Source organism: Dipteris shenzhenensis, chromosome 26 (genome assembly GCF_047967505.1).
Source record: "Dipteris shenzhenensis isolate YYH24624 ecotype China chromosome 26, Dip_SZ_1.0, whole genome shotgun sequence".
Lineage (NCBI taxonomy): Eukaryota > Viridiplantae > Streptophyta > Polypodiopsida > Gleicheniales > Dipteridaceae > Dipteris > Dipteris shenzhenensis.
In genome coordinates, this window is record NC_141621.1 from 36019143 (window position 1) to 36091231 (window position 72089).

Here is a 72089-nt window from a genome sequence, read left to right on the forward strand (position 1 = left end):
TATGCTCACACAAATCTAAAGACCCACATACTTGAGCATCCATCTATACAAAGTCTTCGTACTGAGTTTCTATCGACACTCCGAAGGTGAAGGGCAGACTCAGCCATGACGAAGGCTAGAACTAAAGGAAAAGGCTAATCAAAAAGTAGTCCAAAATCTCTTCATTCAAGCTAGACCTGCTTGCTAAGTCTAAACGATTCAATTTAGCCTCTCCCGAATGAGCATCTAAATCTAGCTGATAGGGCAACGCACCATTTAAGATAGAAAGAATTATCGCAATACCAGCAAGCTGCAACTTGGACAAAAACTTCACAAGGTGAAATTTGCATATTCGCTAATATGGAAGAAGCATATACCTAGATGAATCCAAGAACATTCCCAAACCCATCCTCTAAAAACACAACATATGCAGTTTCAATCTCACGATAGTCACTCGCAAAGGATTCCAAATACTTTTGGAATGCTTTGTTTCAATCCACATAGTTTATACTTGAATGTGAATGGTGGGGATGTCCAAACCATGGACCTCCATCTTTCCCCCCCCACACACACACACACAAACACCCGCGGGGGGGATCTTTGACAATCTTGAAGAGAGCCACAGGTATTGAAAACAGGGTACTTTGATTTTCTTGTATAGAGAGCGCACCACAAAGCTGCTTTCCGAATCTGCCAACACTGCCAATAAATAAGACAAGACTCCTTTCAAAAAAGGTTATTGTCCATTATCGACTCCCAACTGCCACACATCAATCAGCAAGCTCACAGAACTCCCGAAGTTCAAACTTTTGTACAATGCACACGTTCCTAAAGCTACAGCAATATACATGCTGAAAACCTTAACAAAATAGTGAAGGCAGAAACTCAGCAAGATTAGATTGAATCACCATTCCCAAGCCCCACACCTGGCATTCTGAACTTCTATGCAGACCTAACATCCAAAACCAATCATCATGTTCTTACATTCAGATAACCGCTTTTCCTGAGCAATACAAACTGTAGTGTGTAGTTCATATAAGTTCATTGCAAAAAAAATCATGGAAAAAAATAGTGGCCAAATTCTTGCCAATGTGACTACTACTGTTCTGCATGGATGACTTGTTTTACCTCAACGCCTAAGTTTTGAAGAGAATGATAACCGTATTTACTAAGTTCTTTCATTTTCCTGTTCTATAAAGGTTCTTGCCCACCATCAAAAAATGACCTCAAAGAAGAGGCGACAGTCAAATAAACACAATCCTAACTTGGCCCTGTTCTTACATGACATACATGCTGAAATCCTCGTGGCGAAATTTGAGGAGTACCTGCTTTTTCTGAGCAATATACTTAGCAAGTGGCTAGTCACAAGTGACGAACTCTCAGTTAATTAATTGCTATATGCCCAATAAGACGGCAGAAAAGCTACCAAAAGACTTCACAAGTCATCCTTCCACAAAAATAATTGGTCAAATCTGCAAGAATTTGCCCAATGCTTTTATAAAAGCATCTAATCTGCAAGGATTCATCTATCTTACTCTTCATATTTTACACAAGAACTAGTACGTTCGCTTTCATATGACCTTTTGAGGCATAAAAGGTTTACTCTGTGGAACTAAATCTAATCCTAGTAACAACAAAAGAACTCCCATTTTGAAGAACACAGACATCATACAAAAGTAAGATAGCTGGGCCCTCGCTCGAGGTTGTTAACCAAGCACATCTGTGAGCCTGGAAACCAACCAGTTATCCACACGAGCATCACTTACTGCGCCATTCCATTATAAACCACATTTTCAAAAAAATATTGGATTAGCCGTAGCCTCATGGGAAATGAAACACCAAATGTCATAGATTCCCCCATTGATCGCAATGGCAACATACACAATGAAGCACAAAGATCTGCTTTGTTATTGTTGTTGTTATTTTCTTTTTCTTTTCTTTTCTTTTCTTTTGGGGTGCGGACCGGGGGAGGGGGGGGGGGGGGGGGGGCGCACGCAGAAGTAGTTCTTAGAATACCAAGTAACTATATTAGGTCCTCTCTGGTATTATTAAGCGACTCCAAATCTCTCTGCTGAGCCTATCCAAATGACACGTTCTCAGTGAGTGGCTTTGCAAACAGAGTAACATGACCTCTTTCTATTCAGGCGAACAAAGCAGAGAAGATGATAAAGCCATATAATATAATTGGTCCTATTTCAGAAGCCATGTTACCCTCAACATTCTTAAGCACGACACGCACAAGCCAAGACAACACAAGCAATCACATGAAAATAGCTCTCATTAAAGAACCAAAACATTTCAAGAAAGCGAAGATTACTATAATTCCAAACTGGGTCACCTGCCAACTCACACAAGATATACAAGTTCCCTTCACTTACCAAAAAGAAGGAAATTGCTGCCAGAATCTGAAATTAAGATTCCGCCAGCTCTCTCATTAGCTTTAATGCTCAAGGCCACATGCACAAAAGTGACTTGTGATGCAGAGACTGGCTCTTTTTCATTAACTGCATCATCAGCCTTAACTGAAGAGCACTAGAGCAAGACGAAAATAGCTAATACAGGCTTCCAACCATAGGACAGACAAAATACACCATTTCAATAAGAAACAAATATGTGATACAGAAGCCACTTGATCAAGAATTCCATTCCTTAGCTTGGAACAACACCTGAGGCTCCAAATTGAAAATCTCAGGCAATATAATACAGCCCGCATTTGAAAAATGTATGTTACAGTGGCAAGAGTGCTTGAAGCACATTCGAAACCATATCGATACCCTCAAGTCACATCTATAAAAGTCTGCCTCCGAGCTTGCCCTGAGAGAGAAGATATATATAATTAGTTCCTTTGAACCTAGACCAAAATATGAGGACAATATCAGCTCAACCGTTGACTCTTTGAATGGAATCACCAAAGAGAAATCAGCATAGTTCCAATTTTCTGTATTAAGACCTGATACTACTTTGGCAGGAAATAAGAAAATCATACATTGCATTTGCATCTACAACAAGTTTTACCAGAAGACATGCAAGCAGGGGAGATGTATTGAACATTCTAGAGCCAAAATGAAGTTTCTGTTTCTCCCACTAAGCCTGGTAACAAGCTCACGACTTCTGCGCCGCAATGGAAGAGGAAAAGGGGAGGGACACAGTGGGTCAGTGGTTGGTTGGTTGTATGTGAGTGTATTTTGGGTTTGCGTGGGTGGAGGGGGGGGAAAATCTCTTTTATCCTTTTTCAGTGGGTAGAGCAGCACAAACGTTGCATACAGAAAGTACAGTAAATGTCAGCCATGTGGCGGGATCCATGAACATAGAAAAGCTCATCAGGTAAAGCATAGAGAAAATCAAGGTCATAAATCTCATCACGTGCGCAAGATTTTAGCAACCATGAACTACATCATGATTGGCTATTGCATCACCAAGTCTGTAATGCACAACAGTAGGTGTATTTCATCATGTACCGATGCTCTCATGCACTACAGAAGCGGGGGATAAGGAAACACCACATCAACCAATTCTTGGATCTGGTATATTTTGCCCTGCAATCATATTCAAACCTGTCACCCCCTCTACAGCATCCAAGATAAGTTTCTCTTGGGTCGTGACGATGAAAGGAACAAAGAAAATTTACTGAAGTATACGAAAGACCAAAGGGTCTATGAGACTGAAAAAAAACAGATATAATGAAAGCTAAGGGGGGGATGTCAAAGTGGAACAGCATATACTAACAGATAGAGAAGAGATCTGCAAATAGAGAGAGGGAGCAAACTGCGACTAGAGAGAGAACAGACTGCATAAGAGCATACGGGAGAACCTATAGGCTATGCATATAACTGCTGAGAAGACCTCCAATGAATGACCACCCCCCCAGGGCTCAGCTGTGGACTGGTAACAGAGGCTGAACTGCACCTCAATAACACCATAAATAGGCTATTGGCTGCACCAAACATGTGATACAAGACCAGGGCAAAATGGCCCTACATATAGGAGGGGGACTGGCAGTTAACTGACCAACCAGGTCTGATGACCTGGCAGACTAACCCGGGTCAGGGTCCCAAACTGACTTGGTTAGTGGTACTAACTCTGACATTTACCAGGCCCTGAACCAGCCTCAACCAGGCCCAATAATTAAGCCTCTGACACTGGCATTGTGCCGTGGCTAGACCCCCACCTAACCTGCAGGAATACAGTGAGAAAGACAAAAATACTCCCCCTCCCTCTAGCACCCCCACATAGAAGCCCTCACTCCCTAACTTAACACCCCTCTCAGCTCCAGGTTGTCAATGCATTCCCAATGAGCTGGAGTAATTACAGAGCAAATGAAGAAGCTTCTTGTCCTCTGTGGAGCCTGCCTCCTCGCAAGGAAGCTGTTGTAGACACACCATCTCCTCCATAACTCCACAAGCAGCCTAGTTCTTAGCCTTCGTGGATGACAAGGCTGGCTGCTTGATGCTGCTCCATGAGATTGCTTTGAGACTGAGGGTACACCAATATCAATCTCCTCCCGAATCAGAGTTGATCCAACATTGAGGCTCCACTCCTGCTCTATCAGCGCGGGCATCGAGAATGCCACCGGACACCTAGTTTGCAAAGCCCATGTCAACTGCTCGCTCCCATGCTACCCGCCTGGCGCTTTTGTACATGATGGCCACTGACTCTTCTTCAAACCCCCTGCACATGCCAGTCTTGCACACCTTGTGCACTGACAACAGGTAGTAACCAAGAGTCGCAACATACAGAGCCTGGGAGGTATGCTTCCCCCCTCTGCCATCCAAAATTATCTTCAACCTGCCCTCACCTTCAATTGGTACAAATAGACTTACCACTGATGCAAATCTCACCTGACCGAGATCCTGGATGAGCTCTCGAGAATAACATGTGCCTGAAAGCACCACTGTCCATGATCCACGCTCGAGACTCACCAATGGTATGACATGGCCCCTCTCTAAAAGAAGATGGAATTCTTGTGTCCATAATCTCCACGTGTACGACTATTGGGGTTGTCTACGATTGCTGCTGACAAGCCAGTATCCCTCTTATGGCTTCGCAGAGGGCACTTTCTCCAATAGTGAACCTTCTCGCCACAGTGGTTACATGAACATTTGCTTTGAAAGCATCGCAATCCTCATCGAACTTCTTGTCGGAAGACTTTCCTTTTTCCCATGTTGTTTCTCCACCCTTTTGCCTGCGGTGCAGCCAAGGCTTCAATCCTCCACCATGTCGAGGGTTTCGAGCCGCTTTTCCTAGTCCAACACCATACGCACAAGCTCCTCCCACATGAGAGTATTCAGCCTCCCGATGAATAGAACGCTGAGTACTCTTTGAAGAAGGGGGCAGCATAGTAATGGCCATGTCCTCCGAAGAGATCTCCTGTCACTCCCGCTTCATTGGGGAGAACCTATTGTAGAGCAGAGCCAAATGCTCCCACATACTCCTGGCCAGCGTCATGTGCTTCACATGGCTTATCACCTAGGGGTACAATTCAAGAAGATAAAGGAGCCACTCGAGCATTGACCGAGCCCAAAAACTGCGCCAAGGTCTCTCGCTCCTTCCAATCCGTGATTCCAAGATCATCCTCCTCCGGATGCAACCTTACAACTTCAACAAGCATAAATCAGCCAGGTCGTATGATCGCAACTATGATTCCATCATCACTCTCCACACTCCGTAATTATTACTGTCCAATTGATAGTCTATCGGGAATATGGGTTATCAGGGATCTTCACTGGGTTCTCAGCCATCTCACGTAATCTCCAAGCGTGCTCTTGCGAAAGAGAGGGTGGGTGAAAGAAGAGAAGGTAGGGTGGGTGGGAGACAAGGAGGGAGACTGGATGGGAACAAAAGAGAAGAGGCTGCTTCAGTAGCGCCTTCTTCACGAGGATCTCCTTCTCCCAAGCTCTCCACGCCTATAGCACACCTTCTACAGCAAGTCAGCTTATTCCCAAACTGTCCACGCCTTCACCTAACCCTTGTCAGTGATTCACTTTCTTCCCATGTTGTCCACGCCTTCAAAAATCAGCAGCAACTTCCGTCTACTCCGCTCTATCCTGGAACAGACTTTACACGAACTCCAGCTCTGATACCATGTACTATGCAAGAGAATACAGGATAACCTCTGCATACAACCACAGAGAAAGGATCACACCCCAGGCTGAACTGCGCCTCTGGTGGACTGGTAACTGAGGCTGAACTGCAACTCAAATGACACCACAAATAGGCTGTAGACTAGTCTAACATGTGTACAACATCGCAGTCACATTGCAGGATATTTTGTCACATTTGCTTTATTTCAGCAAAATTCAGGGCTTTTGGTCATTTGCCCAAAATTTGACCGTTTTGCCCTTTCAGAAATTGGGGGTTTTGTCAATTTTGTTGAATTTTGTATTCATTTTTGGGCATTTGGTAGACATTGCATGCAAGAATATTGACATTGGCTTGAAATTGCAGCACATTGAGTCGCATTTGCAACTAGCAGCACAATTTGGGGCTTTTCTAAATTTGTCCCCATTTTGGCATATTTGCCCTCTCACAATTTGGGCCTTTTGCCAAATTCGTTGTCCATTGCAGTGACATTTGTTTTATTCAGCTAAATTTGGGTTTATTATGCATTTGCCCCTTAATTTGGGCTTGTTGTCCTGTCAAATTTGAGGCACGCATCCTCCATCTGGGACATTCACAGCTCAATTGATCATTGGATACATTTGCAAAGATTTGCCCCTTGTTTTGGGCTGATATTTTTGTAGGACAGCTATCTTTGGCAGGAGGGTCCTTTGACCGAACAGATATTGTTTTGCAGGTCATATTTTTCGGGACAGCACGTGCACCTAACTCATTGTTTGAGCAGTCAATTTTTGGTTGGTCACTGCCTGACATTTGCTGTCATTTTTGGACAGCCAGCTCATTTTGCAGTGAAATCCTAGAGGCTACTCTTGAGCACACATTTTTCCTTCAGAGATTTATTTTTGCAATGGGAAGCAACGATTGGATAGGTATGTTCTCAGCTGAGAACAAGCTCAATGGCCCCAACTATCCCATGTGGTCATACATGGTGAAACACTTGCTGGTGGCCAAAAATTTTTGGGGTATTGTCTCAGGATCGGACCTTCGACCTTCCCCTATGGCATCCACTTCTGCTGCTGCTACAGCCACCTCTGGATCTACTACTACTCCAGCCACACCTCCCACACCCGAACAGGACAGATGGGATGGTAGAGATGCCCAAGCACATTCTATCATTGCTTTTCCAGTCAAGAGACATATCATTCATCACATTCGGTCCATCTTGGCTAACCTTTACCAGGATTCCAATGAGGCACGTGTTGCTTCCTTACGCAGACAATTAGAGAATGTCAAAATGGAAGAGGGGGACAGAATGGATGCATACATCACAAAAATCAAGGATTTTCAAGAGCAGCTCATTAATGTGGATTCCAGATGCTCAGGTAGTGTCCAAAAGACTCAATGGACTTCCTGTGTCCTACCAAGGGTTTGCTACTACATTGAGGTTGGTTGCTATGGGCAATCCCAAGGCTTATACTTTCAACCAGCTTGTTTCCCTTCTTCTGCAAGGAGCAGAGACGCACAAATCATGCTGCCTCTCAAATTGCAAATTAGGCCTTTGTCACTAAACACACCAATAAGGGAAAGAATAAGCACATTTACAGCAAACCCAAGCCTTCTAGAGGCTCATATACTGCTGGACACTCGCATAACTCTACCCCGTCTGATGCAAAGAAGAAAAACAGCAAACGCTGTAATTATTGCAAGAAGCCAAGGACATGATATTTCTGAAAGTTGCAAGCACATCGCTTCTGAAAAGAAAAAGCAAAAAAAGGGATTTGTTGTCACTACTACTATTGCTGCCCCAGACCATGGTCATGAGGTAGCAAACATTACTCACCATGAGTGGGCTTTCACGGTGACATGCCAATACCTTCCAGAGAAGCATGCTACAACCTTGTCTATCTTAGATTCTAAGTCAGATTGGTGCTTCGACAGTGGTACTTCCAAGCACATCACTTCTTGCAGATCACTCTTTCAGACATTGGGGGCTGCTCCACATGGTGGCACAGTGACATGTGCCAACAATGCATCATATCCCGTGAAAGGTTTGGCCAAGCCGAGGTCACTTCAATTGCAGGTGATACAATCACGCTCCCGGACGTTTTAGTTTGTCCCAAGTATCAAGAAGAACCTCATCTCTGTTGCAACCATATCCTTGAATAGCCTTCGGATTCTCTTTGATGGTTATCGATATCCGTGTATGACAACCAGTACGATGACGGCGTAGTACTTACTAGTTACTGGGTCACTTTCTTCTGGGCTATATCATCTTGATAAATATGACAAACCGCCATCTATAGTGGCAAATTTGGTTGTTGAATCTGTAATTTCAGATTCCCACTTATGGCATGCGCAGTTGGGTCATCTCAACTACACAAGCTTGGTTAAAATGCATTCACAGGACATGGTGGTTGCTCTCCCACCCATGCATGCACAAGCTAAACATGTTTGTGAGGCATGCTTGTTGGGTAAATTGCACCATTTATCATTTCCAAAAGATGGGACAGTTGGTGCATCCAAGAAGCTTCACCTTGTGCATAGTGATGTGTGCAGTCCGATGTGGACAGCATCTCTTGGGGGCTAACTTTACTTTTTTACCTTTGTGGATGACCACCAGATTTTCTTGGATATATGGCATGAAGGCCAAATCTGATGTGTTCCCATGCTTCAGACATTGGCTTGCCATGGCTGAAAATGAATCAGGGCACAAGCTCCTTACTCTACGCACTGACAGGGGGGGGGGGAGAGTACATGTCCCATGAATTCTCTGATTTTTTGGCAGCTTGGGGTATTATTCATCAATGCGCAATGCCTTATACTCCGCGCAGAACGGGCTAGCAGAGAGGAAAAATCGGTCAAAGATGGAAATGGGTAAGTGCATGCTCAAAGGGAAGTCTTTGCCAAATAAGTTTTGGTATAATGCTGTCATGTGCTCCAACTGAGTGCTCAATCGGGCACATACAAAGGCATTGAAGACTATCACACCTTACGAGGCATGGAACGGTCACAAACCTGAAATTTCTCATATGCGGGTGTTCGGGTCATTGGCTTATGCTCATGTGCCATCTAGGCTGAAGCACAAGCTTGAAGACAAAGCTGTAAAATGCATATTTCATTGGTTATAGCGCAGAGAGCAAGGTATACAGGTTGTATCAGCCCAGCACGAGTAAGGTCATTGTCAGTAGGGATGTTGTATTCACTGCCTTTACCTTGACTGGAATGCAAAAAACAGCCTACTATTGATTCCTCATATGTCTTTGATAAATTGTTGTCTCTCCTTCAGTCGCCCACAGATCCAGAGCAACCAATGCAAAGGGTTGTGCCATACACTTCTACTAGTGCACATCCTCCATTAATAGCTCCTACTCAGCCTGATATGCCTTTAGTTGATGATCATGCTATTGAGCATGCAGTTGGACAGGAGATTGCTGTCAGTAAACCGCAAAAATCAGTCCCGAGATAGCTTTTGGACACACTCAGGGACAGCAAACAAGCTGAGCCTTTGCCAGCCCGCACTAGAGGTGCGCATAAACACACACGTGGCAGCTATTTGGCTGTAGCTTTGGTTGCTACTGCTTGCAATGAGGAACCTTTATGTCACAAGGATGCCTTTGACAGCAAGGAATGGATGGATGCCATGAAGGCTGAGCTTGAAACAACACTTGTTGGGAGTTGTGTGACTTGCTAAGCACGCAAGCATGCCATAGGCACAAAGTGGGTCTACAAGGTGAAAAGGAAAGCTGATGGCAGTGTTGACGCCTAAAAGCCCGCTTGGTTGCAAAGGGATATGCACAGCAACAAGGCATTGACTTTGAGGAGACCTTTGCTCCCACCTCCCGCATTACTACTATCAGGTGTGTTATTGCTATGGAATCTCATCGGCATTGGGAGGTTCATCAGCTGGACATCAAGACTGCCTTCCTTAATGGTGATCTTCAGGAAGAGGTCCATATCACTCAGCCACCTTATTTTGAACAATTAGGTTCTGAAAATATGGTTTGCCGGCTCAAAAGAGGCCTCTATGGATTGAAGCAGGCACCCCGGCACGGTATGCGAAGATACATGCATTTTTGATAGCCCGTGGCTTTCAGAGCAGCCCAACCGAGGCCACTCTTTATGTCCGAAAGAGTTCATCAGAATTTTTAATTCTGATTTTATATGTGGATGGCATGCTTATCACTGGGCAAGATATGGAACAAATTGCAGATTTCAAGGCTGATTTACAGCAGTCTTTTGCCATGACAGACATGGGCCGGTTGCACTATTATTTCGGCATACAGTTTACATATGTTGAGGGGGGTATAATGATGAGTCAGTCCAAGTATATTGGACAGCTCCTTGATCGCTTCCAGTTCAAGGATTGTAAGTCAGTTCTACTCCATTGGAGCCTAGCTGTTTGATGCATCCCTTTCTCAACAGGCTGTTGGTTGCCTCATACACCTTTGTCATACCCGGCCTAATCTTCAGAATGCCATTTCCAAGCTCAACAGGTACATGCATAAGCCCAGTACACAGCATTGGCAAGCACTGAAGAGGGTCTTTCGATACTTGAAGGCCATGCAGCATTTGGGCTTTACCCTATGGTTCAGAGGCCCCACTTGTTTTGTATGCATTCACGGGCAGTGACTGGGCAAGATGTTACGACACTAGGGTGTCACACAGCGGCAACCGCTTTATGCTTGGAGCTTTATGCATCCCTTGGTTCAGCAAGAAGCAGCCTACTGTTGCCACATCCAGTTGTGAGGCTCAGTACAAAGCAGCTCTCACAGTTACAATAGAGTGCCTTTGGCTTCACAAGTTACTTGCAGATCTTGATATCATTCAGCCCGACTCTACTACAATCTACACCAACAGCCAGAGTGCTTTGGCGCTTGCTAGAAACCCAGTGTTTCATGCACGCACAAAGCATATTGAGGTCCACTATCACTATGTTCGAGAGCGACTATCTAGTGGAGACATCCAATTGTCCCGAGGACAACTTGGCAGATCTATTCACAAAAACTTTACCACAGCCCAAGTTTGAGGCATTTCGACATGCTTTACACTTGGCTCCTTTTGTTACGAGAGGGATCACTCTGTACATATCATAGGTTGCTATATCCCTCTGGGACGAATATATGCAACCATGATGTAGTTTCCAAGTATTCCTGAGATATTTCCAAGATACTTCAACCATACCATGGAGGGGGGTTTGTTAGCACTTAGCCTTGGTATGAGCCTTGTAGGTCAGGTCAACTCTACGAGTTGACTTCTTTGGTCAACCATATAGTTGACTTGGGGACACACAGGCCACCCTTTGTATTTTCCTCTTATCCTTTTGAGCAATACTTCGTTCTTGCTTCTATCTGTTGTTTGCTCCCTTTGCACTTCATTCTCATTCCATTGCTTCCTACACCCAACAATGAGGCCAACTCCTATCAACCCCTTTATGGGCAGAGCTGGGACGACCTGTGAGCCGGCCCACTACGCCTGCTGCTTGGGTAAGATAGGATGGTCAACCCCTGGAGGCTGGGCAGCAACCCTCTTGTAGGGCATGTGGCTAGTGCAAGCAAGTCAACTAGGGCTAGAGGACCTGTAGGGCCCCGTGGCAGCCCCTATTTATAGGGCTGAGGTGGTCGGCCCATAAGGCTACTAGTCCTAGGGCAGGAGGCAAGCCCCTTTATAGGGCTGTGTGTGGAAGCCTCTATGAGGGTTGGCCCACGTACTATAAGGGTCGACCCACCTACTACAGGAGTCGGCCCACCTATAGCAAGGGTCGGCCATATGACAACCAACTAGAGGGAGGTGGCTGTCTATATAAGCCCCCTCCCTCACTTGTTTCTCATCTCTTGTAGTACAGTTGGTGCCTTGTATAGCAGAGGTTTTCCTCACTGGTTTGGGGTTTTGTCTTGAGATCCCTTGCATTTCTCTTGGTCTCTCTCTCCCCAAGTTGTGTGTGTGCGCGCGCGCATGTGCGCGTGCGCACACGCGCAGAGGCGTGGACCATATGGGTGTCATCTAAGGCGTAGATTCTTTGAAGGGCATTTTCAGATCTGAAAGGAGGATTCTCGAGTGTCGAGGCTCCAAGCATCATCTCCTTCATCCCTCTCCTCTCCTTTCTTTCGGCACTCCCCTTCTCTACATTCTTTCCCATCCACTCTCTTTGTCCAGTTCGATCTCCTCTTCACTCCGACATGTCTACCCTAGCTGAGATAGCATAACAAGCAAGGCAAAATTCCGGTTTTGCCCACCTTCCCCATTGACCATTAATATGGCCTCAATTACGGTGTAAAACGCTGGTTCTTTTTGCTACTACATCACTCGCATATTATTTTTTATTTCTACGAACCACACGTGTGTCTGAGTTCCATTTGCAGGACTTCACATTCCGGCCTAACATGCATTCTCTTCTACCATGTGCACATGTTCATCTGCATTACAGAGTACTCTTCCATTCCATGGCTGATCACCATGAGGCTATCTTCAGTATAGCTATGGCACCTTCAGTGTGTCCATTATACATTGACACCTTCAACATGTTCATGTCACCTTCAATGTGACTATTACTTATTGGCACCTTGACTGTGTCCTTGTCACCTACAAAGTGACCTTGTATCACCTTCAGTGTGATCAGTCATCCTCAATATGACTCATTTACTCTACCATCTTCAGCATGGTGTTGGATCTTTAGTGTCCATAATAGTCACATCCAGTGACAGGGTGTCGGAGCTAGTGCATGATTTCTTACCGGATCACCACAATATTTCACATCATGCCATACAAGAATGATGATGCCTCACACATCCACAAGGGTTTTCCATACCCGGTGTTTCTAGCACCTTCAGTGGCCTGAAATGATGATGCTTAGTTAATAAGGACAGATTAAGATCACATACGCCCTAGCGAGGTGGACTTGATATTCAAAACCACAAACCCAAGTGCTAGGTAATAGCTTTAGCCAAGGTCTATTCATTGGTTTCAGTTTGAACGAAATCCGAGTAGTCTAAGACCAGATATGATCAAATGTGCATGGGCAATTAATTAACTAATAAAAGTGTAGGGGCAGAGTGGTCTTGAATTAAAAATCTTTAAAGAAAAGCTTTAATTAGGATTCAAAATTCGAATTTCAGCTTTTTGCCCTAATTTTTAGGAATCTATTGACCTTGCTTTTCAGCTTTATTTGCTTTCAACCTATTGGAAGGTTCTAGAAGCTTTTCCTATTTCTGGCTCTAGCTTTTTGTGCTTTTCGTCTAACCAACACCTATAAATTCAAGGGGCTGGCCACTCTCTCTCACACACATAGAAGCTGAGCGCTCATCCTCTTCTTGCTGGTCTGCTGCTCCTCCACCCTCATGCGCCTATTCCTCTCCTCCTGCGGGCTGCTGCTCCTCCATCTTGGTATGCCCCAATCTTCTGTGCTTCTAGCTTGCCCGTCCTTCATATCTCCATTGCTTCCTGCTTGCTTTCCATATTACGGCCTCATGTGTGAATCTGCTCAGCCCACTTCCCCCCCTCAGTGCGCCTCTTCATCACAATTTTCCAGCCATCTACTTACTCCTCTTGGGCCCCTATACGCTGGTCTTACCTACCAATAGCTGCAGATTTGATTCGCTCAAATTCAGCCTCTCTTTATCGCGCAAAATCACCTTCTAATTGGGTATCTTGATTCTGTCCATAGCTGATCTGTTTTCAGTTCCGTTTTTCTACATAAACAGCTTTAAAAGTGATCTAACTAAAGTCATAGGATCTTTATTTCGATCTCTAATCGGCCTGATCATTGTCTATGGGTAATTGAATGTTTTTCTAACAGGAGATGTGTCTTTGCTTCAAGGTACGGGCAAGAAGTTTTGATCATGGCCAATGTCTTCCAAGATCTTGCCAGGGCTGCTTTTCTTAGGTTGATCAAAAAATAATTCTTGTAATTGAGTCTAGTTCCGTGTGCACATGGACCTATGTATGGTTGATGTTAAAATTGAAATTGGGGAATTTGTATAAATCTATTCATCCTTTATGACCAGTGGCAGGATGAATACGTTGACCTGGAGAAACCGGTCCACGAAGGAGCTCGACCAAAAGGAGAGATTTGTAGACCATACCTATGATAGTCGGCCTGAGGCTTATGTCATGACCTAGCAAAACTAGAAGGGATTTCATTGTGTTCTACTGCAGCTATTGCCTGATGAGCTGTTGGAGATCCAGATGGGTCAAATGATTGCCAGTGCAGGAATCCAGACACAGCAGATTGATCCTTGTGAGCTGCTGGATGCCCATCGTTTCTAGAGCTCCTAGGCTAATCGATCTGGGAGCAATGCACCTGTTTGGACCTCAAAGGAGGCTTCTAAGGGGGCTGTATAGCTCTGAGATACAGATGCCCATGCAAGGAAGCAGACACTGCACCGCAGCTAGTCTCAGTTGGATTATTAGTCGTCCAGCATTGGGACCTGATAGGCATTCCCTCCATCGTAAATTTCAAGTGATATTTGAAGACAGATGCCCTCCTCTCTTTCCTACGGATGTATATCCAAGGAAGAGACAAATACAACATAAGACAATGGAGACTGATCAATCTGTTGGACACAGTTCAAGATTTTAGCCAAGGTCTTTGGCATACCCCTACATCCCCTCCTCCCCCACATAATTCACGACATGGAGGTTGGCTTGTCCAAGAGCAAATCATTCTAGACTTTCGCTTTCAAGGATGTCGCTGATTGGGCTCAAGCTCAACAAGTGTCTCAATCCCCGTCTCATTCAGATATGAGCTCAACACAATGGATCAGTAAAATTTTGATGCTTCATGCAAGTTGTCTCCTGCTACAAGTCCTTGGGCATCTGGCTATCATCTAATTCCGCATATTGTATAAACAATTTGGTCGTGAAATTCTGCGACCCAATGAGAAAGGAGAACTCAACCGCTCAAAAAAGCACACAGAGAGGGGGGGGAGAGAGAGAGAGAGAGAGAGAGAGAGAGAGAGAGAGAGAGAGGTGAAGAGAAGAACTCAAGACTTAGATTTCTCCACAAGCTTGGAAAAACAGCTCAGAGAAGAGCTAAATACATCTAGCAAAACCAAGGATGATTGTAATGCTCAGATCTATGGGAAGCTGTATGCTCAAACACTCCTCAGTCCGTGTTGCCTTTGCAGAGCTTCATTGTGGTTGATAAAGTGTACAAAAACCTCTCTATTTATAGGGGAAAAGGGGCGAAAACACTGCTGCCGACCCCAACTGCTCCTGCTACTGCCTCTAACCTGCTGTTGGAGCTGCTCTACTGCCAGGCTGAGCCCCTGACAGTGCTGTACCGCCCTTCTTCCGCAATGCCACGTACTGCTGCAGATGTATCTCCACACGGGCAAACAATGGTTGCTAATGTTGTACCAACCGTTCTGCTGTTCAAGACAATGGTTGCTGAGGGTATGCCAGCCCATTCTGCTGTTCCAATTAAGCCTAAATCTACCCTGGTCTACTAATCCGTTGACCTCTCATATGGGGGCTCACAGTGTCATGTGCAGGGATTGGTATCCGACGTGTACTGGGTACACAAGACTAGCTCAAGTAGCCTAGGGAGGCTTAGAGCTAAGCAGGCTTGATTCTCGGGTTGAGTGACAAGGGTACGAACCAGTTAGAGGTCTTCACTATTTTTGGCGCTTGGGGCCCGAGTCTATATAAGGGGCCCAGGGGTTCAGTTCTCAGAGAGCCAATGGGAGCAAGTCTCGTTCCCAGGTGCTAGGTCTAATCCTAGATTGAGTCGCGGACACGCACTTGCATCATACCGTAGCCCAAGGCCCAACAGCAAAACCCAACCTTCACAGCGCCACCTTGTGGTATGGGACACCAGGCTAGTTAGGATTTGGTTGGGAGTTCGTGCCAATAGCTCAACTCGTGGCTCGGAGGGGACATCTCCTGATTCGGGATCGCATCCCATAGATATCATGGTTGGGTGGTGAGCAGCCTGCTCAGTTTCCTCATGTTTGGTGTGTTCTTGTGTTTGCTTGCAGATCAGAGATTTCACGAGTGCTGGGGTCGTGTCAGTTGGTATCAGAGCCAACTCCTGAGGTAGGAACTTCTGTTGCGAGAATTTTGGACGAATTTTTCTCCAGGTATGCCCTAAGTTCGAAATTCATGTTCATGCCTTGCAAGTGTATGTTGGTTCATCGGTTAAGGGAAGTGGTATTAAATTGGGATAGAAGGAAGGAGAGAGAGAGAGAGAGAGAGAGAGAGAGTGCAGGTGATTTCGTTGCAAGATGTGACAGGCTGAGAGAGAGGGACAGAGGTGTAGTTAGGAGGAGGTAGTGAGGTCCAGGTAGAGGCGTCAGAAGGGAGTCAGGAGAGAGCCTAGAGCTGGGGCGAACCAAAGGGGATCGCGTGTGTTAGTTGGCTGCTCAGGGGTTGTCATGGCAGGTAGAAGGGAAGCGCACGAAGGTGCGCAACAGGATAGGGCTAGATCGCAATCTAGGCCAATTACTTTTCGGGGGGGCCTGGAGGCTTAAAAAAGCGCTACCCCTCGGTTTTTGGAGGTGAGCTTTTGGAAAAGCAGGGCTTTACTAAAAGCCCACTGTTAGCTCGGCCAATTTGCCTTCTCCCATAGCCTGTAGATTGCACAGCATTCCAGCCCCTCTACACCTTCAGGCCCGGGAGCCAGAACACCTGTACGGCTTGCTACAGCACTTCGTACGGATAGCTAGGAGCGGAGTCCCAGGTTCAAGAATCTAAGCTGAATTGTCAGCTCAGCTCAACCAGCTTACCTTCTTCATCGACCAGCTTTCCCTTCTTCCATCGCCTTCTTCCTGGCCAGCTTTCACTTCGTTTCTACCTCCTAGCTCCGAGGCCACCTACTTGTTTCTCTTCTCTAGCCTATCTTCTTTTCAGATCAGATTTCAGTCATGGCTGATTCTGTAGACCCCGTGCTTGCGATGGGAGACCAAGATATGAACTACCATGCGGAAAATGACCAGGGTCTCTATAATGATCTAATTACAAAGACAGTCTTCAGTGAATTCACCACTGCTCTTGATGAAAAGTTTGAGCAGGTTAACACAAATCAAACGGGGTTGACACAGCAACTCCAAGGAATTCAGACTACACTCACACTTTTGACTAGCATTGTTCACGCGCTCACGCATGTGGATGCCATGGCTTCAGAGTTAGGTCCGCACATCACTCCAAATCCTTTTCCTGGCGATCAGAACCAAGGAGGTTGTTGACACTTGGTTGCACAAGTGGCAAGTACACTTCCATTTTATCCGGATGATAAAGAAAATACAGCTTGCAGCACGATTTATGTCAAGAAAGGCTTTATTGTGGTGGAAGGAACTCCAACCCAAGCCTGCAACATGGATAGAATTGTCATCCTGCTTCAACATGTATCCACTTGCTTGGTACTATTTCTTTTTGTTTTTCAATAGTATGCTTATTAAGAAATGAAATGTTTTCCTACTGTTCAGTTACGGACAATGGAGACTAGGTCTAGCATTTGAGGGTGGACCCCCTTGCTTGGGGTTATGGGCATTAGAAACCCACAAGAGTGATGGCCTCTCTTTGAGAGGGACATCTGGAAACCACACCCCACCTGAGTACCCAAACATGGGACCAATCAAATGCACAGATTGCATACCGACCTAGGAACCATTCAAGAGAATGTTCCCTGAGCTTTGGGTGTGGGCCTGGCAGCATGCCAAGAGTAATGCAGATACAAGATAAGACGACAAACAAATGAGCTCAGTATGGCTCAATTATGACCTTAGAGTACATCAATAGATAGTCTAAGCTGTTGGGAACCCATGGGTGCGATTAGAATTAAATTCTGACAACTTTGAAATTTTAGGGTTTTTGGGAGTGACACGTGGCAGACTGCCACATGGAATCTGAGCTGGCAGGTCAGTCCACCTGTCCCACACATGTAGCAGCATGCATGGCAAGTGGCAGGGCATGCAGTCCAAGTGTTTGGCCCCAAATCTGGTAGATTTAGGGCAGGTTGTGGGCTGTCCTCTTTGGGACTGCTGCCCACTAAAAATCTGAAACAAGTGTCCACCTTCCACTCTAGGCCTTGGGGGGGGGGGGGGGGGGGGGGGGGCTGAGCCTATAAAAGAAGGCCTCTCCCCTTCATTCCACACATGAAAATTTCGTCACTTTTCTTCTCCCTCCTTTTGGAAGATGCAGCAGAACCTCTCCAGCTCCTTCGGTGCAGCCAGCTTCTCCCCAGGCCATTCTCTCACCTCAGCAGCACTTTCTCTCTCTACAATAGCACATCCTCTCTCTACAGTTCCAGCCCCTCCTCTCCAGAAATCTGCCCCCTCTCAGCTCTTCTGGAACAGCAGCAGCATCCTCTCTCCTTCACCTAGCCTGGAGCAGCCACAGCCCCTTTCTCTATCCTGCTGCAGTCTTTCTCTCTCCTGCTGCAGTCTTTCTCTCTCTACTGCAGAATTTCTCTCTCTACTGTTCCAGCCCATTTCCCTTGCAGAAATCTGCCTTTCTGTGCACCTCTGGAACAGCAGCAGCTCCTCTCTTACATCTCCTCCCTTGGGATCAGCATTGGCACTCTCTCTCTACAGCTATCACTCCATAAAAGCTTTCTCTCTCTAGCCTACAGGCTGTTTTTCTAAGCTGTTCTCATTCCAGCCCCATTTCCACACTCTCCTCACCCAAGGTAGCTTCAGAGGCATCAAGGACTTCATCTACAAAAGGGTCAAGTCACGAAGGGAGCCTGTATTGTCAAGTTTATCTCATTTACAGCACTATTTCGTGTTGTTTCTACTATCTTCCTAGAAACTAGTGCTTGTCTCTAATGTTGGATGTAAGTGGTGATTGTTGCAGGCTTCTTCCTTGTGGATTGGGCAAGCCAAGAGTTGAAACCTGAGCTTCGAGTCCTCCTTTTTGTTGTCTACCTTACACATATGCTCTTGAGTCTTGTATCTAGGTCCTAGGTTTTCACTGAGTTCATCAGTTTGGAAGGTGCATTGCACCTTGGTCTTGTATCTCCATTTTCAAGAATAAAGTGAGCCTGGATAAGGGGGGGGCCCGTCTTAGCCCCTCAATCATATTGCATTTTCCAATGATGTCACTTTGTGTTTAAGCTGTATAAGTCTTAATTCCAGCTTAATTGCAAACTCTTAAGTTCAAGTATATGTGTTTGGCAACTCGCAATCATCTCATTCAAAATGCCTCTGCAAAATCTGTTCTCTGAATTGATAGAAAGCACTGAGTAGTTTACAAGAATTCGAAGGGGTCTTTAGAAAAGAGTTTCTGAAGAAGGAGAAAGCTCAAAGCCCTCGATATGTCCACACTGAATCTGACTTTTGAGGTTTATCTTCAGAGGTTTCAGGATTTGCAAACCAGAGCTACAAAGATGGATCCAATGACCTTGTTAGGTTTCTTTGTAGATGGTTTGCCTGACTCATACAAGTTACAGATCAAGAACAACAAGTGTACCACTTTGCAAGAGGCCATGAATTACGGGCGCATCTATGATGATACCATGGCCAACGCAAAGGGAACCACAGTTGCCGACACGGGTGGAAAGAACAAGAGGAAGTTCTTCCAGTTTACCACTGGTACAGGGGAATCAAAGTCTATAGACAATGCCTCCAAGAAACATTCGACTCAGGCGAAGAATGATCGTGCCCGTTTCCTTCGTACATTGAAGTTAAAGAAAGAAGGACGTTGCTTCATATGCGAGGAGCGGGGCCACACTAGGAATGATTGTCCTAAGCGCAAGAACCAGATGCAAGCATAGGGACCGAAGCTCCATGCGGGTCCAGGTACCAAAGCTAAGGGAGCTAATCAAGTTTCGATGACATGTATTTCTGTAAATGTCATTACCTGACCACTTTCTTGTAATTGCACTTTTAATAATTCATTATTTGGTTCCCATGATCTTTTCCGAGTTTATGGAGAAGTTAGGGACCAAAGAGTTCACATTCTCTTTGAGCCGGGCAGCTCTCACAACTTTGTTAATTACAAACTTGTGCAGAAGACGGGACTGTCCACGATACCTAGCGATCACACCTACGAGGTGCAGCTTCCAGCTGGAAAGCAGTTTTGGGATCGCAAGATTGAAGAACTTTCTATCCGGATTCAAGACTACACAGCTGCTCTTACGCTCTATGTCATGCACTTGGAACATCTGGACTTGTTAATCGGAATAGAGTGGTTTAAAACCCACGATATTCGAATTGAATGGAAAGAGCGTACCCTTCTTTTTTGGATAAGGACACCCAATTTTGTATTCAATGTGATACTATTCCCTCTTCTCAGGAACCTATTGTATGTGCGATGCAGCTTCAGAATATAACAAACACTTCTCATTATGATGTGTATCAGTGTGTTTTGATTCGGCTTTCTTCATTTGTTGTTTCTGTTAATAAAAAAAATGATTTAAGTGTGTTTGAACACCCTGAATTGAGAACATTGTTGGATGATTTCATGCATGTATTCCCCGCTCAACTGCCGGAAGGTTTACCTTCAAAACGGGTAGTAGACCATCGCATAGATTTAGTACCTGGGGCTCGACCTATTAGTGTTCCACCTTATAGGATGACCCAGCTTGAGGAGGACGAGTTAGCTTCATAGCTACAAGATTATCTGAATATGGCTATATCCGCCCAAGTAAACCACCTTGGGAAGCATCTGTCCTCTTAAGAAAGAAGCAAGATAATTCCTGGAGAATGTGTATAGATTATAAACGATTAAATAAAGTGACAATTAAGAATCGATACCCTCTTCCTTGTTCCGATGATTTGATACACCGTTTGGCCAGAGCGAAGTATTTCACTAAGATTGATTTGCGTACGAGTTGTTACCAAATCCGTATCTATGCTAAACACATAGATCGAACCGCATTTCGAACTAGGTATGGCCACTACGAGTTTCTCATATTACCTTTTGTTTTGACTAAAGCTCCTGCCACCTTCCAACTAATGATGAATGATTTGTTCCGAGATTTTTTGGGTAAATTTGATGTTATGTTCTTAGATGACATCTTGGTATATAGCCAAACACAAGAGGATCACATTGGACACCTCCGGATTGTCTTAGTTATACTAAGACAGCATATTCTTTATGCCAAGATGAGTAAATGTGACTTCTTTATGAAGGAGATCATTTACTTAGGACACAAGATTTCTTCTGAAGGTATTAGCATTGATCTGGATCGTATCCGGAAGGTTTTAGAAAGGCCTATCCCTCAGACTGTGACACAACTTCGTTCTTTCCTAGGATTCACGGTGTTTTTACAAAAATTTGTGCATGATTATTTAAACATCACGGAATCCCTGACAAACATATTGAAAGGTCGCGGACGCAAGTCTACCACGCAAGGCCGATGCAAGTGATTTTGGGATTGGGGCAGCTTTATTCCAAGAGGGCAAACCTATAGGTTTTGAGAGTAAGAAGCTAGACAACACCCAATATCATTGGCCCACCCTAGAAAAAGAACTCTATGCACTTCTGTATGCTCTAAAAGTGACACTACTTGTATGGTTCGAAGTTTCTTGTATTGACCAATCATCAGTCAATCAAGTATGTGTGTGATGGGTCTGAATTGAGGGGACAGAAGACTAGATGGCCAGAATTAATGCAAGATTTTGATTTTGAAATACAGTTCGCTGAATAGTGTGGCGGATGCCTTAAGTCGAGTCAAGTTTGTAAATGCTATGTCATTTACGAAAATATCCTCAGAACTATTTCAATCCTTGAGAGGGCTTTGCGCAACTGATAGCCATTTCAATTCTTATTGGCAAGTCCAAGATGAGAGCTCCATGGTTGACCAGGACTCAGGAATTGTGCCACCTATCATACAGGCGGCGGGAGGTCGGTGGATGCTTAGGAACGGCTTGCTGTTCCGAAATGAAAAAGATGTGTGTGCCAGATGTTTCAAATCTTCGATCCAAGATTCTCTGGGAGTGTCATGATGCTTCTAGTGCTGGACATCCAGGTATACATCGGACTTTGTCTCTTGTGAAGCATATCTTTTGTTGGCCTCAAATCGTGCATTTATTCAAAACTATGTGGTAGGTTGCCGGATTTGTTAAGTTACTAAGGCAGAACGCCTTAGAATCGCGGATTTATTACAGCCATTGCAAATCGCGGGTAATAAATGAAAAAGTCTTTCCATGGATTTTATACCGGTTTGCCAAGAACACGCAAGGGTCATGACTCCATTTGGGTCATAGTGGACCGTCTGACAAAAAAGGCTAGATTCTTACCTATTAGAACAACCATCTCAGCTGTTCAACTGGCTCACGAGTTTGTGGACCACTTGTTTAAGTTGTATGGTTTGCCCTCTGACATAGTTAGCAACAAGGACTCGAAGTTTACAAGTAACTTCTGGACACTTGTTTTTGAGAAGTTAGAAACTACTCAGAGTATGAGTTCCTCAGATCATGCACAATCTGATGGTAGTACAGAGAAGGTCAACCAATTGGTTGAAGATATGCTTTGGGCATATGTTTCTAAGAGACAGTCTTCATGGGAAGATTATCTACCTATGATAGAATTTGCTTATAATAGTGCAAAGCATTCGAGTACTGGTTACAGTCTTTTTATGCTTAGGTACAGGTTTCAACCTAAGTCACCAGTTATGGTTGGGTTAAAGAGAATCCAAAATGATGCTGCAAAGACATTCTTGCAAGACATGCAAGAAATGTTACAGTTTGCCAAGGAGTCTATTAGAAGTGCCCAAGATCGAGACAGATTTTATGCTAATAGACATCGTTCACCTAGAGGGTTCTCTGAAGGAACGATGGTATATTTGCATATTCCCAAGGAATCCAAGAGCCTAAGTACTGGTTTGGTTCCGAAGTTATCCCCCAAATACTATGGTCCATTGAAGGTTATTAAAAGAATTGAACCAGTTGCATATAGACTAGAATTGCCTCCTAATCCAGTATTTCATGTCAGTAGACTAAAAGAGTTACTGGGTGCGGATGATCAACTTGTTTCTCCTCAAGAGATAATAAAAGCTACAGATTTGACTTTTATTCCGCACGAACCTGAGAATATTCTTGAACTTCATGAAAGACAAATTCGTAATAGAACTATCACGAAATCAAAGATCAAGTGAAAGGATCGTGTTGAGGAGGATGCGACGTGGGAGACATTACCGAACCTCCAAAGGACATTCCCGCGTATTTTAGCGAACTTAGGAGTGAGTTCATAGAGGAGGGGAAGTATGTCATGTGCACGGCTTGGTATGCCACGTGTTCTTGGTACACAAGACCAGCTCAGGTAGCCTGGGGAGGCTTAGAGGTAGGCAGGCTTGATTCTTGGGTTGAGTGGCAAGGATATGAACCAATTAGAGATCTTTGCTATTTTTGGAGCTTGGGGCCCAAGTCTATATAAGGGACCCAAGGGTTCATTTCTCAGAGAGCCGATGGGAGTAAGTCTCATTCCCAGGTGCCAGGTCTAATCCTGGATTGAGTCGCAAACGTGCGCCTGCATCATAGCGTAGCCCAAGGCCCAGCAGCAGATCCCAGGCTTCACAGCGCCACCTGGTGGTACGGGACACCAGGCTGGTTAATATCTGCTTGGGAGTTCATGCCAGTAGCTCAGCTTGTGGCTCGGAGGGGACATCTCCTAATTCAGGATCACATCCCGTAGATGTCATGGTTGGGTGGTGAGCAACTTGCTCAGTTTCCTCATGTTTGGTGAGTTCTTGTGTTTGCTTGCATATCAGAGGTTTCAGAACTGCTGGAGTCGTGTCAATCAATTCGGTTAGTGACTATTATGTGTGGGCCAATAGCCATGCATGAATGAGATGCCCCAAGTCCTAGCATTTGTGAAGATGTCCGAGATGTTATCTTCTCTGGGGCAATAAAGTAGCTCCGCAATCTCATCTATAATCAACTCTTCAATGAAGTGGTGCCGAAACATGATATGCTTCGTACAACCATGAAATACCAGGTTGTTTGCAGTCATTATGCAGCTCCTCCTGTCACACATGATCAATATCACCTCATCTAGAAGAACTCCTATGTCCTTCAATATCCATCTGAGCCAAACTGACTGGTAGGCTGCCACGTGGAAGAGAGTGCAACTATCAGTTGCTTGACATCGAGCACCATGTTTCAAATTTCCAGTCCAAACAAAATCACAGAATCCACCAAGCTCACTCCCAGTGTGATACGTGATCTCAGAAACTGTGTGTACCTTTTAAATACCACAGCCTTCATGTGGTTCTCTCTTGGTTTTTATGGGAACTGACAAAGTAATCCCATTGTAAAAGCTATATTTGGATGAGTACCGGTCAAGTATAGATGAAGGGCACGGAGAGAAGGGCATCCCCATCTTTCCTTACACGGCCAGTAATGCCAGGAAATTCCAGCTCAGCTGTAGGGGTTGGAGGCGTACCAGAGCTCATCATTGGGAGAACTTTCACATTTCTGCTGACTTGCAGAAAATTTTTTGACAAAGGCTCTAGAAATCCCACCGGAATAGAAAAATCACTCTCTTCTTTTGGCTTTCTATTCATGGTGGGATAGCAGTGAACCAATGGAGATCTAGGTTCGGAGCTGACCCTTCTTGCCCTCGTTGCCTTTCTGCTTTGGAGACAATACAACACTGCCTTTGGGATTGCAGACAGGCGAGAATCATATGGAAGGGTATTGCAAGACTTTTCAGCACTTTTGTTCGCCTACGCTTCTTCATGACCTGGGGATCAGTGGCTTGGCTCACTCTTTCAAGGCCCCAAGTCTTCTTTGAGGGACTTGACTCCTCTTGGGCTCTCCACATCCGACGACATCTTGTGGAGTCGTGCTCTCTAGAGGATGTTCCGGCCACTCTCTTCAGAGCTGCTCATTCCTCGGTTGACTCTCCATAAGAGATCTTAGCTAGCATTGCAGCATGGCACATTTGGAGAGCCAAATGCACTGAGGCTCTGGAGGGTTCTCAGGTTCACCCTTCTTAGATCTTGGCCAGTACTTGGACAGATACGGTACACACTCTGATGGTCATTTGGACGACCATACAGGGATCATCTCGAGCAGCCTCCTCCAAGAGAATTACTTTTCTCAGAAATTGGAGAGACTCTCCCTTCTTTGCTGAGACTTCTACAAGGTTGACTTGGCATTTTCAGCCTCAGCCTTGGTTTCTTTCTACCTCATTCCTCTGAGGTGTTTTCATTACATGCTTAGCATGTTGTATTTCCGCACAGAGCTTGCTCTAGTGAGTTTCTTTCTTACTTAATAGAAGTCTCCTTTTTCGAAAAAAAATAATAATAATAAGCCAGAGGCTAAGGCACCCTGTTGGTTTGCTGCGCGGAAGACTGGCTTTGCTACTCTGAAGGTTTGAAGGCCTGAGGAGTGGATGAGAAATGAGGGACCAAGGGGGCTGCTTTTATAGGCCCCCCTTGGGCCCTTAAATACCGACCAGGCTGCAGATGCTGACCAACCAACCTCATCCTGTCCCAATCTATTGCTACTGTTGAACGACCTGCTGAAGTGGCAACCGACTGGCCACGTGGTAGGCACTAACAGCCAACTGACTAGCAACCGACTAGCCTACGTGTACTCTTGCGATGTCTGTGTGGCAAGCACCTACTGGCTAACTGCGTGGCAGTCCCACATGGCAGCTACTAACGTTGTTGCCTACGTGACAGACCCAGTGCCTGCCTACGTGGATTCTTGATGAGCTAGCTGCTTGCGTGGCAATCCAGCATGGCCACAGGCTGTGGATGCTCGTGACATTCCCTTCTCTTGAAACTCGAACTAGGGTAGAGAGAAAGTTGCCTTGTATGCTGCAAGGAGGTCTCGATAGTCTGCGAAGAAATCTTTCTCCACCCATGGTGCTTCGTGGGAGCCCCCTGTGCTTGAACTTCAACCTGCTCCACATCAGGTATTGTGGTTAGTGCCGGACCCACATATGGTTTGAGCCATGAAAGGTAACTACAATTTCATGGCCACGTAGTTCTCCATCTTGATGATTAGAAAGGGTCCAAAACTCTGATGAGAAAGCTTCGGGCACTTCCTTCCAATCTGCTTGACGAGTTTCTTCATGATCCGCAAATAGACCCATTGCCCTTCCTCGTAACTAAATCACAATTGTGCTTGTTGGCTTGCAAGTCACATTCGGTAAGTCAATCTCACCTTTGATAATGCAGTCCTTTACTAGCTCCATGATCTGCTCATAGGTCTCTCTGATGCAATCGGCTTCGTAAACCTTCTCGGATGTCTGAGTGAGAAGGGACTTGAACTTTTGCCAAAAGATGCTTCATAGGGAGCCCGACCATACTAGAAGAATGGGTGTCGTTCAGGATCCCTTGAACTAGGTGTTAGAAATGACCCAACAGAGGGTACGCACAGCGCAAGACTTTTAGTAATGCCTAGGAGCTCACATAGTGTGTGTGTGGGGTGTGGAATCGCAAACTTCTTTACTTAATGTGCATCACATAGATGTGCAGACTCATCAATAGACAATGAACCAGCCAGATATAGAAGACACCAAAACTTATATATTTCCGTCCAAAACTATGGACAATACAAAAGAGATAGATCCAGAGTCCCACCAATGGTGTGGTCCTCTGGTCTAACCACAAGGTCCTTCTCCTATCTACCGGCTATCTCTAGACTCGAGCCCGTGTGCTCCACCTCGAGCGTAAGTAGACTTTCCATCCAAAGATCTCAGCACCTTGCTGCCCTAGTAGGCAGCCTAGGCTTCAGCCCCAAGTGAGCTCAGTCTGCAGCAACTCTGGCCCTGCTTTGCCTCCTGGATGTAGGCCCAAAGATCAGACTTCTGCTGCTCCTATATTTGCTGACTTGCTGGATATGAAATGAGGCCTGTGGCCTCTGCTTTTATAAGCCCCAAGGGCCCCTTGAAGTAACCGACCAGCCAGCCCTAAAAGGGCCGACTGGCTGGTCTGTTTGGGCCGACCAGTCTGCCCCAAAACCAGCCCTTTAAGGGCTCCAAAAACTAGGGCCCTTTGGCCCACACTTCTAGGGCTTTTGGCCCTCCAATCTAGGCAAGGGCCCAGCCTATACAAGGCATGCCTCTGCCCACTGGCAGCCCCATTTGCTGCTCCCCCAGGCCCCAGCCATGTCAGCGCCTGTTCACCCTGCTGCTGCTGGTTCTGCCCTCTGCCAGGCTCTTCTCCAGCCACGTGTGCAGCGCTGTACTGAACCATACTGCTGTTGACGTCATCGCACCCTGCCAGGTCAGATCTAGGGCTTGCTGTCCCCGCCTTCTGCTCCTTCCACAGGTTCCGTCCTTTGCAGCCTTCTTTTCTTGTGAGGTGCTGCCCATGTGGCAGCCCCCTCTCTCTTTTCTGGGCATCTTCTGCCCTAGGTCTCCCTCCCCCATGCTCTCCTCATTTGGGGGCTTACAGATGGGGAGGTGACCTTTCCAACACTAGGGGTAAGTACTATTCCAAGCAACTCTCAGCACCGCAACATAGCATTTCAGATTATCAAATGAATAATTGGTTGTAGAATTATGTCTCGCCATCTGACTGCAGATGCAAACTGATGGGGAAACTGAGCTTGGTACCAAAGTTATCGAACAAGGCCATCCAAAACTGACTGGCAAACTAGGAATCCCTGTCGGACACAATGATACGGAGCATGCCACACATTGGATACCAACATCTGAGAACAAGACGAGCTATGTCCTATGCGTCGATGGTACCTTTGCATGGAATTAGCATGACAAACTTGCAAAACCTGTCCACAATGGTCAGAGACATGGTGTTCCTGATACCAATAGTTGGTGGAAGATCTGTAACAAAATCCATGCTAGTCTGCTCAAAGGATTGGTTCCGAATCTCGAAGGGCTAGAGTAATCCCGGTAGTTTCCAATGAGATACCTTCACTTGCTGGCACACCTTACAATGAGACACATATAGATGAACATCACTGTGTAAATGAGGCCAGAAAAACTTGCGCTCTATCTTCTCAAGAGTGCATATCGAGGAGTATGGTAGCACGGTAGAGGGCAACACACAAAGTCATCCTTTGAAGAATAACCATCCGTCAGTATAGTATAGTCGCGTAAATCCATATGGTACTGGTTGCAAATCTCCTCGTTAGAAGACTCTTGGATTATAGAAATAGAGGCGACCATTCCTCCTCTTTTGCTAAGATCATCTGCCACAATTTTCTCTGATCTGGGTTGATACTCGATTAGACCACCAGCCCCATTTGGTCTGACGATTGGACCACTGAACGACAAGCATGGTCTGAAGCCACCACAAGGCGTGATGATCGATGCGAGCTGTGAGATCTTGACCATAGAGAAAATGCTTCCATGTCTTGAGGGCATGGATGACTGCGCATAACTCCTTGTCATAGACTCAGTATTTGGTCTCTCTTGGAAGCAGCTTGTGTCTCTCAAATGCGACGGGTGACCATTCTGCTCCAGAACTGCTACAATGGCATAGTTGTTAGCATCGGTCCGTACGTCGAAGAGTTGATCCAATTATGAGGCACGGTGCTGTCGTGATTGTGTCCTTCAACTCGACAAAGGCTGAAAGAGCTGCTAGAGTAAAGGTAATAGGCTGTTTCCTAGCTTTTACTCCCTATTAAAGATCGTTGGAATCGCTATTTTTGCCAAACCCTTGCTGAGCTTCGGGTAGGCCTAGCAAATACCCATAAACATCCAAATCTCTTGTGCGATGGTAGGCACCTCCCACTCGACAATATCCTTCACCTTGGCTGGGTCCAAGCAAAACTATTGGAGTGATGATGTACCCCAAATAATGTACCTCCTCCAATTTTCTTGGCGTTGATGCACAGCTGGTTGTCCTTCAAAAGTTCAAGAACCTACTCAACATGCTTCACATGATGTATTGGATCCTTTGAGAAAACTAGAATGTCATCGAGAAACACAAAGATACTCTTACCAATCAACGGTTTGAAGATCCAAGGCATCATACGATTGAAGGACATGGGAGCCCCTCTGAGACCCAAGGACATCAGCACGAACTCATGCTAGGATTTCTCTATGCAAAATGTCGTCTTCTGAAAATCCAGCTCATGAATCCGGATCTTATGGTACCCACTCTTCATATCAATCTTTGAGAACATCTTGGCTCCATTCAGGCGCGCTCCAAGAGGTAGTCAATCCTCGGCATGGGAACCTACTTTTGATGGTCAACTTGTTTAGGGTGCGATAATCCACACATTCAAGCAAAGTTGTCCTTCTTCTTGACCAAGGGGATTGGAGTTGCGTATGGTGAGTTACTACGGCAAATGAAGCCATTGCATAACAACTCCTCTAACTACTGCTCAAGTTCCTCCTCCATCGTCTTGTTGAGACGGTAAGGATGCCTCCATCGTCTTGTTGAGACGGTAAGGATGCTTGCTAGGAGGTGATGATCCAAGCAAAAGCCCAATACGATGGTCCTCTAGCGGACTGGGTGGCAAGGCTAGAGGCAAGCTCAATGTGAGGACAATGTCCTAGTACTGCTGAAGCAAAGCTTCCTGCTCGGGGGTCCTGGCTAAAACTTCTATATTGATCGCGTTGACATAGACAATGCATGCCTGTCTTCCCTTGCGAATCTTGAGTGCCATCTAGATTGCCAAAATCAAGGGCGAGGCAAAGCGTCTTTGAGCCAAGCGATGAACTTAACCCCGTGATCTGGAATTTTGAGGTCCAAACCCTGGTTCTAATAGTCTAAGCGAACTTCAAACTAGTGCCACCATCAGGGTCCCAAGATGATGTCCGTTGCTTGAGTTTGTGTGACCCTAAAAGTACGGATATCTGCGAATCCTCCTATCTTTAGAGTGGCTCTTGTGGCCACCTTATTGCTCTCAGCCTGTTGTCCTATGAATACCCCATGCAAGGCAATAGAATTGGACGGGGTGAGACTCAACATGGCTTGCTGAGCAACTTTAGAAGAAATCATGTCCTCACTCCCTGGGTCTGCGAGGATAAGGACTTTCTGTTCGGAGAACTGGAACATGGTGGGAAACTGGTAAGAGTCCCCATTCTATTGATCTTCTTCGATCTCCTCTAAACCCACTAAGGTTGTCTTGGCTGGAGTCGAAGCTATAGAAGAACCACTTGTCATGGATCCATCCGCTTCTTGCTTCTTGAAATGTGGGCAATCCTGCTTTTTGTGACTCTACTCATGGCAAAAGAAGCAATGGTTCTCTTTGACGTGCGTCGCTCATGTTGCTGCATCCACATATCCTTCGTAGCCGTTGCTTGTTGTCTCTTCTTCTATGGCCATGTGCTGGTCTTCTTTCCTCCATCGATAGCGACGGAATCCAAGGGCTTCTTACTGTTGACATGTTTGGGTCCTTGACCCTTGTGCATGAACTCAGAGTTCTAAGCAAGCTCATATGCACACTCAAAGTTCTAAGCAAGCTACAGATGTACCATTGGATGTCTGATCACAACCCGTGAAGAAATTTGCTCAGCTTTTGACTGTCCTCCAATTGCAACTATACGAACATCTGCGTGATTTTATTGGCATAATGATTCACTGACTCGATATCCCCCTGGCATAACTCGTAGAACTGTGGAGCCTGTCCAGGTAGTGCAGTGGTAGGAACCGTGATCGAAGATCTTTCATGAATTCCGTTCAACTGTAGAAAGGTGTCTCCTCGTCTGCATCATAGTGGTCTTTCTGCCACTTGAGCCACCAAGTGACCGTCATGCTTGAAAGGTGCATGGATGCTAAGATTTTGGATTGCCCCCAAGGCCTTTAATTTGCCCCTATGCCCTAGGGGGTGAAACCAATGACCAACTTTAATTTGCCCCTTGCCCGTTCTAGTGGGGTCAAACCAATGGCCAACTTGGGTCCTACGGGTTACTTTGCCCCCTCTTTGGTGATTCACTAACCCCCACGGGAAAAACTTACACCCCCAAGATGCTAACCCCTAGGGAGAAAACTTACACACCCACATCCCAAGGCTCTACCCTCCTAGTGTTCCAAGGTTCTGCCCGTATGAAGTACAAAGCTCACACCCTTGAGACATACCCCTCTCTTGAAAATGGCAAGCAACCTCGATTGCATCTTGATGTTACAAAGATATGTAGAAATTAAAATACATGTGAATATACCGACATGCAAGTATGTATTACATATGCATCACTGAAAAATAGCTTTCAAACTGATTGAGCCACGAAGACAACACTAAAGGTTCCTACTTACCATCGTACCGTGTGAATTTGAGTTTCCCTGGAAAGGAAGACTTGGCTGGTGATGGAAGTCTCTCCTTTCCTCCCCCGCTAGTTGAAGCAAAGAAATGAGAAGTTGCCGGTCTTGTTCTTGCTTCTCTTCTCAAGCAGTACGTTCTTGAAGCTCCTTGGCCTCCTGAGTCTCGCAGTCCTAGAGTTATTTGGCTTCCCGGCTACATCGCGTTCGTCTTTGGCTTCTCGAGCTTCCCACTCATGTTCTTCTCTTGCTTACCGAACCTCCCGATCGCGTTCCTCCCAAGCTAGCCTTCGCGCTCTTTGGCGGCTTGCTCGCGATCTTCCTGCATCTTCGAAAGCTGGGCCATGCGAGTGAAGAAAGCCTCAAACTTTGGTTGTTGTATTTGCATCATAGACTGCAACATTGCTATCATGGCAAACATGGAAGTGTCTACAGGATTCTATGGTGGAGGTGGAGGTGGCGGTTGAGACACTGAACCCTCCCCCCTGTGTTGGACTGCTTGCTGGTGCTCATGGTGTCCTTACCGGATCTTGTCAGGACCATAAACGATGGGGATGGTCCCTGAATGACATGAACCTCTTGATTCTTGGAAAAAAAATTCCCCTCTTTACTAACCGAAGCGCGGCGTAAAGGCCTACGGGTGAAGACGAGAGCCGGGCTGATGCGCGATGGGAAGGGAACGGCTAATGGAGTATGGTACTACACTAGTCTGGGGAAGGGACAAACTATAAAAATAGATACCCCTAGAAACCCCTCTGCCTTGGGAAAGAATCTGAAGCTCTGATATCAATGTAGCGGGAGATAGACTATCCTCACTCTCTCTCCTGCTCAATACTAACTGCAAATTGCTAGATGATGCACTCAATACACAAAGTCATGCTGTGGGATGTGAGTGAGAGAATCAAAGAGAGAGAAATGTAGTGGACCTCCGAAGAGGAATATATAACTGAAATGTATGAATGCCCAAAGGGCTGAATACAACTGTATGGAGGGGCTGAAAAACTGCAAAACAGGAAAAGACTAAGCTAACTAGAGGAGGTGAATCCTCACTAGATCCCTGGAGAGGCTGAGGCGCCCTGCTGTTCTGCAGCAAAGAAGCCTGGTCTAAAGGCTTGAAGACCAGAGAGTGGATGAAAATAGAGGGACCAAAGGGGCTGCTTTTATAGACCCCCCTTGGGCCCTAAAATATCGACCAGGCTGCAGATGCCAACCAACCAGCCTCATCCTGTCCCAACCTGCTTCTACTGCTGAACCGTCTGCTGCGTGGCAACTGACTGGCCACGTGGTAGGCACTGACATCAGTGCTCACACGTGGCAGCTCATGCACTGTCTGTGTGGCCTGCACCTGCTGGCTGACTGCGTGGCAGTCCCACATGGCAGCTGCTGATGTGGCTGCCTTTGTGACAGGCCAGGTGGCTGCCTACGTGGACTGCTGCTGAGCTGGCTGCCTGCATGGCAATCCAGCATGGCCACGGGCTTGGATACCCGTGACAAGCATCCAACTATATGAGCCGTGCCACGGGCCTCTTCTAGCTGAAGCCCCATCCCTCTGTATAGCTGAGAGCTCAGAGTTGTGCCACCCTTTAGATCTAATTAATTGGCCCCTTTAGACAGGACCAACCTAGTCTCTACCCTGGCCGACTAGGTCTAGGGCTGATCTGTCCCCACATGATGCATCCTTGTGCCCATAGCAGGGCCTCCACCAAAGCATCTTCTTGGCTTTCCCCATCTCAGCCCTTTTTGGAGCCCCACACATGAACCCGCTCCATAAGAGTCCCTTGTGGACTGCTCGAGCCCTTACCAGAGCTTCAACCAATCGCAAGGTTGATGCCACCTCTGTTGAACTGCTGTGCTCCCCACATGGAGCCTATAGTGCTGCCTACATGACAGCCTGCTTTCTTCCCGAAAGGCAGCATCATTGCCTTCCAAACTGCCCATGTGGCAGTTCTCTCTCATGTCCACATGGCATCTTTCTCAAGCACCCTTCTACTGCCTCCGTCTCCACCTTCTCTAGTGCCCAAACGCACTTCTGAGGCCTGAAGAAAGAGCCGACCCACTGACCCTTGCTGATGCACTTCGTTGACTCTTACTAGTGCCTTGCGCAGTTCTGAGGGCCTTGCCTGCAGCCTGCAATGGGCCTCTTTTGAATGGCTGTGTGCCTCCCTAATTGGGGCCTTACGTAGGGCTGGATGGCCAAGGTGGACGAGGGTTAGGGTTGGCTCCCTATATACAGCTGATCAGTCTGCTGGCTGGCTGACCCAGTAGATAGACTGGCCAACCAGACCAGCCCTTGGGGACCGGTAAAACCCCTTTTCAACTGCCTTCTTTGCTGGGTCTTTGCCTAGTTCTGGAGCCGACACAATGGATCCTTTTGCGAGTCCCTATGCCCCCTCTACATGGCTTGTGTGAAGTCTTGTATGTGGGCAGCAGCACAACAGTGCCACAGTAGACTGATCTGCCCTGTGGGTAGAACGTACGAAGGATATATACCCTTGTAAGACTAGAATATCTCCTATTGTACAAATTCAGATTTTTGTTGTCCTACAGTCCAAAATTCTACAATGAAAATAAGAGAGAAAACGAAAGAGGAGAAAAATGAGCAAACAAAAAAATTCAAAAAACAAAGGTAGACATACCTAGCAAGCAAAGCAATGCTTACGTCGTCATCAGTGCCCAAGCATAAGCTGCTATACTGGGTTTTTAAAGACCTGCAGAGTCTCTTGGCAAACCCAGTGCTTACTAAAATATGTCAATTAAACCAAAGGGAAACATAACAAGAAACAAAGAAGAAAGGAAGAAGGTGACTAAGCAAAATTAAAACAAACAAATCAAGAAACAAAATAGACCAAAAAACATAAAATCTCTCTCTCTCTCTCTCTCTCTCTCTCTCTCTCACATGTATGATGAAAGAAAGAATGTCAGAATAAATGAATTATTTAAAATTTTAAAAACTAAAGGAAACACTTACAATTATATAATGCTTCCTACAATGATGCAAAATTAAATTCCTTACTTAGAAAGCACATGCATACTCAATGTAACTCTATTTTGAAACTAAAAGAAAATCAGGCTGTTCTCCCGCTTTTTGTTTTTCAGCTTATGTTCAATCATTCTCAACAGGCCTAAGGCAAATACACCGTAGATAAAAGACTTCATATCTAAGATTGTGTGTTACTTTTTTCATTATTTTTCTTGGATTATACCTCTTGTGTATTAGCAAATTGATCGAATTACTACATTGAGTTATAAAAGATTCCTTAGTTGTACAAAGGCTCATTAAAAATCTATGGAATTGAGAAGAAATGACTCCATATTTTGCCATATCAGAAATGTTTTGAGTCAAAAGTGAGGAATTTTTATAATGTGTAAACCACTCTATCCATGTTGTTGATGTTTACCATACATATCAACCTCTAATCCTACGGCAGATTGAGAGGGTCTAAGATCTAAGAAAACACAAGAATCTCCACTTGACGTGCAGTTAAGTTCACAAGAGTCACGAGGATAGATTCCTTCTCCAAAAGCACAAGAGCCTGTGTACATAATGTCTTGAAAGTCGGAAACATCTGGTACAAATAAAACATCTATAAAATGGCTAGCTTGGCTAAGCTTATGATAGGGCAGGTATTGATAGAAATAAGAAGAGATAAAATATACCTTTGTAGGACTAGAATATATCCAATGTACAAATTAAGATTTTTTGTTCTTCTGAAGAGATAAAAGTTTGATAAAAAGACAGCACAATTAATGCCCATTGGGATTCCTATAATTTGTTGAAACAAAGAATCTTCTATTGTGATGTAAATATTATCTAAAAGAAAATCTATCCAAGAGCAAACATCTTCAACATTTCTGTTTTTGTGTTTTTTTTCTTTTTAGAATCAATGTCATGATGTTTATTATTTAGCCACAAAAAGTCAAACCAAAAGATGTTTTCTCAACTCTTAGCACTTCGCACCTATCCTTGTCAAATGTCAACTTAAAAACCTTCAGCCATTACTTTATAATTCTAAACTTCATAACTTCTAGCTCGATCTTTGTATAAAGCGTAATAAAATCGTAGGTTTGAAGGAGAACCGGATACTCTTTTCCTTTAATGCTTCGAGAGGAATTAAAGCATTTTACAACAGGAATCACTCCTACGGAGTTAGTTAAAAGAGAGCTTGAATTTAGAGAGATCCGTCTCTTACAAGCAGCTGCAATAAATCTTGGCTTTTTGAATTTTTGTGAAACTTTCAAGCAACACAAAGAGAAGGGATACTTTGGATTGCAAACACACCCTGAAGACTTACAAAAACTCAGGTTTTTTGAGATCAGATCCTTTTGAGAAACTAAGGCAAGGGCATAAGTTTAGGCAGACAAGTTCATTACTCTCCAAAGACGTTATAAGTAAAACTTTTTGCAAATAAAACACAAGTTATTGGAACATTTGTCCATATGAAATATGACAAAATTCCTAAGGAATTTTTGAGCAAGAGTTTCATTTTTTTAAGAAAGATAATTACTTTGCTTTGAGCAATTATTCTTCCCTTTCCATTCTAATAAGATATTTTGCACTCCTACACTTTCTTCTAAATAGCTTTACAAAGGCGAGACTCTTTTGAAGAGTACAATCGAAATACCATGCCTTTCATGAAAAAGGCCTCTCAAGTTACTAGAAAGAAAAACAGAAATATCAGCTGTGACTACACGTCCTCAATCAGCATCAACATGTGGCAGCCTGTGTGCTGCCTACATAGCAGCTATTTCATTCCTCTCCCTTTGCCCTATTTCTCTACAGGTGTCGCTCCCCACATTTTGAGGCTTACAAACGGGGAGTTGACCCTTATTCTCTGCCAGAGATCACACGTAAATATACCAGCATATGAAAAAAAAATCATTTTCTTACAGCTCAGCTTTGAACTTTTAAAAACACGGAAATTTGAAATGTACATTGATGACATTTGCCATGTGCATTATGACATAGAGGTCCGAAGATGGATGGGACTCCAGAGAAATGTGAAAGAGAAAGAGGGATTGGAGAAGGGGATGAGACTTGAGGGAAGCTCTTAGCGAAGAGGAAGAGGCTGAGTAGTGAGAGGAGGGAAAGGGTCTGAAGCTTGCTGCTTTAGAGCCTAAAGGAGAGGGCACTGAGAGGCTCAGGAGGGGCTGAGATAGGACTGAGAGGAGGGCATGTTGGAAGTACAGGGTCAGTGCCCCAACTGTAAGCCCCCAAATGAGGAGAGCTCAGGGGCTTGACACATGCATAGAATTGTAGGTAAAGCTGCCATGTGGGCAGCAAGATGGCTGCCATGTGAGCAGCAAATCGGATCCCTTCTTCATGATGTTTTGGGGCACCTCAAAGGGTCACCAAAGCCTGCCTTTGAGGGCTGGAAAGGGCCAGGGGCAGCCATGAGCCCAAATGAAGGCCCAGAGATGGGCAAAAGGGAGGCCAATGTGAGGGATTTATAGGGCCAAGCAGGGGAGACTGATCGGCCTGCTCAGGTCGGCCAGAACAGGCTGCCTACAGTCTGCAACAGCAGAGACGGCAGCAGCAAGTAAGGGCAGCAGATAGGCAGCAGGCCTGTTGGCCTGCCTCGTGTGCAGTCTGTCACAGGGTTGGCCAGATGCAGCTCTATATATAGGCCCTCTTTGGAGACATTCATTTCATTCAAAAGGTTGAGAGCTGACACCACAGGGCACTCCAGCCTGTAGGCCAGCAACATGCAAAGAGCATCATGGAGGGCAGGAGTGCAGCAGTGTACCTAGGGATCTACATCACCAGTACTTTGCAAGTCCCTGACACTTGCAGCAGACCTAGCTGCAGACCGACACCTGTAGGAGTGCATGGAAGGGAGCTTTGCCTGCAGTACACATCAGAGCATACTTTTGCAGGAGTGCTCAGCCTTGAGCAGCTACTGAGGCCTACACAGGCACTTCTCTATTCTGTCCTGGCTGTACATCTGAGTTCTCTTTCAGATCTGAGTAGTAAGCACTTGAATTGTGTGTTCATCTTAGTATCTTGTGATCTCGGAGTGAATCTTCCACTGCATGGGAGTTGGCCGTAAGCAAGCTCCCTCTAATTTTTTGTAGGGCACAGCTGAGAGAAGCCTCACAGGAGAGGAGAGGAGGCAACAGCAAACAGTGCCGAAATGGCACTGTTTCAGCCTTCCTCCCCCAAATCTGCGGCCATGCCAGACAACAGAACCCAGATTACAGATACAGCATTCCCTGGAGTTCCGAACCAGGTGAAAGTTCCACGAGATCTGGAAGCCTTGGAATGCACATTCCCTCATTCCATATGGAGGAACACCGTTCGCTATTTGTAACTATGGTCCCCATGATCAATTATCCCAACATGAGTATCACCAATTAAAAGGCATGAAGGAGTGACTGTCAACTGAACTCCCAGACTCAAAAAAGGCAAAAAGTTTCTCTCATTGATAAAATGTTCTCAATTACAAAGGCTATAGAATGAGCATACTGAAGGTGGTACTCCCATTACATCCTAAGCCTCTTCACCAAATTAGCAAAAGAAGCACTCACTTGAGCATTCTGAACTCATGTAAGAAAAATCTACATTACTTTTTTATATTTCCATATTTCAAAGTCTGATGGCCTTGCAAAGTCTAATGGTTCCTGGTTCTTTAGAAAATTGTAACATTAACATCTATGCCTTAGAATCCAGCATGGTTTGACACTATAGAAAGATAAAATTCCAAACATAATTCATGTATAATGAAAACAATTATTTAACATTGTATGAAAACATATAGGATGAAACACATTTTGAAAAATTATTGTAGCAATGAGAGTCATGAAAACATTGTATAATGAAAACATAGTGGACGAAGCATATTTTGAAAGGATGTTGTATCAATGATATCCCGAGACTATGGATTAACCAATATGTATATCTTCATATTTTTCTTGTGTATACAATGGGACATAATCTAGGTTTGTCGCATCATTAGTTTTGTCAATATCAATTGGAGGGACCTATTTACCCATTGCACTAAAACCAACTGCAAGGCAACTCTAATTTACCTTTAAAAATTCCTAGCCAGACCTACCTTGACCTAACCAACCTAACCTAAGGTGCCATATAGCTCACCTACCAAAGTAAACCAAGCAAACTGAACCAAATCAAGCAGCCCTACAAAATGAAAGAATGAACGTTGTAGCATAAACACAAATTGTGAAGTTGAATACAGCAGTAGTAGCAAAACATTAGTCAAAAAATCAACAGCACAACGAATGCACGGGGGGGAGAGGGGGCGGGTTTGGGGGGGTACAAGGGAGGTCTGATTGACAGGCAAGTGTCTAATTGAGAATCAGTCTATTGCGGTAGTAATGTTTATATCTATATATCTAGATGGAACTAGGAACATGCCCAAACTCATCCTCTAAATCACAAAATATCGTGATAGTCATGATAAGGTTGAAAACCATAAACTCCATCAAACGCATAGCAAGGACTAGCTACTATGACATCCCCACTGACGTCATCAGCGCCCAACAGTGGTTGTAGAACAAAGTATAAACATATGCTCTCACACATACAAATCCACACACCCGCACATACTTGAGCATCCATTTATAGAAAGGTCTTCGTACTGAGTTTCTATTGGCACTCCGCTCAGCCATGATGAAGGCTAGCACTAAAGGTGAAGGCTAGCCAAGTTTGATGAAAGCAGCAGTGAAATCTTAGTAGGGCAAATCAAGGGAACAAAAATGCTAAGCAAATGGGTGGGGGATTAAAACAGAAATGCTCTTGTTAGGAGGAATAGTTAGGATTGGAGTAAAGAGGGGCTACAATGAAGAGAAAAGAGAGAGAGAGAGAGAGGGGGGGAAGAGAGGTCAAGGGTGCAGCTGAGTTGGGGAGGAGAGGTTGAGGAGACAACTAGATGGTGAGCTGAGAAAGCCAGAGGGAGAGTCGGCAAGGTCAAATATTTTTTTAATGAAGTCTACCCCCCTTGCCTTTTCCTCGTGATGCAGGAAGACGATGGAATTGTAGATGGCAGAGGAGGAAACTATTTCAAAGACTCAAAATCACATCAATAAACAATAGTAAAACAACACAGATACGAATATACAAACAACTCCGTACTTGACCTGTTTGTTATGCAGATAGCGCAGGACCTTCGCCGTGTATCACTGACATGTCATCTCAATTCATAATGGGCCTGCTACATCCTTTTGAGATCCCATTTGGCAAATGAGAAGTTATCTCCATCGATTTTAATGTGGGATGAAAAGTCTTGAATTAGCCAAGCTATTTGTGGAGCATATTTATAGATCATACAGGCTACCAGCCAGTATTGTACCCCTTGCCTTTCCCACGCTCATAATGGAGGAAGACTGGGGAACTGTAGCTGACAGGAGGAAAGCTATTTTTAAGGCTGAAAAGCACATCAATAAACTAAAGTAAAACGATACAGATAAGACATACAAACTCCCTACCTTACATCCACAAATCTTATAACAATTCCCTTCACGTAATTAATCACTAACATGTCATCTCAATTCATACTGGGTCTGCTACATCCTTTCAAGAACCAGTCTAGAAAGTCGGAAAGTATCTCCAAGGATTTTATTTACATAGGACAAAAACTCTTGAATTAGCAAAGCTATTTATAGAGCATATTTATACATTGTATGGACTACCAGCCGGTGCCGTTAGTGATTGGGATAGCAGATATAACAGTCATTTTTTAAGGGCTGTTTTCATGAGGTTGGAAACTACTTTGAATATGAGTCATCGTAAAATTGAAAGGATCAATCAAATTATTGAGGATATGGTTCGAGCATATGTCATTAAAAAGGCAAACTAATTATGATAGTATATACTCACATTAGAATTTGCATATGGTAGTGCCAAATATTCAACAATAGGTTTTAGTCCATTCATGATGATGTCATGGATGTCAACCTAGAGCTCCAATTGCAATGGGACTCCAAAAACAGAAAGGTTCAGGCAACCAAAGACTATCTTGAAGATATGAAAGCTAGCAACAGATGGTGTTAGAAAGGCTCAAGATAGAGCAAGAATTATGCAAATCCACCATAGAAAGATGGAATTTGAAGAAAAATAGAAAGTCCATCTTAAGGTGCCAGAATCCCAATTTACAACTCAGTGCTCTTTGAAAGGTCAACCAGAGCATTATCAGCATGTGCACTCAAAAACACTACATGTATGACCCCTCACAACACAGATGTTTTCAAACAAAGTCCCCAGATTGTGACTTCCAGTTCATATCTCTCTCCTTTTTTGAGTTAATATGGAAAGAGCTAATTTCTGCAGAAGACTGCACAGTAAGGTTAGAGGGGGGACTTGAAGGAAAAGGAGATGCTTTACTTACCGTTCAAACACTACCCCATATTTTCATGTCCAACCATGGCAAAAGAAGTTGTGGACATCCAAACATTGGATATTCTAAATGGCTTTAACATAAAATCTCCTCTTCATAATACGAGGTGTTGTACAGGCATCTCAGTCCTTTGTGCCTTGATTTCCAATTGCCTTCCCCACCCTCAAAAGAAAATAAGCCTTCAAACATTGGTCACCCCAATGAACTGTTCTAAAGCTGTCTTGACACGATCCTGTATCCAGGGCAGAGATTGATCATTCACATTTTCGTGTAAGTATGACATCAAAAAAATCAATATTCATCAGTAGATGCTAACCTTCACATCAATGCAAGGATCATCCACCATTTTGAGCAGCTGTTGCTGGATACCAGCCTCCCGAAGCCTTGAGACACGAGCCATAGCACCAGGACTATCTGGGTAGCTCAGATTCATAATACACCACACTGTCGCAACACGAAGCTGCGGGTTGCTCATGTCCTGCAAAAATCTCGTCAAAGGAGACAAAGTACAGCCTCCAGGCGGTGCAACAAAACCCATTACTGCCTCCTTGTGGAACTCATTGCCTGCAGCAATATTGCTTAAAACATAGACCCCCTGCTCAGGCATACAACCAAATATCAGTGAGGATAACCACAGCACTCAAGTAAATCTGTATCAATGCTTGAGAACGCAACTAAATAAACCATGACAATTGCACACTAGACTAGGCAAATTCAAATATACACCTTCATAAGACTAAAATGAAATGATAATGGTTCAAAACAAAGATAAAAAGAAAAGAACAAGGGGGGAAAGAGAATTACGCAAAGGGGGCGAAGGAGGCAGGGAAGAGCAAGGGGGAAAGAGAATTACACAAAGACACGACAGAGGCAGGGGAGTTCTAGAAAGGGGGCCAAACAAAACTCCAAGAGGGAAATATTAGCATTGTAAGCAAAGCCATGGCTTGCATTCTGATCAGTAGCCAGGCATAAGATGTAGTCCTGATACCAGACTCACCTGAGTACAAATCTCCGGGCGTGTGGCAACACAAAGTTGCCTTTCCACAGCAGCCAATATAGCACCATCCTCTGAAAATACTTGTTGTACAGAATCCACACTGCCATAAACAAGATTCCGAACAAATGCTAAAGCTTGTTCTTGAACCATCTCCTCTGAATCTGATTAAATCACCACATCAAGTAAGATACAGCTAGTAGAGCCACCTACCAAGACCCGAGAGACACAGGAAATGAAGAAAAGAGGGGGGGGTGGGGGGGGGGAGGGGAGATTTCACAAACCTAGAGCAGTGTACTAACTCAAATTTTGTACTCTAGCAGATTCAGCTTTCAGGATTGTGAATCTTAAACAGGTGTAACCATACATTTGAAAAGAAATTGATATGCTAGACACACCACGTGAGAACATTTGAAAATAAAATGAAGCATGATTTTAAAAACCATATAGGTATCCCCAAACATCCATTAAGTGAACAGGTTTTGTTATATTCATGTCCTTGTCTCTATACAGAAAGTTGAAACCCTAAAAAAACACAGCATACTCTAGAAAAGCTTTTCTGTTACCAAGCTGCAACAGAGAAATAGGCCTTTTATAAACCTTAGCTGTGCATTGACTGTTGACTTTGGTATTGGGAGTGCTTGATTTAACAGGCGGAGAAAATTTCAAAAAAGTATACCTATTAACAGTATTTCACCTTTTGGAAGGTGACACGTAGAGAAAACAAAAAATATTGCCAAGAAAATACCTAGTCCCAAGACTCTACTCCAACCCTTGACGAAAGCTATATGTAAAAGAAAAGATAATGTTTTTAACAGTATGGATGTACTTAATTTGAGTCTAACTTGAAATGTCAGTATCAGGTTGCTAAGCAGATGAGCCCAATAAAAATCATGGTAGCAAAAACCAATTTTCAATGATGGGCATTTAGAGAACACTGTAAATTTGAAATCAAACAATTCTTAGCACCACCTGCAATTAGAGGAGTACAACTGATAAGGAGGGAGCTGTAAATCAAAAAGGAAAGAAAAAGTTCTTTGACAGATAGATTTACTAAAAGTGAGTCTAGCTTGAAATATCAGCATCAGGTTGCTAAGCAGACGAGCCTACAATAGGAAAAAACAATTTTCAATAATGTGCAATTGGAGAAACGAAATGAAAACTAAGCAATTCCTAACACCGCCTGCAATTATAGATGTGAAACTGATGAGGGGACTGTAAATTACCATGAATCAGACTGGCCAATGTAGACAGAGTCAGATCTGACATTACTTTCTCCTTTACCAACATGTCTGCTAGATAAAGAAGGTTCCTCAATGCCCAAACCGCATTCAATCTCAAGATTGGATCCATTGAGCGAGCCAACTGAACCAGCTGGCTTACACCTCCACATTGAAAAAATACAGACTTGTGGGGCGTAAAGTCAAGCACAACATTACTCACTGCACTTAAAGCTGCAACCTGCAAACAGTCACATACTTTCATGATTCAAAACTTGGAGAAAGATTCCAAGAACAGGTAGACAAGCGCATATACCAACATTTGACTTATAAAACTAACCTGAACTTGAGAATAAGGGTCATCCAGCAGCTTAAAAAGAGGAAATACAAGCCGCTCATCTGTTAAGCTGGTACGAAGGTTCTGTTCCAAAGTCACATCAGTAGCAGCAAATGCAAATTCGTATTGTGCGGACCAAGAGCCAAATAAAGAAGTGACCCTAACCTTTACTGATCTGGATATACTTTTTATACAGGTGCACGCTGCAACTCGTACACCTACAGATGGATGCACCAAAGCTGAAATAATTGCAGCTTGTGCCTGTAAATAAAGCCCCCCGAAATTAGATATCTCCTCATGAATAGAAATAAGCCACTCATACCCAAATCAGGAAAACTCAGTGAAGCACTACCATTTCAATATGTTTCGAAGAACTAAAACCCCAAAATTAGATATCTCCTCATGAATAGAAATAAGCCACTCATACCCAAATCAGGAAACCTCAGTGAAGCACTACCGTTTGGATATGTTTTGAAGAACTAAAACCCACTATGATACAACAAAAAATATATAACCAACTGGAGGTTAGAGACAAAACACAAGGTCATCTGTGAAGAGAACATCATGGACATTTACTCAGGTTAATGGTTGACATGATTTCACAACATGCTGGAATGCTGGAAGACTAATTTTACAAGAAAGTGTCAACATTTAATAGAATCGAGTCCCTGAAACCTGAAGTAATCAAACGAGTATCACCAGAAAGAAAAGCAAAGCAGAAAGACGACATACATTCCTTCCAGCTTCCTGATCTAGTAGTTGTCTGCGGCTATCTTCCAATCTCGAGCACAGCTCTGCAAGGGCCAGCAATACACCCTCCAACTGCTTTGTTGGAAGAGAACCTTTTTGCAGCAAAACACACAGCTTTTCAATGCCATTAAACTTATAAGCAGCCTTTTGAAGCTCCTCACTGTTGGCAACAATGTCTGCCAACACAATAGGTGAGTCTTCTCCAACCTGTCCTGGCTCTTCAAGCAGTTTTACAACAACAGCCAGCATGCTGGCCCTAACTTCCCACTCTTGAGGATAACAGGACGGGCACGATCTGCTGACATTAGCAAGGCACATACACGCCAGAAGCCGTGTTTTTGGTGACTTATCCTTAACCAGCTTGATAACAGAAGCCAGTGCTCTTCCTTGATCCATCGCCACAAGCCTCAAGGAGATCTGGGGATTGTTTTTTACTAAAGCGGCCAATGCATCAAGAGCAGCTTCTCTCTTTTTTAAAGATCCAGAAAGAAGGCACAACAAGTTTTGCATACCACCTGCATCAACAATTGCTTGTTGATGTTCTGGAGTTTCGCAACACCTTGCAAGAACATTGGCTGCAACTTCTGCCACATTGTCATTCCCACTATTGAGAAGAGCTAAGAGCAGCTCCATCCTATGCCCCTGCAACATATCATTCCTCGGAGCAAGTGTCGACTGAAATATCATTTTTAAAGAGCGAGCCCCAGCCTCAACAACCTGCTGCACAGAGAAAAATTTGCATTTACAGCCCTGAGTAAAAACATCAATTCAACAGCCCACAACCAGCAGCAATAAAAAGAGATTACCATGTGGAACATAATCATCCTTCACCCATTGAAAATCGACATAGAAAAAGGCCTTAGAGGCCCACATATCAACATTTATTTTCTGCTTTCTCAATCATGACTGGAGATGTACCAACCTGAGGTTCATTATAATGCAAGCAGTAAAATGACACTAAGAGTATTTACTACTAATGTATTTTTGGTGAAACTGGAGCACTGTTTATGCGAGGCCCCACCTCCTGTTTCCCACCCTTTTCATTCCCTTTGGTGATTTTAAAACTTATATGTCTCCATTTCTATGCAAACCAACCCTGTCAAAGATCTTTGTTTTGTCTAATCTCTTCTCAACCCTTTTGAGGCCAGGCAAGGGGCAATGTAACCTTTCTTTAGGGATCATGAGATAAGATGTCACACGCTATAGGCACAGTGAAATGAAGTACGAAGGCACAAAGCAGCATTCACCAGACAGAGTCACACACAGTTTAGAAGGATTCAGACAGACAAATCAAATCGTAGAAAATTCCAAGACACAGCTCAGCCAAGTAATCGATTTCCAAGATAAATTTCAAACACATGGACAATGATTTCCTTTCATTGACAATCGCAGTCAAATCTCCTCTAGATTAATTGCTGGCTAATTCTTGCCAGTGTAAGCCTAAAGGCTAAAACTTCCCAAAGATTTCTGCAGTATAACCACAGTTTGGAACAGCATTCTGGCTATTACTTCTCCAATTCCAAATCAGCACAGCTGCTTCAGCCACCATAGTTTTGATCACTGTTATAGCGGTGCTTTATTAAATATCATTTTAGACAACTTGGTTCTGCACAAAAGTTCATCTCTCATACAAAAAAGAAGCTTCTCCTCATACACAAAAGGTGTTCTTGGCCAAAACTCAATTTCCTCTACACACAGGAAATCTTGCCCGCAGGAAGAAATACATTCAGGAGTGAAGCTAATAATCTCAGAACGTTTTCTATATAAAACTGTGAGAAAGATATCACAAAGTTGTAGGCGCCACGTGTGCACCGGCTACGGGGGGGTCCCAAGCCCCGCCCCCTAGCCATGCAAAGGGCCTCTCTATCCTCCCAAAAAATCCTGGGAGGAATGAGAGAGAGAGGTTCAAATGGGCCATTATATCCTAGGCCCCCAAATACACACATATGCTTATGGGATTACTCTCATTAAATCCACGCTTCAGCATGAGGCTGGCCCCCCTTCTTATTAAGCCTTTTTCACACACAATGAGGGGTGAAGGCCACCACATCCAACACCCCCCTGTGGGCAAATCCCTGAAGCACACAAATGCACACGTGCACGATTACAAGTGCACAATGTACCGCGGCCGTCACAAACTCAAGTGCAGCTGCTACAAAGTCTTCGAAGGTCACCAACGCCCACCCAGGAGGTAACAGTTGCGCAGTCATAAACAGAGCAGGGGGGAGCCGCCAAACAGTCCAATAGCACTTTTTGAAATGCCGTCAGATCACGACAAATCCGCCAGCACAGTCCAGCAAATCTGCCGGAGCCACCATGCATCAACAGCGCAGCAGCCCGTGAGCGCACAGGTCCACAGAGTATCTCTGCTCTGATACCATTTAGGCACAGAAGGCACCATGTGTGCACTGCGTACTGGAGGTCCCAAGCCCCGCCCCCCAGCCATGCAAAGGGCCTCTCTCTCCTCCCAAAAAATGGGATTACTCCGATTAAATCCACGTGTCAGCATGAGGCTGCCCCCCCTTCTTATTAAGCCTTTTTCACGCACAATGGGTGAAGGCCACCACCTCCAACAAAAGTAGCTGAGCTGGACAATACTAGACATTTAAACCTATGCAGGCACAGAAACAAAGCCTCAATGGAAAAAGAAAGATAATATTAAAAGTGCAAACCCTTAATTGCCTCCATTATGCTTAACACAAAAAATAATGACAATTACATTTAACTCCTTTAACTGAAACATGTACCTTAGTTTCATGTATTTAGATCTGTCTACTAGCTGCTAGGGTACTTTCGACTTCACAGCACAAAATTGATCGATTCCCCAAAAAACAAAAACAAGGAAACAGTTTCAGGGAAAGGTCGATTGTCTAATATGTCCGCTAATGGTTTGTATCAATAGCCACTGGCAAAATGTGAGTGCACTGGTGAGGCAGACGAGAGAGGCAACTCATATGTATGATGATACAGTGTGGAATCCTCGTGCATTAGGTCAGTCCGACATCCAAATATGTGTATTCGAAAGTCGGGGGGTGGCTTTAGCTTCCAAGCGTACAGCAAAAACTCATCCCTTTGGATGGCTCCAAAACAGCTTAACTTTCTTATCAGTACTGGGTAGAGTTCATATAATTAAAGCGTCATCAGTAACACCCATGCATAAGCCCTCCATATCTCTTTGTTCCATCCTGAGCCGCACGTCTACACTGAGCTTTTCCCCTCATGGATGAGAAGGAGCACATTAGGGGTACACATCCAGATACATGTATTCAAAGTCGGAGATGGCTCAAGTGACAAGCTCACAAGAGTAACACCCATGCATAAGCCCTCCATATCTCTTTGTTCCATCCTGAGCCGCAGGTCTACACAGCTTTTCCCCTCATGGATGAGAAGGAGCACATTAGGGGTACGCATCCAAATACATGTATTCAAAGTCGGGGATGGCTCAAGTGACAAGCTCACAAGCATCCTGCACAAACTCATTCATTAGGATGGCCACAACAGCACAACTTCCTTAGAATTAGGATAGAGTTCATATAATTAAAGCATTCCCCTTACGGATGAGAAGGAGAACATTCGGCCGCCAGAGAGGATCAAGAAGTTAAGTCCTCCTAAAAAAGGGTGGAGGATCACATCAATTGGAAGTGGCAGCCCAAAAACATTTCACACAAATACCATCTCCCAGTTAAATTTCAAGGACAAGTCATAGCTACTTTAGGGCTGGGCTGGGGTTTAAAGCAATTACAGATCTCACTTCCGTTTTAATAACTTAGGGTACCTTCTCTCATTTATGTGAGAAGGTACCACCCCACTGTTGAGGTGATTGCCTTCGGCATCATTGCTAGTTCCTTTCTTAGAATAGCATTATCTCCAGCTTCTACTAGAAAATACACTTATGGAACATACCACGTAAGAGCAACGAGGAAGAGCAGTTTTTTACCTTTACTAGGGCAACCGGAGTCACCCCCAGCAACATGAGGATGCTCTTATTCTAGGGTACCCAGCCTGTCAACTTGGTGTCCCACATTTAACATAGTACACAATTCAATTGTTCGCTCAGATTCACTCAACGGCAAAGACTAAAATCAGGACTGTTAAACAGTTAACCGATCAAGAACACGGGCCTGCTGATAGAGAAAACTGAGTTGGTGAATATTCCTTATTGTCCCGTGCAGCACGATAGCATATCAATTGAAAACCCAAAGACAACCTGTCGAAAGCCTGCATTCTCCCTATAACTCGAAAGATGAACGCTCAAGGGACAGCATCGGCAAGCTATGGTGGCGCAATTCCCACACATCGTCAACGGGTGCTTAAAACAGAAAGGTCTCATGCATTTCTAATCTCCAATCACATGCACGCATTGCCTAGGCAATCAAGAAGTCCCAAACAATGAGTCGGTGTAAAAATCACACCTTGCTATCCCTGTTGGAGAGCATCTTCAAAAGGTGCGGAAGGACGCCACTGTCGAGCACTGCTTTCACACCTGCTTCTATCCCGCATGCAAAACTACCCACTGCCGCAGCAGACTGTACCAATAATGGTGTCTCAGTGTCACTAGCCAATATCTCTACCACCCGAGGTACCGCACCAAGCTTTATGTAAGAAAGCTTCTTGGTCTTATTTCCAATTATCTGATTTTTGACGTCCCGAAGAGCTTTCAGCCTTGCCGTCGTATCGAGTGAGCTCAGATTTTCCACCAAATCCTCGGGCCTAGCCCATCCTGTCGAAGCCGGCATTTCCACTTCTAGTTCGAGTAGTGCACGAGCCCACTAGGCCCGGAACCAGACGGAAAAATTATCAAGAAACGAGTGCTGAAACGGACAACTGAGCTTTCCGCTCGGCTCCATAGACGAGAAGTACGCTCTCGAGGAGCAGGAGGCAGGAGTTCTGGCAGAGGGAAGCTCGGTCAAGCATGGGGGTGCGGGAGGGAGAGTGGGAGAGGGACATGGTGGAGGTAAGGGGGAGGGGCATGTGGGAGGGGGAGGGGAAGCATAAATGGGAGGGGAAGGGGAAGAAGGGGAAGAGAGGAGGGGAGGAGGAGATGGTGAGGAAGGAGACGGAGGTGAAGGAGAGGATGAGGAGGGTACTAGGGATGAAGGGGAGGCATGATTAAGAGGAAAGCTTGGTGGCTATGGCGGAGCTTGGCTATGGCGGAAGCAACAGAAGAAGAAGAAGAAGAAGGTTATGAAGAAAATGACGAAAATGACGAAGACGAAGAAAGACAGTCTAAGACGGGACCCTAGCAGGAGAGTCACGACTTATCATAGCTTATTACTCTTAATCCCCCCACTTTTATCATAGCTTATTACCCTTAATCTCCCCCTTAACCCTCCTTTCCCCCCCCTTAACCCTTCTTTTCTCAACAGTTGCGCCCCTTCCGTTCAGTCAACCTCTCTCGTTGACTTACACACTCCTTCCTTTCACCACCTCCCTCCCTACCTCGACGCCATCCTAGCTTGGACTGGTTGATTTTGCGGGCTGTCGTCGCCGGCCCGGCCGAATGCATGTTCCGGTGGTTTTCTCAATACCATGAAGAAACTACTTTTAGCTTTAACATGTAGCCTCTCTGTCGGTCCCGACATAATGGATGACTTCACTGCTCGCTACTCACTTCGATCAGTTTATTGGTCATTCCTGCATGTCACATTTTTTAACTAGCTTGGGCGATGCTTGGGCAAGGGGGTTTTGCCAAACACAGGGGCCTTCTATCAGACATGTACGTGATCGAATGGAGATGTTCCACCTCGTGCAATGCCCCTTTTGTGAGGATGGCATTCGTCTGGTCTAAACCCAACCTGTGAATACTCTCAATCAAGATACTCTCTATTACTTCTAGCAGGGATATCAGTAGGTCACCTTACCCCATCTCATTGGCACTATGCATTCATGTTCATTCCTTGGATACTCATGGCCAAGTTACTCTCCTCGACTAGTGAAATGAACAAGTACCTTTCTCCCATCATAAGAATGAACACAATGGCCTTCCACCAAGGCATTGGTTGCATCATAAGAATAATGAGATCCCCTTCTTCCCCTAACTCGTAAAATTTTTTTATCCAAGCCCTAACCTTAAGTAAGATGCTTAGGTTGGATTCATACCACCCGCTTGCCCATGGAGAATTGGAGGATGGTCGCTAGGTGTGGTGGTTCACACCACTCGGTGGTCATCAGGCTACTAGTTTATGTCACCAACCTATGATTGGTGTAGACATTGGAGGAGATGGAATGGGCCAATCATATAGCAATTGGAGGACTTGGCCAAGTAATTCATGGGCTGGACACAAATCTTTTATGTGAGTGTTCGGGCCTCTCCCTCTATTGGGCCAACTAGGACAGTAGGCCTTCACAACACCTTTTGGAGAATGGCGGGCAAGTGGTGTGATACTTGTTGATTAGTGTCCATCTCAATCTTGAGAGTGAGGAATAGGCATTCAGCAAGAAAACAAAGATTATGACAAGGCACAAATATGTCCCCCTAGAAATCTTTTGGGGGGAAATCTAATTAATTAGTTGGCTTGTAGAATTCGTTATTAGATTAAGCTAAGATTGGAAAACCACCTAAAGTTGTATTTGTCCATTATCCTAAGCTCACCTGATCACTACTTTTCACGTTGCTTATCCCTACTCCTTTCATCCCACTCCTCCCTTTTGTGATCTCTCCCTGTGTGCTCCTTTCAAAAATCTTAATGTAGATCGCTCCCTCCCTGCTCTTTCATTCCCCTCCTTCCTTTTGTGATCCCTCCTTACCTGCTCCTTGAATTCCGCTCCTTTCATTCACTAGAGCTGAATAAGCAGGGAATTTGTAGGATCCTTGCTGAACTGCAACCATTGTTCTCGCAACAGTAAAATCCACCTACATTCTTTGCACGAGTAACCTGACCCGTCTATGATGGGCTAGATCTCAAACTTTGAGGAATTTTAAGAAAATTTGGGAAAAACATATACATACATACCACAACACACACACACACACACACACAAATATTCAAGAATTTTCACACCTCTCTCTCTCTCTCTCTCTCTCTCTCTCTCTCTCTCTCTCTCTCTCTCTCTCTCTCTCTCTCTCTCTCTCTCTCTCTCTCTCTCTCTCTCTCTCTCTCTCTCTCTCTCTCTCTCTCTCTCTCTCTCTCTCTCTCTCTGTGGATTAGTCACCACGTGTCAGCCTCTCGTGAAGTTCACCCTCCTTAAGATATAGTATAGAAGAATGCAAAAAAGCTATCCAGAGGGAGGAGCGACATAATTTTGCTAGGAGCAACGTCGTAGAAAAAAATATTGGATGTAAACTTTTTTGTTGTATGAAAATCTCTTCTTTACTGTGCAGAATTGTAATAGTTGCTTGTTGGTTTCATCGTTGCAAGCTTGATGATAGTGTCACGATGATGGCATTAAGGGACAAGCGAGATGAGCCTAAGCTGAGGGAAAGAAGGGTGGCTGAGGAAGAGAGGTGAAGGTAGAGAAGACATTGCTAAGCGAAGGGAGGAGGTGGAAGACATTGCTAAGCAAAGGGAGAGGAAGAGAAGGGGAGGGAAGGAGGTGGAGACAAAGAGGAGGGGGAGGGCAACTGAGCGAAGCGAGAGGGCATGGGCGAAGGGAGAGGGAGACAAGAAGTGCGAGAGTGGAACGACAAGAGCAAGTGGGGAGGGCATGGGCGTAGGAAGAGGGAGACAAGAACTGCGAGAGTGGAACGACAAGAGTGAGAGGCCTAAGCAACAATGAGGTTGAGGGATGGTGAGGTTGATGGAGGCGGAGGGAAGGGGAGGGGAGGGGCAAGATTAACTTACATTTATTAGGTTAATTTAGGTCCGTTATGGACTAATTAATTGAATTGTAAAAACATAAGTCATAATGTGAGCACACACCTCGTCGTGAGGGAGAAAAGGAAGCACCCAAACATCAATCGCACAAACATCCCCTTTCATCCACTGGAGCAAAGGTTGGGGGGATGAAACCATGTTCAACTTCATGGCAATACATTCAAAACTTAAAGTATCGAAAAGCACAAGTTGGGGGGTGGGGGGAGGGCAAGGGGGGAGAGGGTCGTCTTTTCCAAATTTACTAATAGCCATAGTTTGTCCATAATAGTGGGGCCTAGGGCTTATCGCGACAAAGAAATCAATGGCTACTCCTTTAGAGCTTGTCTCTGCATGTCTGAGCAAAAGATTTTATTCCATCGCATGTCTCTCCCTTCGCTCCTCTACAAGGAGGGTCTTTCATTGCACATTTGCTGCATAACAATGTTTTTTGGGTTCTAAAGATGGTGGTTTGTCTTTTGTACCATGAAGTTCTAGCATGTGATTAGTTTGTAAGCTTTTTCACGAGGTATGGCTTATTTGAAGATTGTAGGGTTGTGGGTTTGACATGCTATTTATGATGTTTAACATTTACAACTTTATCCATGAGATTTGTTATTTCTTACTATGCCTTAACAGGGCCAATGATGCAAAGTCTACCTTTTGTACTGTACTCCTTTCTCTTGAAAATGTGTACAAACTCAATAAGATCAAAAGGAATGGAGATCACTATTGTGAGAAAGTAAAAGACATATGCTTAGCACACTTCACGTTCAAAATCTAAACATGTACGATTAGGCCCTATGTGTATAGTGATTGCATGGGGTGACATCTGCATAGTGATTACATGGGGTGACATTTGCCTACTTAAAAAAGTTAGTGTAACCAAGTCACTATGGAGGCTGTAACTAACTTGTAAGTCCGTGGTTTTAAAGTGATGATTGAAACTGGATCTATTCAGACAAATGGTTCACTCCAAGGATGAATCAGATGTGGTTGATGCAGAATCCAAGTATCAATAAAATAGTACATGGAAAAACCAAAGTAAGAAATCAAGTAGGAAAGGGGAAATTTTAATATTTGAGGTAAAAAACACCCCAACCCCCCCCCCCCCCCCCCGGTTCACCCTAGATTCTCATACGTTGGATTGCTTTCATCACTTCTTTTTTGTAGTATTGCTAATTCCTTGAGCTTTTAACATGCTTTCTCCAACTCGAACTCGCTAAGGTTTCTGTTTCCTGGACACTTTGTAGCTTTGCCATGGAAGGCATTCTTAAATGGTTTGCACTCCTTTTGGTCTTGTTGTATTCTGCTATAGCCGTGCAATATACAACATCTATCATTCACATGTTTCACTCTTTGGATATCTATGCAAACATTTTGTGTACATTAAAAATACTCCTTTTTGGGGTATTGAATGAGCCATCCCAAAGCGTCTACAATTATAGCAAAAAACAAAGGGGAAAGGGGACATGCTTGTTGGATGGATCTTTTCAAAATAAAGAGAGGTGAACTTTGGCATCTATTTCAACCTTAGCAACCACTTGGGTATGTAGAACCTCCACAAAGTTTACAAACTTACACCCACTACCAATGTCCCATACTAATCCAATGATGAACCCCCACTCCATCTTGGCATACGCTTTGTCAAAGTCTACCTTCAAGAAGCATATATCATGTCCCTAATCATCTACCATCTCCAACCGTTCCCTTATTGTAAGTATAACTTCTAGGGGATGTCTACATTTTATGGAAACCCTTTTGCTCTTCCCTAATCCAAGTGTGTGTCTTGCCACTTGACTAGAGCACTAGTGCTTTGGCAAACATCATATAGCAAGTGTTGAGCATTGTGAAAGGTCTCCAATTCCAAAGCTCTTCCTTGGACCCCCCTTTAGAAATTATTTTTATTATTCTTGAGTTGATTCTCTATCCATGAAACCTATTTGCACCAGTTCATCCCATAGGTTTCATAGAAGAGTCCCAATGAGGTATCAAAAAGCCACATAGAACTCCACATAGAAGAGTCCCAATGAGATACCAAAAAGCCACATAGAACTCCACTAGGAGTCCATGGTCTTTTGTGTAGCTAGGCATCCAAACACAACTCTTCTAATGTCAGATCTTTGTCTAAGAACCCTAAGTCAAAGTTTGAAACAACTATTAGTCTAACTTGGCTACACTTAAACCTTGCCACTAGCTTCTCTATCGAAATGATTTATAGCTCACCAAATAAACGTGCATAATGGGATGTCACCAAATCTAGAATTTATAGATTGTTTATCACCACCCGTGATCATTTCGTAACTTGTGTGATCATTCTCTAACCTGTGTGATCATTTCCTAGCTATGTTTCTTGTGGATGCATCTAAACATATGGTCATTTCATCTATCTCCCTTACTTACCCACCATTCCCTTATGTAAATCTTCTCCTACTAAGTTGCTATGAGCTCTTTTACTTTCAATAGCTTTCTAACCCCTTTCTTTTGAATCGACTGACTCTAATCTAAAAAATTAAATGAGAGAGTGAGAAGGTGTTCTTCTAATGGTTTCCTCCTCTTGCTTCTAGCCACAACTGCTCTTTTTCTAATTGCTTTAAGAAAATCTTGGTCCTTTCTATCGCTCTAATCCACTTATCCAATAAAAGAGGTCGTATCACCATATCTTGTTGATCTTATCCTTGAAGTATGGAATCTCGAAGAATAAAGGCCTTGCCTTGAAACAAGATTTACAACTTTTGTCAACCCCTCTCTCCATCATCATTAGGACTGAGTTATGGGAAAAAAAGAGAGCTACACATACAAATAATGGACTCGTTACTTATCACCTTAGACATACACACTGTCAATCCTATATCTTCTATGCCTCTCCCCTATTTGATAAATATTCCAACAATATGAAGTGTCTTCTCAAACACCAATGAGCTTTGCAACCTCTTTCAAATTCTACCAAGCACAAAGCTTATAACCCTTGATCACACTCCCTAGTCCCATCCATCTATCTATCCCATTCGCAATATGTTAAAATCTCCCAGTACAATTGCCAAGCTTTGAAAGAGATAAGAATCCCGCAAAGGGTTCCTATCTTTTATAGCATTTGGAGCATAGAAGGAGAAGATTTCCTAGTCCAAATTCTCATCTTGAACTCTACTCCTATCCCACGTACCCCCAACATTGGGATATTATGGCCAATGCACTTTTTGAATTTTGAGGTTGTACCTATTGTTCCGCCCCTTCACCATCTCATGGAGCTACAAGACCATTTCTAGAGCTAGAAATTATAGTCTAATATCCATTCTCTTTAGCCATTGCATTAGCAACAAAAGCTTCAAATCATTTGTTAAGCCTTGCACACTTAGACTTAAATATGTAAAGGTAGCTTCATTGTTGTCTATCATGGGATTACACGTCTTTGCTCTTCTTCTTCTTGAATTGCACTAGACTCTGTGCAGGTGACACACCTATTTTAATCCCAACCTATCCAGCTGGGAACCTCTGCATCTACACTTAAAACCCTTTGTACTCTCAATCCCTTTGCACTTGGCATCTTGTTGGGTCTAAACCCCCTTCTTTTCACATGTTTCTCTTTTGCATTTTTGTTTTACCAAGAGCATTCCTCACTTGTCCTCAATCCTCTCTCCCTCAATCTATTAGTTTTCCTCATTCTTTTTTACAACAGTTATAAACCAACCCAGTGTAAAGTGACCTCCCATGCACTAAAAACATGAGTTTGGGATATTCTTGAATAATAATTTCTATATGATCTCCATCCTTGACCCATTCTCCATTCTTAGAGGACTTTGAGGGTCAATAGCTAAGTCCATCAAGACACACGCTTGTGGATTGCCTCTCGGTTAATGAATTTCTATTGCTGAAGACCAAGAAATTGTCTTAGAGGTGCACCCAATGCCTCAATCAACAAAAAGAGGGCAATAGGGAGGTTGATGAATTTTACCTGTATTGGTACCCTTGAAGGAAGCAGCACGTCCGACGAGAAGGTACGATCGAAGAATTGGACAAAATAGAGGCTAATTTTCAAGTATCCAAGTTTCCTTTTTGACTACTACATTAGGTATCTCTACTTTCATAAAATGAAAAATGAGATAAACATTGGAGAGAAGCTGGATGTTTGTCATAAGAAACCCCTTTATAACCCACACATTCCTCATCTAGCCCAATCTCTTGATTTTTGTTGATGGTATAATATAAAGCTGCAAAATCTCTACTCTAGCTATACAATTGCATGATGCATAGCTTGCAACAACAAGCAAGTCATTACATGCTTATAAAGAGATGCTTATAGTGGACCATAATCACATGTGAGACTGAGCAGTTCATCTTTGCAATAAGTGATCATGACCCATGGAGACACGCACAGTTCTCCATACTTCCCAATAGCTTTCACTTCCCCTTTGGTCAACGAAGACATGATGGCCTACTAGAGCATCTTTGATAGGTCAATGTTGGGGATTGAGTGATACATAAAGGGGGAGTTACATGTATTTTTAAAGGTACGATGATGTCCGATCCCTCCCCAATTGTGCTTCGCTTAGCGTAGCCCCATTGTGAACTCCCACAGAATCGGGTCCACTCCTTGATGCTCTATTGCAAGACGAGGAGGTGTTGGAGACCATTACATAGATTTAGCACTAGTGAGAGAGTCGAGGGCGGGTGGTGTTATTGGGTAGTAGGTGTGTTCCAAAGCAACACAATAAGGAGCTCCATCCTAGACTCTTCACTGATAGCTTTCTCTGTGCATGAGCACAAGAGAGCACTTAGACAAGATTTAGCTTTACAAGGGGACTCAAAGAGTAGGACCTGGTCTTGCAATAGCTTATAAACCATTACAAGAGTGTGAGGCTAAACTTTGAGGCCAAAAAGATCCATCAGGGTGAGTTCTCTTATCACTCTTCCTTGCGCACAGTGGGTATAGTAGGAGACAGGATGACCAGGTAGTTTTTCCAAAGCATTGGTCCTCGTTCAATAGGGATGCAGCTTAACTAGTTGCGAGATACAAACTACCTAAGTGCACTTGACCCGCAAGAGATCCTAGAGATGAAGACGTAATTCTATCGCTAGCTTTTAGAGTTTGGAAGAGTACCCCGGGTTATTGCCAGCCTAGGAGGCACTCTAGGCTCATATCTTGACTGTTGTCTCTCTGAGTATGAGCAAGTAGGTGGAGGTGTCTTTCACTGATGAGGATCATTTGGTGGTCCTCCCTTCCCAAAAATGCCTAGGGAGGATGAATTGACAGTATCCTTCTTTAGGTGCTTTTAGGAGCATATCCACAAGTTCCCATCATTTGGATTTTCAAGAGTTTTTTACTCAGGCTCTCCGTAGTCCTTGAATCAAGGTTGGATATTTTTTATCATGGAAGGCCTTGACATTCCAATGGAGGTTGATCAATCTTTTAGACACCATCTATAAGATCTTAGCCAGTGTCTTGAGCTTGCAGTTCTTGACCTCACCTCGCTCATACCCATATAGCTTTTGTTCAACAACCTCGATGATATCTTCATATTTTGGGAGGCAATTGATTGGGCCCAAGAGGAGTATCATCCTATTGCAATCCTTCTTCCAGATTTCAGGAAGGCTATGGGGATTTTTGGACAAATGGATTGGAGGGGTTTTGGCTATGTATTCAAGAAGCACCAGCAAATGCTCATAAGTGCTGACAAATAAGTGGTCACACAAGGGAGGCCTTTTCTATTTCTTTCTTAATTTGCCAGGGTTTCCCCCTTGCTCCCTCCATCTTCAATTTGCTAGGGTTTCCTCTTTCTTCTTCAATATGCCAAGGTTTCCCTCTTGCTCCCTTCACCTTCGCTTTCAAGTTTTGGGTTACTTTCTATGCTCTCAAGTTACAGGTCTCTCATGGATGTGGCTCTCAATTCATCAAGAGGATGAGCTCCTAGACTCAGAGTTTGGAGATGACATGTCACTCTATCCAAGCGTGTGTCTTGTCCCATTTGCTCATCCCTTATCCAAGCATGCATCTTGTTGCTAGTGCTTTGGCAAATATGTTATAGCAAGTGTTGAGCATTATGAAAGGTCTCCAACTCCAAATCTCTTACTTGGACTCCCATTTAGAAATTAGTTTTATCATTCTTGAGTTGATTCTTCTATCCGAGAAACCTATTTCCACCAATTCATTCCATAGGTTGCATAGAAGAGTCCAAATGAGATCCCTAAAAGTCACATAGAACTCCATTGGGAGTCCATCCTCCTCCATCTAGCCATTCATCCGAATGCTCCAACTCTTCTAATGTTAGATCTCTGTCTAAGAACCCTAAGTCAAAGTTTGAAATGACTATTAGTGTAACCTGGCTACGCTTAGACCTTGCCACTAGCTTCTCTATCAAAATGATTTCTAGCTCACCAAATAAATGTTCATAATGGGATATCACCAAATGTAGAATTTCTTGAATGTATGTCACCACCCGATCATTTTCTCTACAAGATGTGATACTTTCCTAGTTGTGTTTCTTATGTGATCATTCTCTAAGTTGTGTGATCATTTCATGGATGTGTTTCTTGTGTGATTATTTCCTAGCTATGTTTCTGGTGGATGTTTCTAAACAGATGGTCATTTGCTCTATCTCTCTTACTTACCCACCATTCCCTTATGTAAACCTTATCCTATTGAGCTGCAATGAGTTCTTCTACTTTCAATAGCTCTCTAACCCCTTTCATTTGAATCTACTAACCCTGATCTAAAAAACCTAATGAGAGTGTGAGCAAGTGTGCTTCTAATAGTTGCCTCCTCTTGCTTCTAGCCACAACTACTCTTTTACTTATCGCTTTAAGAAAAGCTTGGTCCTCTCTATCGCTCTAGTCCACTTATCAGTAAAGAGATTGTATCCCCATATCTTCTTGATCTTATTTTTGAAGTAAGGAATCTGGAAGAATAAACTATTTTTGAAGTATGGAATCTAGAAGAAGAAAGGGCCAACCTTGAAGCAAGAGTTACAGCATTAGTCAGCCCCTCTCTCCATCATCATTAGGACCAAGTTATGGGCAAAAAGGAGAGTTACACCTACAAATGATGGACTCGTCACTTTTATCACCTTAGACATGTACACCCTGTCAATCCTATATCTTCTACGATTCTCCTCTGTTTGATAAATGTTCCTATAAAAAGAAGTGTCTTCTGAAACACTAATGAGCTTTGCAGCCTCTTTCAAATTTAGCCAAGCACAAAGCTCATCATCTCTAATCACACTCCCTAGCCCCATCCATCTATCTATCCTATTCCCACCATGTTAAAATATCCCATTATAATTGCCAAGTGTCAAAAGAGATAAGAATACCACAAAGGTTTTCTATCTCTTATAGCATTTGCAGCATAGAAGGAGAGGATTTCACAGTCCAGATTCTCATCTTGAACTCTACTCCTATCCACTTACCCACAATATTGGGATACTACGACCGATGCACTTTTTGAATTTTGAGGCTGTACCTATTGTTGCATCCCCTCCACCATCTTGTGGAGCTACAAAACCATTTCTAGAGCTAGAAATTCTAGTCTAATATCCATTCTCTTTAGCCCTCCCTTAAGCAACAAAAACTTCAAATCATTTGTTAAGCCTTGCACATTTAGACTTAAAAATGTAAAGGTAGCTTTATTGTCGTGTGCCATGGGATCACATGTCTTTGTTCCTCTTCTTCTTAAATAGTACTAGACTCTGTGTAGGTGACACTACAAATCCCATGGAAAGCCTTCTTTCCTCCCTCACTTTTACATTTGTCACCTCTTTGAATCCCAACCTATCCAGCTGGGAACCTCTCCAACCTTTTACCTTTATAAAAGGTTGTTCTTCATTGTCCTTATTAGTCTTATCTTCTTTTAGTAGCTATGATTCAAAGCTTTAAGTATTAGGGACAACCTTGTCCTCCTCTTCTTCATCGGTGGTCCATTCCTCATCTCTCTACACTACAGACCCATTTGTACTCTCAATCACTTTGCAATTGGCATCTTGTTGGATCTAAACCCCCTTAGTTTCACATTTTTATCTTTTGCACTTTGGTTTTCCCAAGAGCATTCCTCACTTGTCCTTGGTCCTCTTCCTCCATCTATTGTTTTCCTCATTCTTATTTACAACGCTTAAACGACTAGCCCATTGTGCACTAAAAACATGAGTGTGAAATATTGTTGGAATAATAGTTTCTATATGTTCTCCCTCCTTGATCCATGCTCTATTCTTAGAGCACTTTGAGGGTCAATAGCTAAGTCCATCAAGACACACGCTTGTGGATTGACTCTTGGGTTAATAAATTTCTCTCAATTGAGACAAAGAAATTGTCTTAGAGGTGCACCCAATGCCTCAATCTACAAAAAGAGGGCAATAGGGAGGTGAAGCTCTTACTTGAGTGAGGACTTCTTAGGAACACCCCCCGATAGGAGGTGTATTCATCAATATATGGGTCATTTAGCATAAATGGGTAGCAATCCCATAGGTGGATTTTCTTAGAGAAGGTCTCACATGGAAGGGCACCCCTTAATGAGGAGCCTTCACAGAGTTTGGCAATACTTGTCCAAATGACCCATTTCGCGCTATCCCACATACCTATAGGAGTTGGAGAGAGAGCCACTCATATGGCATCCAGAGGTATGGGATCAAGAGGGATTCATGTAGTGATAGCGGACACCCATCAGCTCGACATAGTGGGTTAGTGGCCCAACTAGGTCTTTTGGGACTTGAGTTGCCTTCTCGTAGAGGTAGCCATAAGGGCAAGCACTCTCTCATTTGGGTCTCATTTGAGGGGGGTAGGCACTTGGATGGCAAAGATTGATGCGACAGTCCTTGAGGCATGATGGGAGGGATTGCATAGTGATCCAAATTACCTATAGTTTTTAAGGACTGGAGTGCCTCTCACGATCCAAATTTTGTGGTAGTCCCTTGGCTCCTACCAATGTAGAATTTATATAGTGGGTCTAGAAGCCTTCTCTAGCCAGAGATTGCAAGGGACCTTGAGGCTGATAAGGTTTGGATTTGATATAGTATTTAAAGCTCAAGGTAGTAGGCTACTCAGAGCATTGACCAGTCTCCTCATACGGGAGGGGATAAGTCAGTGCATTTGGTTATGGGAGGGTTGGCCTCTTTGAGAAGGATCTGAGTGAGTGTTTTGGCCCATCTATGTAGGGTGCTTGGACAAGGTAGAGGAGGTGCCCTTTTTCTCATACATGGCACGTATAGGGTGATGTATTTAATTAGAGATAGCATCTTGGCCCACCTTCCAAGCTTTTAACAGTGTGCCACTCAAACCCTTTTGTAACAAGGTTCATGAAGAGTACATGAATAAGTAAAGAAAACCTTAGGAATTTATAGGAAGAGTTATTGATTGTGCCTACTAATATTGCCTCACCTTAAATATGCCTTGCCTCTAATATGATCATTTCCATAGGAAGGCCTTCAAGCATCATGACCTTTGCTTGTGATGCTTGTAAAATATTATGTTTTATTCCAATTACTATCAACATTCTAAAGATAATAAGTATGGTCTTGTTTCAAGGCACTACTAAGTTTTGCAACCTTTCTCTCGTTTTATAGAAGACCAATGAATGAATTGAGCATATGGCTTGCCAAATGTACCAAACTTTCAATAATAGCTTCCATAGTGGATCTTGGTGAAAATTCATTTGTCTTCAATATATCCACATACCAATAATAACATGCATAAAGCCATAAAATATGTACATCACATATACAAGCACATTTTATAAAAATTGCATATTAAACACCAAAATATAATTGGAAGGCAGATACCAAAATCTCATTTAATTTTTGCCATGAGTTGAGAAACAACATCCCATTTTTAGGTTGAAAATTCCTTAATGGATAAATTCATAGACTTTAAAAATATATACAAATCTTCATATATGGAGACATATGCATACTATATGCATACACATTGTATGTACAAACAAGTTCATGTTCTCCTTTTAAAAATATACACATTTACTACTACTACCACTATTAGCATTCCTTTCACTTTGAGATCAATATACTATAAAAACTTGTTGCTAGGCTTGCTAAATAATAAGTGGAAATGATGCCAACCTATTTGAGTTAGGGAAACAAAGCCTCAAGAGTGTCCAAATCTGCTGAAGCAATGAATTTATGCAAGGGCAATGCCAAAACAAATGTGCTATTGTCTCAGTTCGTGCAGTACAGTGGAGATAAGAGGTTGTGGCTATTCTCCACTTTGCCAATATTACACCCACAGGTAAGGTACCTGTCATGTACCACCACAAGAAGAGTTTTTGTTTCAAAAGTAGCTTAGCATGCCACAATGCATCCAAATTCTTCCTCCACCAAGATAGTGGTTTTTGCATGTGCCACAGAGCATTGGCATGATTATGTATCCAAGGCACGGGCTGCAATAGCATGTATGTATTAAAAGATGTGACCTTACAAAGAGGTACATGACGGAGATTCATCCCAACAGGCTGTAATTTCCATTCAGCGAATCTCTGTCTAATTGAAAAGGGAGGGATTGGCAAGAATGGTTGCAGCATATCCTTAATTTTGTTCCAAATATTCCTTGATGCAAACTTAATCCATAGGTAGCCATAGCCTGAGGAAAAGGTATAAACTACCCTTGATCATCCACCACATCAGCTATGTAATGAATGCCACTTTTACTTAGATTATATGTTTTGACAGGCTCTTGCAGTGCAAGTGGAGAGTCAGAAATAGCACTCCAGTTATTCTTCTCTCCATGCGTAATGAGCTGGCAGTAGGATGTGGAGGATCCCACTTAATATGTGAGAACACCTGTTTCCAATCTTGGATCAAAGCAATGACAAATGGGCTGCCTAGAACCTTTCCCACATATTTGCCCAGTATGACCTCCCATATATCACTTTCCCATTCGCCATAAGCATCAGTAATCAAAGTATGACACATATGTGATAGCATAAGTGTCCATGGCTGAATCTGCTAAAAGAAAGTAAGCATCATTGTTGAAATCTTTCTAGACAATGTATGAAGGCTAAGGTTTAGTACATTCAGCCCTCCATTTCTCCTTGGAGAACATACTTTGTCCATTCTCAACAACCTTAGTGCCTTGACCGAAGACTTCATTTTCCAAAGTAGCTCCATAGCTTTAGACATATATGCTAAAATGTATTGAGCAGTCCAGTGTATTAGAGGCAAATAAAAATGAACATAGCATGAAGGTTCTGAAATGTAGCTTTCGAGTAATGCAGCTTAGCATGAAGCTTCTAAAATATCCATTTTAGTTGCTGCTTTTGAGTAATTAGCCAGCCCCAATAGGATAACCCAAATGTCTAATTATTGTATGTGGATCCATGATTTGCCCTGGCCAAAGAATAATCACATTATTTCAAAGGAAGGAGTTTGGATTTTTCAAAATTAACATGAAGACTTGTTGCCAAGGCAAACAAAGAAAGAGAATCCATCAAATTTTGAAGCTCCTGTGGATTGTTCATAGGCATAAAAAAGGAATCATCTGTATAAGCTTGAGCCACAAATGAGGATGCTCCTGGAAGTTGAAGGCCTCTTAAATGTCCCTCTCCAATGAGATGATCAAGATACAAGAGAAGGGGATGAGTGGCAATGGTATAGAGCAATGCACTGAGTGGACATCCTTGCCTAATTGATCTTCCCAATGTCCATGAGTGAGACAAATGATTACCAAGCATGCATTGAGCAGATGAATCCTTATATAGCCTGTAAAGTGCATTCACTATCTTGCATCCAAAGCCCATCATTATCATGGTTTGTGCAATAAAATCCCATTGAACACTATCAAAAGCCTTAGCTATGTCCACCTGTAGAATGAGGACATCCTGTTCAGTGTATTTTGCATACTCTATAGTAGTCATCGCATTTGCAATGTTATCAATTTGCACAAAACCATATTGATGTGGATGCAAGCCATCCATATGTCGTGTATCCTATAGACTAGCATTTTGGCAACCAACTTGTATATCAAAGGCATGAGAGTTATGGGTCTCCAGTCAGATAGATGCTTACATAGACTCTTTTTGGGGATCAGCTTGAGCAGCCCATGTTTCCATGAATTTGGCATCAAATTGCTGGCCCACGCTTCATTAATCAGCCCAAGTATGACATGTTTGAGATCATCCTAGAAGGCTATGTAAAATTCAACAGTAAGACCATCCCAACTAGGGGATTTTCCTGTTCCAAGATGGAACAATGCATAATCTAATTCCTCTTTCAAAAAAGGTTGCTCCAAAGAAAGAGCATCATCCATAGGTAAAATAGCATTGACATGTGTCAACAAGGCTTCCCTAGCATGAATAACTTCCCGTGAAGGGACAGCAAGGGATGCAAACATTTTCTGAAAGTGATCATGACACTCATGCTGAAGCTTTAAAAAGGATTGAGTCCATGAGCCATCAAGTTTTCTCACCTTCAAACAGAAATTGATTCGACGATGTGCATGTAAGCCTTAAAAGAAGGATTTAGAAGAGCAGCCTTTGTCCATTAGTGGCTTCATTCTAGCTTTGACTTGCCATTTATTGAGTTTCCTTTAGTACTTAGCTTGCAATAGAAATTGAGAATCTAAAAGGGATTCCTTTTTAGTGTCAGAAAATGGCTGAACATGTGATAATTCAGTCAAGGATTGAATTTCATGTTTTGCATGTGTTACCTTGCACCTCCAATCAAACATGTAAGACCTGCCTTATTCTTGTATTGCATGTTGAATTCAAGACACAAAACTATCCTAGGCAAAAGACATATCATAATGAGCATGTTCCTAAAGTGGGTCAATTGCATCCTTTATCATTTGTTTGAATATGTCATGCTCCAGATAAGCTTCATTGATATGTTTCAAGCGGATAGTCTGTGGAAGCATATCATCCCAGGGCATTCCAAAATTCATAGTCAACCATAGAGGAGCATGATCTGAAAGAGAAAGAGAATGATCTGAAATTCATAGTCAACCATAGAGGAGCATGATCTGAAAGACAAAGAGAATGGTCCAATGTGATATGGAGTGTAAAGTTCTTGAATTGGTGAGCATTAATCAAATACCATTTGTCTAACCTGGCCCAATAATTATGGAAATTATTGTGATGATAGGTAAATCCTGGCTAATTATGTTGCAATATTAACTAGATGTCCTCTACCTTTGTGTATACTATAAAGTCATCCCATTTGCTTTTTTCCACTTGAAGCATGTGAGATGTAGCTGTAGAATTATCCTATGGCAAAGGAGAGTTATTGAAATCTCCCCCGAGAAAGGAAAAAGATCTCCATGGATATGAGGCAATAGAATCCCACATGGCTGCCCTTGTGGCAAAGTTCTGAGAGGCATATATAGTAGCAAATTCTTACTCTTCCCCATGAATGTAAACTTGTACAACCATCCATCTACCCTGTGGATCATTGAAGGCAATGAGTGGCTACAAATCATGTTTTACTAGCATGCATAAGCCCGAAAAATGAGTAGCTCCATAATAGTATATGTCATAGCCTCCAAAAAAAGCAACCTCTCTTGCCAAGGAGTGTTGATTATGCTCTTGCAAACACACAATGTCAGGCTGGTTTTTCAACAAATAACTGCAAAATAGCCTCCACTTTGAGTTGTTGCAGAGGCCCTATACATTATATGTAACATACTTAATTGTAGTAAGCTTGTAAAAGTGTAAGAGAAAAAGCAGATACAAATGTACAAGTGCAAAGAGGAAGAGGCTATGTCTCCGCTATCATAGGTTGCATTCCATTATCCAGCATGGAGAGAGCAGCTTGATCTGCATCACCTGTATCACATATGGGAATGCCCTTTTTCAACACCCAACCCAGTTGCCAAGAACAGGAGGAGTGGCTAATGTAGCAGCCTCACCCGGTGAAGGAGAAGAGGCATCCCAATGCCGAGATTGGAGAGGTCTCTGCCTCAAAGCTATAACTTTTCTAGGTTACTGAAAACCATCCTGATCCATCTCTTTCATCTTCTCTTTGCCTTTATCTTTCTATTTGTCTTAAGCTATTTATCTCTTAAGGGCTGCATTTGATCCACAACGTTCTTGGCTAAATTTCCCCCCCCCCCCCTTGGGAGGCACATTGTCATTCCTATCCTTATTTGGCACTAACTTGGGTGGCACTGCATTTGATGGAGGCCTATGTAAAATAGTAGGACACTCAGAGGCCAAGTCCCAAATTTATGACATGCAAAGCATGCTCTTGCAAAGACTCCCCACTTGAGCTCAAAGTATTTCTGACCCAATTGCACCCCCTCGACCTCCACTACTATGGCAGGAATGGTTGGTTTATCAGTGTCCCAGAGAACACAAAACCTGTTTCGATTTCCTACAGGGTGCGGTGGACAAATAACTTGTCCCAGTGAAGCGGGCAATCCTGGCAATTCTTCCCTCATATAATCAGGGAAGTTAACAACTTCCACCCATACTGGGAAATGATTCCTAATAAGACTCTGGTAGTCTTTATTAGGAGACCATGGCATGGCATGAACCATCTACCTTCCATAGAACAAGGGGGGAAATTCCATAAGTCTTTGCTTCTACACTGTGTCTGTAAGGTGTACTTCATAAAATCCCCTGGAGGCAAAGTACATGCCTTCAACAAAACAACCTCCAAGAATGGATTTCATCGATTGTGCAACATCACTAGTAGTGGGAATGCGTCCTAGGAAGAAAATAATCATCGCCGTCTGTGACAATTTCCTCAGTGGGCTGATTAGGGACGATAGCTTAACCTTGTATGTATGCTCTAGAATTGGCTGTTCCACTCTTGCCTAGTTTGCTAAATATCTTCTCTGAGAGTTTCAAAGACATATTATGCTTCCAAAACGAAGTCTTCATCCTGCATACTAGAATCAAAGCAATGCCTCTTTGCTTCATAGGGTCACACTTTCCTTGCAAAGGTGGTAAAACCTGAGGGCAGTTCTATTGCAAAAAGGAGAGCAAAAGATAGGAAAAGGAAAGAAGGCCGAGACGAAGTAAACTGGGTGGGATTAAGAGGAAAGCTTGGTCCCTGGTTGACGACCGCATGCTAAAGAAGGGGATTGCGACTTGCTCAGTAAGAGCGAAGCACAGGCTAATGGCGTAGACCTTGGATGGCATAGACCTTGCATGAGCAGCAGAACTAGAAACATAGGTTGATGGCCCAGCACCTCTCTCGACCACACACACACACACACAGATAAAAGTAAAAAAAGGGTCCGCAAATCAAGTATGGAAGTGCAAGTATATCAAGACTTTCAACGAGTCTTTTAATCATGAATCTACAACACAATTCAAATGAAGCAATATTTTTAATCATGAATCTTAAAACAAAATTTGAACGAAGCAATACTCTAATGGATGTTCTTTTGTTTGTTAGTACTTTTTCCAATCCAATAAAATATGTTCTAAGTTTGTCTTTTTAAATGTTTTTCTCTATCATTGCCAAGAAACGAGACTCTAGCTACATTAAAGAATTCAATTTGACTATTGGAATAATTAGGAATGGAGTATAAAAGTTACCATGAATGTCTCATTGATTTCATTTTGTATGGAGAAAGTTTTGAAAACAACAGAAGTTGTCCAAATGTAAAGATGCATGTTACAAAAGCACGCACGCGTGTGTGTGCATGTGCGTGCATGCATGCATGTGTCTGTGTGTGTGTGTGCGTGCATGCATGTGCATGTGCATGTGCGTGTGCGTGTGCGTGTGCGTGTGCATGTGTGTGTGCATGTGTGTGTGTATGTGTGTGTGTGTGTGTGTTTGTTTGTTTGTCCTCCACGTCATGCTTTTGACTAGCACCATGATTGTTGCTAAACCAATTATTGGACATATCAGTAAGCCCATCATCAAACATGTGCTCCTCTTTATTGGGCATCATTGGCACGGATGTACCACATTAGACCTTAGTGATTGATATAGTGTAATGCCCCCTTTAATTACTTGGCATATTCTAATGCCATAGGGCATGTTGAGAACCATGGATCATATTTGCATTATAGTCCACCGAGTCATTATTTTCATCATAAATCTACATTTCAAAACCAAGTATAACCACTCATGTAGATTTCTCAATTAAAAAACATTACGACAAAATTCAATAATATTCATAGGTATTTATGAGATATATACTCATGCAATTGAAGTTGATGATCATTAAAATTCATTCACATTAAAAACATTGCTAAATTTAAATTCATTTGTACATAGAAATGTAAGTATACAAATCATGTGACTCTATCTCCCATAGAGCTATTTAATAATCTTGCAATGTTGCATTGTGCATAAGGACTCCCATCTAGATAGAAATGATATCCATAGATCACTTTTTCTCCCTCTCTAAGTGATACAACGTTTATCCTTGAAATGATATCCATAGCTCACTTTCTGTCCCTCTCTCAGTGATACAAATTTATACAAATGCTATATTTCAACAAATTGTACTTCCATATTAAGCAAGAGGGTGTGCCTTCCTCCTTTGCTTGAGTGTGTCACTACTCCCATTCGAACTGATTGTCCATATCTGCATGTTTTTATTTGAGAAAATTGCCAATGAAGTTTGCAAAAATGCAATGCCTATGATGTGTGGTAGTAGTATGAATTTCAATTTGCATTGGGATACATGGAAAATACTTTGTCTCATCATTCTCATCATCAAAGGATTCTCCATGAGATAGTTAGTGTAAATTTGAGGAGAAGCGCACTCGTTAGCATGTGGATTGCAAAGGCCTACTAAGCACACATTTCATACATGTGGTGATGAGCATGAGATTCTCCATGAGATAGTCAAAAGAGCACTAGTTGGTATTTGGATTGCAAGGCCTATTTAGTGCACATTTCATACATGCGACAATGAGAATGAGATGTTAAGTGTAAGATGGCTAGGTGCTCAAAAAGTAGTATTGCACTCTAATACCTATGGTGTATATGTGCGTGCATGCGCACACACACACACAGATAAAACACATATTTCTTTTTTCCTTGTTTTTATTTGCATGCTTTTTAATTACGAAACATATAAAAATGATTTATAATTTAAGTTATAGAGACGAATCAACCTTTGGACACACTTGACGAGAAAGAAAAATCGTCACATGATCATGATGAGTTACATAGCAGATCTATGGACACACAACTCATCATAGGCATGCAGGTGACAAGGTTTTGTAGAGGCGATTCCTCATCATCGTCTACAAGTTTTGATCATGATGTAACTAAGACCTCTGGCAATTATCCCCGCAAGCTTCTTAATTAAGAGAACTTATCAAGAGTTACGATCATACAACATACGGTGCAACTTATCAAGAGTTACGATCATACAACATACGGTGCTTGGATATAGTTAGGAGTTACAGTGATACAAAAATGGTGCTTGGATATAGTTCGATCTTTGTCACGATCATGAGGAATTTTCTTATTGTGGTCATCAATACATGATAACTCCATCTACTCTTAGTAGTGCTAATCGAGAATAATATATTTTGTGGCTACTCATGTGTCAAGTAATCAGGTTGGCAAAGGAAAATACATTTTGTAGGATGTTCATGTGTCGAATAATCATGTTGTCACATTGATCCCATTTCCCCCCCTCAAGTATCTATGGGGTGATTGGCATTAGCTATCCGCTAACATGGGTGATCCAAGATTGGGGAGGTTCATATATTATGAGTTGGGTATGCTACAAATGCAAATGCAACCTTGTATACAAAATAGATTTACAAAATTTATAAGAGTTTAAATTTCAAAAGAGCTTTCATTTGTTAATGTAGACATAGCATGTTTTTTAATCTTAAAACAAAATAAAATGCATCTTATGAAATAAAATATAGCATCCCCACTTGTGCAATTACCATGGTTGATCAAGCATGCAATCTTCTTTAGTATAGCTCTAACAATTATTGTATCACCTCAAATTTGTTAAAAGCCAATATTAATTTCATAACATTGTAAATAAATATATGTGTGGCTCTAGTTTAATTTGTACTCCATTCTTAAAATCCTATATGTGTGAAACATTTATCAAAGAATAGAGCTAAAGCATATGATTGAGCTTACAAGCTAAAAGAAAAAGATGACCCCAATGAAGACTTGCTAAAACTATTGGGGTGATGAAAGCCTAGCTAGCCACTTCTATACCAAAGGGGAAAAAAAAATCATTAGCGGCATCATTAAAGGATGCAATTTTAATAAAAACTAGTTACTTAAAAAAAAGTGTCACTTAACAATGCAATTGTAATTATAGATATCCTTGCAAAACACTGCCAAATACATTAGTACGAATGTCAATTTGCAAACGGGTCCAACGTGACTCCCTTACTAATGTGTTCTTAAGATTAAATTGTGGATATTTGCATGGAAAGAAGAGTTGTTACATGTGTGATCTGTAGTAGTTAAATAGCATTTGCATTAAGGGGAATGGATAGTAATGATCAATCCTTCTTCAAGCACTTGAATCATCATATTAAGGGAAGGCCTTTAACTTCAAGCGATAAGTTTTTAGAAGTTAATAAGACTAATTGCTTGAAAAAGTGCTTTTTAGAAGGTATTTAAGTGCTTGAAGAGTGAATCATCAATTTATATTTTAGAATGGAGCTTTAATCTTATTAACTTCTAAAAGCTTTATAGTCTTTCACTTTAAAGTTGATGAGCTAAAAAGTTATTTGTTGGGATGGGCTCATAATAAAATCTTGTATTCTAAGTTTGCAATGTATGCTTTTAAATTTGCTTTAGGGATAGCATGGAATTTAATAATCAACTCAAACTCCACTCCATGGTTAAATGCTCCTCTTTAAAAAGTTAAGATCTCATCTTTGATGTACAAGGAACCTTGAATACATTCAACCTATAATATCATACATTTGTTTACAAACTATTTTACACTCTCAAAATGTACATTTAAAGTTTAGTTTTACTTTCTTTAGTTTGAACGAAATGTGAATGCTTCTAGGCTTCTAGCACCTTCAATGCCTTCAAAATTAAGGGTCAGCTAAGCCTTTCATCATATCAAGTCAAGTCTAGTGCTCTAATGTTTGGTAGCAATATGGTTAAGCATGGAGATGATAGCATTTTTATATGCCCTCCCAAGAGGAATCACTATATGCAACACACCCAAGGAATTATCAAACTCCTCTAACAACTTTTGTTTTTTTTTTAAATTTTGCCGAGTTGATTAGTATGGGAGGTCAAACCCTGAGAAAAAGGGACCTAATACAAAATTGGCCATTATATGTGTTAGCTACCCTTGGCCTACATTGCTAACAACTTCGTTAGATATATTGTGAACTTTATGGTGGACAAGAGATTACAATGGAGAGACTGGACACCAAATTTTATTCTTGAAGAAAGGCCTCTTTATTTGCATGATATCACAATATTTATTGTATTTTGCTTTTGTCTCCAATCTGTACAGAATCTATATAGGAAAGCTTGTTAGTCATTATTGAGATTTGTCAAGTACAACATGGGAAAGGTTTATATGTTGATTGAAGCCACCTTTATGGTTGCATGCTCTATTCAACTCCCATCATGTGGATTTCATGTCTTGCTTCTTCATGAATATACCATGCACGTTGCAATGGTAAATACATTATAAGATGTGTTGCTTCTCACGCCATATGCTACAATTGTAAGTGCATTGTAAGGTGTGCTTCTTCTCACATCGAACAAGGACATCCTATAGGAAGTAAACCTCTGAACTGTAACGGTGGGGATCTTTACGTGGTATTCTTATTATTTAAGAATAAATTAATACTTGATATTAGGCCTTAATTTGCCAAGGGCATGTAAAACTACGATCATGCATTATGAAACTTGCACTCTAGTGCCAATGAGAAACACACTCATTTGATGGTCATGATTCTTGAACAACACTTTGTTGGTGTATTTTGTTTACATCCACTCACCCACACATGGCTATTGGATTTCCTACACACCCACATTACACCTAATGGAGCATCAATGGTAAACCATGCCTCTCATTGGAGGGTGAGGGAATTACCCTCTTCGACATAAATCATCATAAGAGCACAATGGACTTACCCATGAGGGGCTTGTGCCGCGGAATAGATTGTTGGGGCATCTAAAGGCCTTGTAGGGGCTTGTGCCATGGAATGGAACATAGAGTCACCCAAAGGCCTTGTAGCCATCTAAGAGGTAGTTCTTGCTCGATGCTCGCTTAGTGTAAATGCCACATTTTGGATAGGCTTACCCAGATTATCGCTTTGCTACAAATTGGCATTGCAACGCTCTGCTGGAGATGGGAAAAAATTGTCTCTAGTTGGGCTTGCTCTTTGCTAATCATCTCTTTGAATGAAGAGTAGATTGTCAACCTTTCTTTGAATTTAGAACAAGCTGTTAGCGTTTCTTTGGATCATGAACAAGGAAGACACAAGGGGAATCTTTGCCTGGTTGAGCCGCTCACTACCAAGGGAAGAAGTAAAAATGCCACTGTAGCTACCACTCTAAGGGTGGTGTTGGCTAGACTCGATCAATGAGAATGGGAGCCTTGCGTGTCACTATGTGGTTGAAAAGATGTGCCAAAAGAGGGGGAGTCCCTTGGATATGAAAAGGGAAGCTTTCATAGGAAAGAGAGAGCTTATT

The 72089-nt window shown here is 43.1% G+C and overlaps 1 protein-coding gene across 3 annotated transcripts; it reads right to left on the bottom strand.

The window, feature by feature from the left end:
- Positions 1-2351: 2351 nt before the first annotated feature.
- On the bottom strand, positions 2352-48957 carry LOC147885010 (ARM repeat superfamily protein). 3 transcript variants are annotated; one of them, XM_087397690.1, is made up of 9 exons: positions 48163-48957; positions 43733-44470; positions 43166-43261; positions 43004-43084; positions 42670-42904; positions 41447-41607; positions 40766-41044; positions 40441-40681; positions 2358-2793 (listed from the first exon to the last, which is right to left on the bottom strand). In XM_087397690.1, exons 1-8 carry the CDS (start codon positions 48484-48486, stop codon positions 40631-40633), a joined length of 1965 nt encoding a protein of 654 aa, XP_087253816.1. In that variant the 5' UTR covers positions 48487-48957; the 3' UTR covers positions 2358-2793; positions 40441-40630. The 3 variants fall into 3 exon arrangements, with proteins under 3 accessions (XP_087253818.1, XP_087253816.1, XP_087253817.1); XM_087397691.1 differs by having other exon boundaries at positions 2359-2793; positions 43733-44467; XM_087397692.1 differs by lacking the exon at positions 40441-40681 and having other exon boundaries at positions 2352-2793.
- Positions 48958-72089: the final 23132 nt, after the last annotated feature.

What these genes read in the sequence shown, in the direction of transcription:
- LOC147885010 (XM_087397690.1), bottom strand. Translation starts at nt 48,486, where the DNA reads ATGCCGGCTTCGACAGGATGGGCTAGGCCCGAGGATTTGGTGGAAAAT. An exon ending in TCTCCAACAGGGATAGCAAG is followed by an intron (nt 44,471 to 48,162) that starts GTGTGATTTTTA and finishes TTCTCTGTGCAG; the next exon opens with CAGGTTGTTGAGGCTGGGGC. An exon ending in ATCAGGAAGCTGGAAGGAAT is followed by an intron (nt 43,262 to 43,732) that starts GTATGTCGTCTT and finishes CTTTATTTACAG; the next exon opens with GCACAAGCTGCAATTATTTC.